Source organism: Mirounga leonina, unplaced genomic scaffold (assembly GCF_011800145.1).
Source record: "Mirounga leonina isolate KUSES-001 unplaced genomic scaffold, KU_Mleo_1.0 Mir_165, whole genome shotgun sequence".
NCBI classification, from domain to species: domain Eukaryota; kingdom Metazoa; phylum Chordata; class Mammalia; order Carnivora; family Phocidae; genus Mirounga; species Mirounga leonina.
In genome coordinates this window covers 29,082,643-29,154,731 of record NW_023270415.1, presented here as the reverse complement: position 1 = coordinate 29,154,731, position 72,089 = coordinate 29,082,643, and the positions used below count along the sequence as shown (strand labels likewise).

General features: G+C 39.8%; 1 protein-coding gene across 1 annotated transcript; it reads right to left on the bottom strand.

Annotated features, from left to right (window-relative positions):
- Positions 1-13,464: 13,464 nt before the first annotated feature.
- Positions 13,465-63,987, bottom strand: STMN2 (stathmin 2). Its single transcript, XM_035011407.1, has 5 exons — positions 63,632-63,987; positions 38,041-38,136; positions 35,469-35,641; positions 23,333-23,524; positions 13,465-14,845 (listed from the first exon to the last, which is right to left on the bottom strand). The coding sequence occupies exons 1-5, from the start codon at positions 63,648-63,650 to the stop codon at positions 14,786-14,788; spliced, it is 540 nt and encodes a 179-aa protein (XP_034867298.1). The 5' UTR covers positions 63,651-63,987; the 3' UTR covers positions 13,465-14,785.
- Between the last annotated feature and the right edge of the window lie 8,102 nt (positions 63,988-72,089).

Sequence of the window (72,089 nt, the reverse complement as noted above, 5' to 3'; positions counted from 1 at the left end):
TATGTAAAGTGCTTAAAGCAGTGCCTGGCATATAAGAAATAGTATATCAATCTCTGCTTATCACCAGGAAACTACTTTATAGGAACTAAAATTGGGAGTTTCTGTATTGTACTTTGTTGAAGAAAAGGGCAATCTCTCCTATTCTTCATGCCCTGAAAAATTACTCAGCTCCGTTTGCCATCCTGGTCCAGATACCATTTGCATCTCACCCCCAGAATAGTCTTCCTCAGCTCACTTCCACCATGAACTTGGATCCGTTCTGTCTGTGAAACATTGCCTTTTTTTTTTCTTACCCTTTGCTTTGTTTAGGTTGGTCTCATCTACTACCCTTGTTCCCACCTCTTTGACTTCATTAGGAAGTCTCCCTCACCTGGTATGTCCTTCGTTCCCAACTCTTTCTCTCCCTTCTACCTCCACTCCACAAATGCTACCTATCCTAGGACTAGATTAATGCAAATGTTTCTAGGACATATTTGATGACTACCTTACCTTTCACTGTTTCACATGTGCCTTTGACTCAACATATTTAGATTTGAACTATTTATCCCTGATTCTTCCCACTCACTTTCTTACAATTTCTCTCCTATTGCTGCCTGCCAGCATGTGAGTTGAGAATACCCAATAGAAATTAAGAACACCAGTAGCAACACATCATCACTGACACGTCTCATCCCTTATTCCAAATATCGATTGGTTACCATGTTGTCTTGGTTCTACATCCTGAATCGTTCTCTATTCCATCCTTCTCATTACCTTTTGTCTTGATTACTGAAATCAACTCCTAATTATTTCCTTGACTCTAATCTTGTTCTACTCTAAACCATCTTCCATGCAGCAATTATAATAATTTTTCTAATACACAAATCAAATTGTCCTAGTCTCCCCTTTTGATATTGTAAAGGCTTTCCACTGTGGAAAGATAAAATCCCTTTCCTTTTTGCCATCTGGTCTCTGCCCCTCTACTATTCTTATCTGTCATCATTGCTCAACTTTTACTCTGAGTTTCAGCCATTAATAAATCATCATCATACCATTTCCTGACTCTGTGCTTTTGTGTGTTTAGTTCCTTCTACCTGGAAGACTTTTCACTCAGGAGTCTACTTGGAAAACACCTTCAAAACTCTCTTTAAATGTCACCTTTTTGTGATTTTTTTTTTGTTCTTATGCTCATCTTAAGCAGTATCTTTCTATCTATCTCTATCAACTATCTATAAATAATTCAATCTTCCTAGATTATAATATATTATAAAACAATAAAGTAAAATTTAAATATAACTTAAAAGTTATATAAACATAAAAATCTATGTATATGTTATAAATTATAAAATAAAATATAAAATAATTATATATATAGATTATATATAATATCTATTATCCATATATATAATCTATAGTTATATACACACACTACATTGAAAGTAAATTATTTGTTTGTTTACAGGTCTGCCTCTCTTTCTAGACTGAGTTCCTTGTGGGTGGGATTGTGGGTTACTCATATACCTCTTGTTTAGCATGATGCTTCATATGTTATAGGTAGTCCATTAATATTTATTGAATAAATTAACAAACAGAATAACTCATACACTTTACAAGTAGAGGGTAAAGTGTGCAAAGGCAAAGGCAAGTACAGTGCCTTTTATATACGCTCTTGCATCTCAGTCATATTTGGAACTTAGTAGGCAATTAACAAATATTTATTGACAATCTCTGTTGAGCTCGGCCACATGGGAGTAGAGTCTGTTTTATATTATTATTAACAAATGTTTTTATGCATTTTTGCCATGCTCACATAATTAGATTTAAGTTCCTTTAGGGTGAGGACAATACTTTATGCATTGCTAACCCCACAGTGACCCTTCCAGTGCTGTTTCATGAATGTCCATTGATTGGATAACCAGGTAGCAAAGCCTGGATTATTTCCTTCCAACTTTTATGGCTTTTTATTTCCTGGAACAGTATCTGGCCTCTCCCATTAATGGTTCCTAGTGAAGATGTTGCCTAGGCCTCTGGGAATAACCTACTTTGGGCCAAGCAAGGGCTCTAAGCTCTTTATACACGTCCTGATGTGCTCTGACAGGAATAACATCTCTAGGTGTCTCAAATAACACACTCTTGAGAGCACCTGGTCATTGACTTTTGCCAGGAAATGGCAGTGTTCCAGGGCCTGTTCATTCTGGCTGGCAGTGAGCTGAGTGAATTCTGGGCAGCCTGTCAAACTTGGGTGGCTATTTTCAATTCTGCCCCAACCAGCCGAGAACTCCTCTGTGTTTCCTTATGTGCCAAGCAAAAATGATAATTGCCTCTCATCTATCTCGATGAGTTATGATGAGGCTAAACAAGATTATTCAACATGAAGGAAGCAGCGGTTGGAAGTGCTCGAACAGCATCAATGCTGAGGAGAAACCGGAAAACTCCTTCTCACCCAATATTAATACCTGCTGTGACCTATAGTTGAGTGATGAAAATTATAAATGATTAGGAAGTGGGGTTTGTTCCGTTAGATAAGGATAATTATAGAATTATGAATATGAAATGCCTCTTTTTTCTTCCATTTTAATACATTTTAATCTAATGAGTATTTGTTATCTTCGAGGAATGTGTATTTCATTAGTAATGTAAAAAAAAAAAATAGTATTTTATGTCCAAGTCCTCTGTTTCTTAACAGACGGAGCAGACCGGAGTGCCTCCTAAACAAAAGGATTGCCTGGGTCAGGAATTGTCCTCACATGTGGTCAGACATTGCCCCCTGGTGGCCCAAAGGGATCCCGTATTTCCTCCAGAAAGGGAAAATGGGAACGCAACACGTCCTAGGCTACGGTGCCTGAGGACCTCTCTCTCTCTCTCTCTCTCTCTCTCACACACACACACCCTTTCTTTCCTTACTGTTCTTTCTTCTCCACCGTATTATTTAAAGCACCATAACTGCCATGTACACTTTAAAATTCTAGTGTAGTCTTATTTGCTCAGTTTGATAGTCGAAGAAACATATATTGACCGCCTACTCTGTGCCAGGCATTTGCTACCACCAAAAAATTTTGGACAACTTTATTTTATCTATCCCTTTATTCTAACAGAGCACGCAGCTCATCATTTTCCTAAGTTGTGTGAACGTGTGGGTGTGGATGTTTATACTTAACTGTTGTTGATCTCTTCTCACTATTGTATATTTAGCACCTAGCCCCGTATTTGGCACTTAATAGTCCCTCAGTAACATTTGTGGAGTGAATGGATAAGTTAAATCATTTCAGTTGTAATGTGATGATTGTTGAAAGAAGCAAACACAGGGTTATAGAAGCAGAGGGGAGAGCCAGCCAATTTGGGGAGGGGGGGAGGGAGGCGTGTTCAAGACAGCCTCCTTAAAGGAGTCATGGGATGCCGGAGCTGCACAGGGAGGTAGACCAGCAAGCAGGGAGAACAGCATGACCAAAACCACTGGCCTGGGAAGGAGCATGGAATGTATGGGCTGCACTGATCAGTTCAGCAGTGTCGGAAGGAGCCATGACTAAGACTATCCAGTGGGCAATTGGCAGCCACTGCAAGAGCACGAGCTAGCTACATGTGTCTTTTAAGCAGATCACCGTCTGGATGGCCCCAGAGCTGAGGATCAGGTTCTCTTACACACTGAGCCTGGTATGCAGGAGGGACTCAGCAAGAGTCAAATGCAAATACGACTCAGTAAGAATGGAAGTCAAATAGAGCATTCCTGAGGGTGGTTGATGCAAGCAGAAGAGAAGTGAAGAGAGTGGACATATATTTGTGTGTAGAAGGGAGAGCAAAGGACTGAGAATGAATGTGGCGTTTTTTTCTCGGCTTGTGTAAACTGCACGATAGATCCTCCATGAATGTTTGCTGAATGAATCAATGAATCTTAGGGCTAGTTGCCAGAGAGAGAATGAGCAGAAGTTGTTGCATTGAAATCCTACAGATTCTGTGGTGGTTTCTTCAGTGTTCATCAGCTGCATTCATCAAGCCCTACTTTTGTTCTGTTTGGTGTTGCATTTCTCAGTCTGTGCCACGTACAGACTGAGACCATGGATGTGCTTAAATTTTTAACCTACATTTTATAACATTCCAGCTCTAAAATGATTGAGGAAAGAAACCCTGAAATCTGGGTATCACTCCTAAAATTTCACCCCTAATTCAAAGTGTATAAGCCTTGTTGCCAGTGTGCTGCCATGAAAATTAGCTTCCCAGTGGTTCATAGAATAGGAATTGGCCTTAGATTTCTAGATACAGCAATATCCATTTTGCAGTAGTTTTCTTTACATGTTTTTCTCTTTGCAGAGGCTGAGATTCATGGGTCTTTCAATAAATATATTACTCTATTACCCTTGGAGTTTCACTGCATGGCAAAACCTTCCTAGAATTTATTGCAGTTTCTGGAGGACATGAGAATTTAAAAGTCTAGCACCAACACTTTGTAAGTGTTCTAGATTTTGTGAAATTTTAAGAAATAATCTATTTTTCCTGAGGTTTCCTGTGTTCTTAAATTTGCTGAATTCTTTTTTTTTTTTTAAAGACTTTATTTATTTGAGAAAAAGACAGCAAGGGAGAGAGCACAAGCAGGGGGAGCTGCAGAGGGAAAGGGAGAAGCAGACTTCCCGCTGGGCAGAGAGCCCAACATGAGGCTCCATCCCAGGACTCTGAGATCATGACCTAAGCTGAAGGCAGGTGCTTAACCGACTGAGCCACCCGGGCGCCCCAAATTTGCTGAATTCTTAAGTGCTAAGACAGCATGCGAGGAGCCCGATCAGAGGCTTGAGAAGAAACCCGATTTGAACTTGAACTCCAGACGATTTCACTTTATGAATGATACTTTTCTGGATAACATTTTTTTTAAAGTTTCAAATTGTTATTACTTTTAAAAAGGGCCATTATTGGTCAAAATTCAGTCAGAAACCAGTGTGGTTATGTCAAATGGGAAGAGATTTAAGGGAATTCAGTGTTTACCAGAACTTTGGAAGTCCTGCGAGAATGCAAGTCAAAAGGCCCTTAGCTGTGTCGTCCAGAAAGTCAGAAACTTGCTGCGGCCACCAGGAGCCAGGAGAAGGCAGGAAAGGCCACTGTCCATGGTCACAGTTGTCCTGAGGTGGGTCCTTGTCAGGGATATGTGACTGCTACAAAAGATCATGTTTACTGAAGCCCACACATCCACTGCTAATTCCAGAGGGGAAAGAATGCCTTCTTCTCTTCCACCTTCCAAATCTGATGTAAGCGCTTATCATTGACAGGATCTATAGAATATCAAGAACTCTGCTGGCAAAGGAAATGTGGTTCACAGGTTGCTAGTCTCTGGGGATGGTGCAGAGGGAACGAGAATGACGCTGAATGACGTTAGATGATATTTAGCATATTCACCGACAATAATGAGACCATCTATACATCCTCCTGGTTTCTTGTATTGGCAGAATATATCCCTGAGTAATTTTTTCAGAAATGGGCTATGACTCTTACGAGTTTTTATATGTCTGAAAATATCTTTATTTTGCCTTCATGTTTGATTGATCATTTGATGAATATAGAATCCTATATTATTTCCTCAAGACTTTAAAAAGATCATTCCATTAGCTTTTAGCATTCAGAGTTGCCAACAGGAGGAGGTCAGAGGCAATATGATTTTTATTCCTTTGTAGGTAAACTATTTTTATCTCCCTTGATAATATAAAGGATAAGACGTTTCAAAATTTCAGCATTTGTATGGGTCTAGCCTTTTGTCACTCACCCTGTTCAGCACTTAGTTGGCTCTGACAAGAACAGTGTAGGGACAGTAGAATGGGGGTAAAAGCCTTCTTGGAGAGGGCCTGTGAGAGAAGAAAGGGTGAGAAATGATGGCAAGTGTAGAAGATGCTTTAGGAGTTTTGCTACAAAGTGAAGCAGAGAAATAAGTCAGTAGCTGATGGAAAATGGAGTAGAAAATTTTTTTTAAGATGGAAGAGATAGTAGCAGGTTTGTACGCTGACATTGTAGAAAGAAAAAAAAAAAGATGAAATAGGAGGGAGAGGAGAGACTTCCTGGAGCAATAGATCTGAGTTGGTTAGAGGAGATGGGCTCTAGTGCACAAATGAAAGGCCCAGCTTTGGAGAGCTCATCTGCAGTCACGTCCAGAAAAGCAGAAAGTAAGTGTGGTAGGTGGATAGATGTGTTGGTAGGAGTTGATGGATATTCTATTCTAGTTACTTCATTTGTTCAGTGAAGTAGGCAGCAGAGTCATCAGCTAAGTGTGAACAGAGGGGAGAAGATGTTGGAAGTTTGAGGAGGTGTGAGAAAACATACGGATAAAACCAGAGAAATAAAGTGTGATTGTCAGGAAAAACTGAGGGCTCCACTGAAGCTCATATCCATGAATTTAAAGAGAAATCAGTCAGAATAGCTGTGTGATTTCTGCAGCTATGTTCATCAGCATGGATACAAGCATGGGCCATATGGAGAGTTAATTTATCTGGGGTTACGGGTTTGGCCAACTAAGTACAACTCATTAAGGGAGGAAGTTGTAAGGATATATAAGAGAGAGATGGCAATGATTGCCCAGGGAAAACAAGCTGGTAAGTGTGTGTGTGGGGGGGAAGTGATGACTGAGGAAGGAAAGGAACATGAAGAGTTACTATCAAGGGACTGGAGTCCCAGTGTGGTTGAAGGGGAGGAGTCAAGGTATTAAAGAAATTCAACTGGAAAGACAGGAGGTGATGGTCAAAGAGATGCAAGGAATGGAGATAATGGTGGGATTTGGATTACTGATAATGAGAAGGTCTAGGAATAACCACAAGGCTGAGCGACTGAAGAAAAGTGGGGGAGCAAGATCCCTTGAGGAGGAGAGGCCAAGCAACCCAAAGCAGAACGTGGAAGCTTCAATTGTGTGAATATTAAAATTGCCAATCATTAGAACAGAAGTAGATTTGAAGAGAGTTACAGTGATCCAGGAACTAAAAATCATAGAAAAATGAGGGAACATCACCTGGAGGTTGCTAGTGAATGCCAACAGTGAAGAGAAAGAGGTTGACTAGTAGGGTGACATGAACTTCAAGACTGGGTGTTTTAGGGAGGAAGTAGAATGATCTAGAAGTGGCAAACAGGAGCAAGGTTGGTACTTAGCATGTCTCCTTGAGACCTGCAGAAGAAGAAGTATACTCAGGGGAGAGAGGGTGGCTCATGACAACAAACATTTACTTTTCTTGCTTTTTTTTTTTCTGTTTCAGGCTGTCAGTCAGCTGGCCTTGGCTCCAGCCTTTTGATTGGACTTAAGTCTGCTCATGTGTCTCCACATTCCTGTTGTTACAGCAGTTCCTCTGTGATGTATTTTCATGACAGACTATGGGAGTGTAAGGTAGCCAGCCTCTGTACATGTACAGAATTTACTCATGTCAGATTTATTATTATTCAATTGGCCAAAGTATGACACATGGTCAAACTCAACATAAGCGGGGTAGGAAAATATACTCCGCCTCCTTTAGTGGGAGGTCCTACAAGTCACATGACAAATGGCAAGGACATATGGAGAGAGTAACAAATTGAGGACAGTGATTCGATCAGCCATAGGCATTTAGTATTATATCATCCCCAGCTTACAGGTGAGAAATTTAAAGAAAATAAGCAACTTGCCCAGGAACCTTAAGCCCCAGTGACCATCAGTGACCATGCCCTTGACCACTACACTATTTTGCACAGGTACTTTGGGAACACGGCGGGGGAGGGGGGCGGGTGTCGTGTTTGGCCAGTCTACTGGGGTGTGAAGGTACAAGGAAGGCCCTTAGGGGAGGTAAGACCTGGGGATGACCTTAGTATAAGAGTTTTTATTTGGTTTAGCACCAAAGAGGCCATTGATATAGTGGTAGAGGTGGTTTAACTGGAAAGGTGAGAACAGAAGGCAGATGGCCGTAGGTTAGGGGTTACATGGGAAGTGAAGGGAGAGAAACAGCTTCTGGAAGCTTGACTGAGATGAATAGGGAAAATAGGATTGGAAGAGTCTAGAAGGTAGCAATTTTTTTTTTTTCTTCAAAGACCTGAGTGCTTAATGCTAACCTGAAAGTTAGTAGAAAGGCACCATTGGATTTGGATTTAGCCTCTAAAATATCCACCACATCCTTGCCCTTTGGTATAAGATGAATTGTTGGGGGGTAAGGAAGAAAGAAGATTTGGATGTGACTCTAAGAAGAGGGAGAGGAGTTAATTTCCATGATTGCATGTGCCGCTGCCTACTAACATGTGGTCTAGCCTAGCATCCGTCATATAGCTTACAGAACTGAACTGATACATTTATTTAACTGGTATTCAGGTGGGAGGTAACATATTTATTACAAGCAGGTGTGCAAAAAATTTCCCCAAGTACCCACTGATTTAAAGGAAATGTTAGTACACCTTGCATCTCCCTTTAATACACAAAAGGGCCTCTTGAAATCTCAGTCACTGGAATTGGTGTGTTAGGAAATTATAACTTTTAGAGGTAGTTGATAGAAGTGTGCATGTGAAGCTCTTGTATGCCAGAGTTTTCTTTTTTTACCTCTTCGTTCTCTTTCCCTTTAAAACAATGCAGGTGACTATAGTTACCATCATAATAAACCAATGAAAACATTCAATTTGCCTTTTCGTATCTGAAACAAATAGTTCAGGTGGTTAGATTCGGCCTCCCTCCCAATATCATGGCTTTAATTGGTTTCCTTGGCATTTAGGGTTCAGATGAATTGAGGATATAGAAGCCACTCAAAAGATGTTGAAACATTCAATTTCGAACTGAAGATGATATGGCTAGCTAAGGACCTGTATGATGGTGAAAAGAGTTTCACTCCACTAATTCTTATTAATGAATAACAAACAACTCCAGAATGCAGAGGCTAAAAACAAAAAGAGGTCCTTTCACTCATGCTACATGTCTCTCACAGATGCAGGCTGTGCTCGTCTTCATCTTTATTCCAGGCCACAGTAGTGGAGGGAAAACAGGGTGGTGAATCACGAATTTGCTCTTAAAACTTCCACTTTCAGTGGCACCTGTTATTTCTGCTCACATCTCAGTGACCAAAGTAGGTCACACAACCTTACCTAACACCACGTGTCAGGAAAGTATAATCCCGAAAGGAAAGATGCCAGGAATAATTAATGGGCAGTACTAATGACAAATAAGGGAGAAGACATCATAGTTGTCATTAATGCTGTCCACTGAATCAGTCTGTGGTCTGTGCTGCAGCTGGCCACATTCTCTGTTTGTCTCTCCAGGGTCTTTCTCTACCTTTCTTCTTCTTGCCCACCCCCAGAGGCTGACTTCTATGTGCTTCGTCAACTGGGCTCCCTTGCCCTCTGGTTTCTGGTTGGGGATTTGGCCAATGTGAAGCCTTGGCTAGAGATTGAAGGGTGAGAGTAGAAGGATGGTAGGACATTTATTCCCCAATCCCTCCTTGCCAGGCTGTGTTTGTTAGAGGCTGAGTTCCTCTCCAGAAGGTCATAACCTCAGGTTGGGCAACCTACAGGTACAGCTGTGTCCTGGGTCTTCAGGCTGTGGGTGGAAATGGCTTCTCTCTGTTGGTACCCCCTTGGTGCTTTGCCATCCTTAGTTGGTTTCTTTTCATCTGTCCATACAATTCTATTGCAATAGAATCATCATTAATTTCTCTTCATCTACCCATTTCTAGTGATGTATCATTGGTTTCTTGCCAGGATCTGGACCAATATGATGATCAGTAAAAACTCAGCAACTCTTGGATCCATATGGTGGGCAGCAAGCTGGCTGAGGGAACTGCTCGGATTCCAAGGAAGGCACATTCTCCAGTGCCCCTGTAGATGTGGCCAAGGAGAATGAAGGAACAGGCAGACCTACTTAGAGCCAAGAGCCAAGAACCAAGAACCATGGATGGGAGACCTCCTCCCTGGCTATCAGAATAGAGACAGGAATAAGGAATGTTCCCTCTTTATCCCAAGGATAGAGGGCCCTCACAGTGTCTCACCAGAATTTCTATTGTCAGTGAATGCTATGTATCTTCTATTATTTCCCTTTAGAACAAGTGTGTTTATTGTGATCATCTTATCCCCATTTCATCGTTGTATATTAAATATGTTGGGGAAAATCATTTGTCTTCCTAATTAATTTATCTCTGCTCAAGAGAACTCATGTCCACATCTGTCAGAGAGAGTAATGTTCATCATCACCCAGAGACCCTGGACCTTGAGCTTGCTGCTATGGTCAAATGGACCTGGGGATTTTATTACAAGGACAGTGTGAGTGTGCTTTACGTGTGGGAAGGAGAGTGACTGAATGTTTGGTGACCAGTAGGGTGGTAGTCACTGGTGCTGTTCATTAAATATTCCTGGCTTTCTTCCTTCTGAGCTTATGTTGGGATTGCACTTTCCTGCCCATTTGGAGTGAAACGTGGACATATCACTTGCTTTGGCCAATGAAATGTGATGTGCGCTGTTTCTGGGGAGAAGCTTAGGAGAGCCAGTGCACGATTTGCCTGCTTTCACTTTCACCCTTCTACGGTGACCAGCAGTGTCTCAGAGAAAGGCAGCTCCGTGGCCTTTAGTGCAGAGTGAGGAATGACACAGAGTCCACAGTGACCCATGCTGGACATGGATCAGGAGTAGGAAAGAAGCCTCTGTGATTTACTAGCCTCCCTGAGATTTTGTAGGTTTTATCACAGCCTGATCTAGCATCTCCTGGCTAATTTGTAGTGAAGGTAATTCTAGGCAGAGTACAGCATGTGCATAGAGACCAGAAGTTTCTTGTCAGAGTGAATAGTTTGGTGTCCAAGGGGAGTAATGTTCTTGAGAAATGAGGGGGATAGTGAGGCACTTTAATGCCATGCAGAAGAGCGCAGATTTCATTCAGCTCCGGCAGAGTGGAGTGAAGGAGACATGTTTTTTTGTAAGAGGCTAATACAACCCAAACTAGGGCACTGATTATGGTAATAGAAAAGAAGCAAGAAATGAGGGACAGTTTTGAGGTCAAATTGATGCTACTTGATGATCAACTGGAGGTGGGTGGTGGGGACAGTGAGGGATCCAAGATGACTCCACAGTAATATGGGGGAGGAGCTTGGGAATCTTAGTTTTGCTTTGGGCTGTGTGTTTGCCTTAGGAATTTTCAGCAAATTGTCTGATTAGAAGTCAAGGATCATTGCTTGTTCAGGGCTGGGAACAGAAAAGGTGATTATTTGGTTGCTAAAGTCAAGGGTGTCATATCTCCTCCTTCTTGTTCTCTCCCTCAGTGGGATGGGGGTGGATGTGGTGGATGGCCATCAGTACATTTTTGCCTATGTTTTCTCCTCAGAAATGTTGTAAAGGCCGGTGCTTGCCTCCAGAGAAAACAACATTTTTCAACCCTCAGTTGTTCCATATATTTTTGAGTATAGAAGAAATAGGAGAGGAGGGTAAATCTTTAAACCAATGAGATTATGTGAATTTTCTTCAGAGTGCATTTCAAAGTCATATATGCAATTTAAACATATTTCTGAGGAAACTAGACTCTGTAAAAAAATTCTAAGTGGAATAAGACTAACAATCTGTGGATAATTCACCGAATGACATCATCCCTGCAAAGAGCTCTTAGTTCAACTCTTAAAGGGTCAGGAGGAGATGTTTTAAGCCGTACTAAAATAATACATTGTGTCAGAGATGCAAGACTATTGGTTCCTCGACCTCATCTGTCTCTTAGATGCTTTCTTTCTATTGTTTTATTAACCTGGAAGGTGTAGTTGTTCATTTTTCTTCTTCTTGGATTCCTTTGGGTTCCACTTATACTTTTTTGAGTACGATTGAGTGAGTTCTTTTTCACGGCCCACCCCAGTGGAACTTGCCCTGACTGACACAATATCACCATTGTGACCATCAGCAAGAGTCCACACATCTGTATCAATGCCATTTTGTAGTGGGGTCTCTCAAGTGAGGTTAGTACCACTTGGGAACATGATAGAAATGCACATTCTCAGGCTGCCACACAGACCTCAGGATCAGAAATTCTGCGGTTGGAGCTCAGCAATCTATTTTTAACAAGCCCTCCAAATGACTCTGAAGCGTGCCAAAATTCGGGAACCAGTAGTCTAGTCTAGGGGAGTTTCAAAGACATAATACATCCTCACTGGTGTGGTAAGATTTGAGGATGGTCTGCTGATGAGCTACTAATAAGGAGAGCAATCACGCTAAGTGGGCCTCGTGAGCTAGAGCAAAATCACTTATCCTTCTCTGTCTCTCTGTGCCTTAGCTTCTTCACTTTTGGGATTAGGCAGTTGGACTGGTCAGCATTTCCAGTTTAGGGACCCACAAAGTAGTGTGAGAGGTTTGTCAACCAATTCTAATATTTCAGAAACCTTCACAGAAATTTTATGTTTCCCCTCAATATGCTGCAAGGAAAGACCAAAATATCCTACTTGCTCGTTCTGAGCCAAACCTAAGCAAGTAAATTGTGAGCTTCTTGTGGTCACTCATTTTCATGTTTCCAGGGCTTAATCACAGGGTCTGGCCCAATGGGAACCCTTCGAATAATGGTATATAAAAAAAATTACAGGGCGCCTGGGTGGCTCAGTCGGTTAAGCGACTGCCTTCGGCTCAGGTCATGATCCTGGAGTCCCGGGATCGAGTCCCGCATCGGGCTCTCCGCTCGGCAGGGAGTCTGCTTCTCCCCCTGACCCTCCTCCCTCTCATGCTCTCTCTATCTCATTCTCTCTCTCAAATAAATAAATAAAATCTTTAAAAAAAAATTACAAACTAAGTTATATAAAAAGCAATGTGAAAATACAGATTATTTTATGCTAATCAGAAGCTGTGATCGACTTCCCAAAGGAAGATAATGGAGCTCATGTTTGTAAGCATGCGTATTGATGGCTGTGACGTTAGATTCCTATAAATCAAGGATATTCAAGATAGGGGGCCAGGTGGCCTCCCCCCTCCCAGACTTGGCTTGTTCGTGCTCCTATGGACGATAGCCCAGTTTACTTATTCATGAGTCTCTGTGGTTTCAATCATTTGTGATTTTCTGCTAAAGCTGGATGTGGTTCCTTTGGTCCTGGAGGACCCATCTGGGTCACTGACAGGACCCTGCTGTGTCCACGTGTGCAGTGTGCTCCTTGGCAGCGCGAAATTCAGCAGCACGGCAGGGAAATCACATCTCACAGACTGGCAAAGGTGGTCTGGGGCCACATGGGAGAACGCGAGGTGTGCCAGGAACCTTCCAAGTGCTTTGAAAGGGGGTCTCTTTCTCAGAATGTTCCGTCTGAACCTATGGTTATCTCCTTCGGTCCTGAGTGTTTTTTTTGAAGGGGAACAGATTGAAGACCTCGCCTGCTGGGCCGGCCTGTCAGAGTGAAAGAGAAAAGAGAGGCTGCCGGCTGCCCTAGGACGGAAGTGAGTCAGCAGGGCACAGGTTTCCTTCAAACTCTAATTATTGTCTCGCTGCTTAGGGGATTGTCTAATCCGATGGCCACCCTTTCAAAATCTGAACTCCAGGGTCAGATACGTGAAGGGGCAAGAGACCAGACCGAACCTTTGTTAGTTCACAGAACTCCAATTCTTTATTAATCACAGCTTGCTCACAACGACATACAGGAAAATAGCACTAATGAAGAGTAAATAGGCAGGCAGCAACCTTCAGGAGTTGGGATTTGGGGGAGAAACGACTTCAAAACTGCGATAGGTACTTATGGTGGGTGTCCGGTGATTCTTAGTTGGCACAAATGCCCTGCCTAGCCCCCTTAGCTGTATCAGCCCTCACGGATGGAGTAAGTTTCTTTTTATTTTAATAGGCAGGATTGCCTCACACTGGGGAAGAAAGACCAGCTTGAGTGAAAGTCCGCAGTGTTTTTGATCTTGTTCGTGTGTGTGTTTTAATGCAACAACCAGCTCACAGTTTCCAAGTGGAAAAATACTCAGTAGCATCATGTACTTGTACTATAGGTAAGAGCTTAAAATGAACATCATCAATCATGGCATCCACAAATAAGCCACCTGACACATTAAGTAATTCATTCCATCAAAAGAACTTAAACTAGAGAATTAAGCCCACTTCATGAAGAGCGATTTCATGGCTGCTTGAACCATTTGGATTTGGATCCGTGTTCAGCAGTTTTAAGAGGTTCAACTTTTTGCTTCTACCCAGACTGATCTCAGATCTGTCTTCTCATCCATCCCTTTCTAAAGCCAAAGCACATTTGTAGCACATAATCCAGTAGAAGCAGAAGTAAATGCTATGAATGGTGTTTGTTTGTTTGTTTTTTTTTTTTTCTCAGCCTGGTTTTGTAGTTTCTAGGCAGTTAGTAGATTATGAGTGAACAAATGTGGAGGTTTGCGTGGAATCATGATACCTGTAACCTAGGTATGGTCTTAGTCAAGTTCAGAGATTACACAGCCGTCTAGGTCATTAGGCAATGGTGGGTTTCTAGCACCGTGGACTGTCTACTGACCTCATTTTTCTGTTGGGATGAAAAGGGCAGGGAATGGAGTTCAACATGAAGGGTTCAAAAAGAACAGACCTAGCAAATTCATTTGAGTGGAAAGACACAACATCAAAAGCCTGTTACAGGACACGTAAGATTATGAAATAACTTGCATAATGCAATACTTGTATTTTTTAACAAAAATGTAAGTATTTACAAAATAAGATCCAAGGTATTTTTTTAAACATCAAGCAAAACATTCTGCAAAGAGACCGCATTGAATTTTTTTTTTTTTAATTTTTGATTCTGTTTTTTGTTTTTTATAATGAGTTCTTTTTAAACCATGTCATACATTTCCCATACTGATATCGCATGATCCATTATAATATAGGCAGGGGGATTTACTAATGGTGGGGCGTGCCATACCCTCCATCGCTTCAGCCGGAAAGTTCAACCTGGAGCTCCTTGTTCCTGCGCACCTCGGCAGCATGCCTCTCCTGGAAAACACCAAAGGGAGAAGCAACGTCACAGAGCCCGGCTCTCTGCTCCACGGAGACCCAGGAAGGCCTGCCTACCCCTTTACAGGGTACGTGTCTCACTGTAAGTCACCCAGTTGTTTGGTGTCTATCTTTAGGAAATTTTCTCATTTCACGGGACATGACCACAGGAGACCCAGGAAGTGTCATATTATGGAGGATCTTATAAGACTTACAGCGTCTAAAAAAACCTTAATGCTGTATTTGATCAAAACTATGATCGAAAGGTCCTATGATTAAGAGAATTTTGAATATGATGACTACTGTCTAAATCCAGGAAGTAGCAATAAAACATCACATTGTTGCTTACCCTGTCATTTGTAATGGTTTCTTTTTTTTCCTCTTCCTGAATCTGTTAAGGGCCTTATAATTGCCAGTGGACACTTCGAGAGGATTAGTTGCAGGAAGAAGCCTTTTTGTATGCTTCCTAAATGCTTACCCTGTTTGTCAGGGCCTTTCAAAGCTTGAGTCCAAATGACCTTTCCAGCCTTACCCTCCACTCTTCTCCTACATACACATACTTGATGTTTTTATATAATGGAGTTGTCTCTTCATGCCATTTTTAATGCTTGAGATTCCTAGTCTTCTGTCTCTATTTGGTCAGGATCAAAAACCTACTCTTTAAAACCTGTGGCAGTTATGTCTTCCTCCACGAAGATTTTCAGGAGACCACAAAATAAAATTAATCTTACTCTTCTTTTGAACACCTGCATAAACCTTTGCTTATAAGTGGCAGCCATTTTATTTTAACTTCTAGGATGGGCATTCCTGTTCTTGTCTCATCTTCTATATTAAGTAGAAGCTTGTATATAAGCTCACTGAAGGCCAGGACTGTATTTTCTCACTTCTGTTACACTTGCTGGGCATAGCAGAGTGTTCCGCACTAAGCCCGTGATTGTTTATTTACATGAGGAACTGAGGCGCTAAGTTTGGTTTGGGAACTGAACTTTCTGTGGAGGGAACTGAGGGGAAGGGTGGATCAGGTATTTTTCAGTACACAGTTCTATACTGAATGACTATAAACCCCTTGTCTTGCACATCATAGGTACTAAATAATTGCTTGTTGAATTGAAATTTTAAAATGCTAAAAATTATTAGTATTATTTCTTTTTCTACTTAGAGTATTATTTATATTGCTATTTTTTCCCCCTGGAGCTCCAGAAATTTCTTCTGGCTCTATGGATTCCCTTAGTTCAGGGGCAAAGACCTTGACCAGCTGTAAAGTAAATCTTATCATTAAACTCGATTAATCTCAATGAGTCCCTGCTTGCTGTGTTCTTTACAATACTGAGCACTTATTAAGCACTTAATAGGTAAGCAGTTCTGCATAAATACAAATTTTTACCTGTTAAGTTCCCTGTTCCTCCTCACAACAATCCCACGGTAGAGGCATTATTCTGGTTCCCATTTAACAGATGAAGAAACTGAGGCACGGAAAGCCTACGCCACTTGCCCAAGATCACAGAACTAACAAGCGGCAGAGCCGGGACTCCACGTCGGGAAGCCCGGCTCTACAGCCCACTCTGTTAACTACCACTCCACAACCTCACTGTTAGCGGAGGGAAAAGATTTAATAGTTGTGCGGCAACATGTATCTTTTCAAATGTGGGTGCTGGGAGAAAAAGGCGTATAACATCTTACACTTCCTTCAAAGATAGAATTGGACTAAGGAGGAAGTTGACTCCAGGGAGTTGAAACACAATTTTATTTAATTGGTTTAAATGAGCTTTTTGTGTATGTTGAAAAGCCGTGACGAGAAGGGGAAAAAGGCTTATATGAGGAAGTCATGTCTGTCCCATTTAGAAATGTCACAGAGGAAGGAGCAGAGATACAGCTGGCCCTTCCTTCTTTTTGTCCCGCCATCATGAGGAAAAACATGCAGCAAAATCTTTCTCACGCAGAAAGAAGGTAATTAGTGAGAGCTGAGCTCTGACAAAAACTGAGAAAAAGCCCAGACCATTAGTATACTAGGGCAAAATAACAGAGACCCACGCCTAAGGATTGATACAAACTCAAATTTCTAACAGGGAGCATTGTAATTAGTATTCCTGGGCCTCCCTGGAACACACTTCTTATGAAACTCAAAATTAGTTGTAAGGAAATGGGTTCTGCTACAGGAAAGAACAAACAGATCTGTGAGCTGGAGAGAAACATTAAAAAGGGGAAAATAAATTATTTCTGAGTTTCTAGGAAAAATATTGTTTATTTTCAGGTAGTTTAGTAAATATATTATTTGCAAACTTTGTATTCAAATCCCCAAATATACACCCATGAAACTGTAATTTGACTTTCTATCAGAATGTGGGAGAATCAAAGGGCAGACATGCGGGAGGTTTTCAACATAGTCTTTTTTATTTTTTATTTTTATTTTTTAAATCAGGAAACCGCAATTGTTAGAAGTTACTAAGGTAGTTGTGATGCTCTGAGAAAGCTCATAAAAAAGTCAAGGCTATTCTTTGACAAGATGCACCTCATTATTGAGCTTCCACTATTCGGCGGGTGCTGTCATTCGCTTGGTAAGACAGACTGAAGCAGATCTACATTTACAAAGTTCTCTGCGATTTCCCTCCTTCCTCCCATCAATATAAGGGAAGTGTAATAAATCATCTTTTAGCATTGTATGCAACTATTCCCTTGATACGCAAATATGTATGAAAGGAAAAGTTAGGAAAAATTCCAATTCCTTAAGAAAATGTGATTAGAGAGATTTCTGTGCTGGAAGTCAAGAAATATGAGGTCTTCCTTTTTTTCTCTTTACCTTTTAATGTCTCCTTTGCCTCACTAGGTATCAAATACAAACCAGGGATTTGAATTAGATGACCCAGAGTATCAGTTCCATCTATGAAATTCTGTTATCTGAGTCTATTTAAATGCAAAATGAGGTCAATCAATATCATCAAGAATTCTTTTTGACAAATGACCATGCACTTGCAAAACAAAAGAGGGGTCAGGAGTGAGCTGTGAGTGCCAGGAAGGCATGTTTTCATATATATCAAGATGACAGTGGTTACCAGAGTGTAAACTTCCAATGGTACTGCCAAGCCTGCTTACTGAGCAGTGTTTGATGATTGACAAAGAATTGCAGCTCTAGCTTAGTATAGATGTTGGGAATCAAAAAGACATGGGTTCAGATCTAGACTCTGTGGTCTACTTAGCTTTGTGATCTTGACCAAATGGCGTAATCTCTCTAAGGACAAAGTTCCTTAGATGTGCAACAGGGACAATAACAGTATCTCCTTTCAGGGTTGTTGTTTGGATTACATGCAATAGTACATGCAAAATGGCTGGCCTACAGGGACCAATTGGTAACAGCTAGTTTTAACTCCTCTTTTCCTTTCATTATTCATTCATCTGATATGTTCAATAGTAAATACATAAATGGCACTTGTGAATAAGAATGAACCCCCCCAAAAAAACAAAGTCAGATGAGAAGAATAAAAATTGACCATAGATGAAAACTAATAATGGCTGAAATCTCGATCTAAAGAGTTATATAGCATCAAAATCATCCTTTAGGAAAAGAATCACAGAATCTTATTCCCTCAAACTATTTTTATTATTTTAAGCTATATCATATTATGTGATGTGATTGTCCCTGAAATAATGGCTATAATGTTTTCACTTCAACTTTTCTATATTGTTAGAGGTGAAATTATCAATTATACTAAAACAACTCTTATTTCCTAAGTACTGTCCTTTGTGGTTGGCTAGGTAAAGTAGCTGTCAAGGCATCTCCTTTTTTTTGTTTCTCTCACTCCTGAACACCATGGAAAATTCCTTTGGTCTCTGTCACAATATTATGATCTGGGCAGTCTTGGCAGTGGCTAGTGAGTGGTGGGGTTGTGCTATAAAAGCAAGAGAATGTGACACCATTTGAAGTAAGTGGAGAATTCAACAAGGTTCAGTGGAAGTCCTTTCAGTTGACCTGCTAGGTTAACCAGCATTCTCCATCCCCTCCATCATCCTGGTATCTCCTAAATGTTGGGTTGCTTGTGAGGCTGGGAGGCTCTTCCCTATTATTTCCACATACTTTTCCTCTCACTGGTTGAGTTACATGCTTGCTTGCAGTCATTGATATTTCCAGCCTGTTCTGCTAGCTGGTTGAAAATTTAATTATATGACTCAATTAAATATTACAGTAATAGAAAATTGTGAGGGTGGAAGGTAAGCTTTGGAAATACTCGAGGAAGGGAATTATGATCAGATATTGGATCAACTATAAAAGCGAGGAGAAATTGTAAAAAAAGAAAAGTGGTATAGATCCTATATATCCATATTATTTTGCAGATGTCTTTAGTCCTCACTCAATTTTAAAGAAACAGAAACTGTAAGACACGGCTAATAGGGTATAGGTGGAAAATGGGGGGAAAAAAGGACATGGGACCCCTATTAACTGATCCACTTCTCACAAAGGTCCTGGCCTACATCAAAAGATTGGTAATTGGCTGTACATTTAAATGTTTGATGTTAAATTTACGTGTTTAATGAATGTATGTATTATTTTTCACTTTAACTGATTTTTCAAAATTAGCCACTACAGATCCTGTTCGGGTCTGATGAGAGAGCTGTTGCTACTCAGGGTTCCTGGTGGGCCAGGCAGCGCATTTTCTGCAGGATACTGTTGAGCGTTAGGGGAGGAAGGACATGTTAGGGGAGGAAGAAAGTGTCTCTTTAATCCTTTCTGTGTGGCAGGAACAGGTGCTTTTCTTTCTGTCTCCATCTCGGTCTCTGTCTCTGTGTCTCTTTCTATTATTCTATCCCAAGAATAAGAACATTTTAAACTTCACCAGAGTGTCACTCATAATCCACAGACTACACTTGAGTCCTGGGGATGACTATTTATGTCACTCAACTTGAAGACTGTTGGGTATGTGTAATTTCGATTTGAGTGACAGAAACAGATCAGCCTAGTGTAGCTCTTTGTGGCATAGCCCCTCCTTCATCCACACTTTTCTCCACATTTGATTCCTTTCTATATAATAAGCTGGAGTGTTGAGGTGAGGTGTTATGAAAACAGAAATTGAAAAAAAAAGTGTAAAATTCTTTTTTGAAGGAAAAAAGAACAGTTTTATGGAACACAGATTAAAGAATATTTAAATATAATTTATGACAACATAACAAAGCATATTTAAGAAGTCTTTAGCTCAGTAGTTCTCAACTCCTGCTAAATATTAGCGCCGACTGGCAAATTTTAAAAGTAATACTGAACTCGGGGTCCCTTCCCAGACAATTACATCGAAATCTCTTAGTTTAAAGAGTACTTCAGTGGATTCTAAAGTGCAATTGAGATGGCTTTTGCTTTAGGCTTTCAGTTTTAGCTAAAGACTCTGAGCCTAACATGGCTGAGTCCAAGAAGTTTGTGGGATGTTATCAGTGAATGACACCCAAGAAACCATGGACACCACGGGAAGACATGCTCTGCTCGGATGCTCTGTTCTCTTACTTGAGGGGTGAAGGGCAGGGTGAGGGGGAGGCAGAGTGCTGGCAAAAGCTCACGTGGAATTGTATCACGTCTCCTGGCTAACTGATAGGGTCAGTGAGGCCTGTCAAAATGGTGGGAATTTAGTGTGTTAGCCTTGATGTGGATTTATTTTTACTCACATTTTCCCAGTGCTTTTGTATTTACTATCTCTATTGGTTCATATGATATGTTGACTTATTCTCTAATTTTTGCCGCTAGGTTATTTATTGCTGGGTTTTATATTGCCTGCATGGGGAAAGAGATGGTTAGTAAATGCTCTTTGATATTACATCCCCTTCCAGGTTTCTAAGCACATAGTCAGTACTCCATAAATACTCATTGAATGGCTAACTCATTAATAGGTCTCATTTTCAGTGTAATCATCTTTTGAGGCATCAGATTCCAGAACAGCTTATGTATGTTAGCAGTTTCATGCATTTTCAGCATTACTATTATTACTGATTCTTTTTTTAATTTTAATCTCAGTGCAGTAATTTCATTCAAACAAAAGGCTAGACATAGGTAATAATAAAAAACTTACTTTGTCTTATTTTAGGAAAAAGAAAACATATTTAAAATACATCAAAAGGAAGTAAATTTGGTATTCCATAAGGAGTCTCTCCACTTTATGGAGAAGATAATAGATCTTGGCTAACCCTGGCCAAAGATCTCATTAGATTTGAAAAGCATCTCTGTGGCTATGAAATGCCAGGGGAAATGTGGTCTTAAAAATGATCTGCACTGTATCATTCAGCATGGGATAGAATATTGTCAGCTGAGATTTAAATCAGAATATATAAACCACTAGTTCTCAAACCTGGCTGAATATTGGAGTCATCTGGAGAGTTTTAAAAAAAATATAGATGCCTGGGTCTCACCCCTGGAGATTCTGCAGCTTCATATCAGGAATGTTAAGCTGTCCACAGGTTGATTATTTCCAGGACAAATTGCACGTCTGTATGCATGTGTGTCTGAAAGAGGGTAGAGACTAAATCTGGGTGAGAATGGGGAAGAGTGAAAAAAGGTGCTGGGCAGGGAGTGAGTGAAGAGAAACACACAGAGAAAAAGAAACTGCCTATTAAAATTGAACACTTCTGGAAATACTAGTTAAAACATGGAAATTTCACGTACCATTTTATAATTGAAATCAAGAGGGACATGCTGCATATTTATATATGTGTAATTTCAAAAACAATAATGGTCTTGGTGGTTGATGATATAAATCTTGCACTGGATACTAAGGTCTAATGGAAAATCCTGGAATATGACCAGCATGTCCCATTCCTAGCAACTCCACTTGATTTTTTTTTCGGGCCTAGGATATGAGAGAGTTGACTCATAATTATTCAGAGCAGAATACATGGTGGTCTTTTGCTGTCCATGGTACCAGCTCCAGTCAGCAAGAATCTCCTTGGTTGTGCATAAACGTGTGAGCGGAGGATAAATGGAAGAAGACCAAATGGTTCAAGGTGAGGGGCATAAGTTTCATCCACTGGAACTTTGCTCTCCTGCATCTCAGCAAAGCCCTTGCTATGGTACCACCACGTGTAACACGCAGAGAGCCGAAGTGCCCCTTCAAATTCTGACCTGATGCACTTAGGCGAAGCACAACGACATTGTTCTGAGAGTGTTGGAAGCACTAGCTTATATAAGTAACTTTAAGGTTCTGACCAAGGCATTCAGTGGCTCTCCGCTCCTGCCCAGGTCACCCAGTGCTTTCTCTCTACACCTCGGAGAGCCTCGGTGTCCTCCTGCTGTGTCAGCCCACACACGCTTCCCCAGCAATGCTTTCAAAAATTCCTCAAGAGCACAGATACCCACCAAAGTCTCCATGGAATTAAATGTTTATATTTTTAGGTTTTATGCCTGATTTCTTTTGGTTCTGGCCTGACATTTGTAATCGGAGAATGGGAGTGAAGACAGAGTCATCAGAATAGATGAGAACATCAGAATAGGGTTGCCTGATTCTTAGATGAGATGGGCCGATTCTAGTAGACGAGATGAGTTTTCCTAAGAAATACTCAGAAAACAGGAGGCTGATCCTGTCTAGATTCTTAATGCTCTGATGACAGGGAGAGTCCAACTTTTCTCTCCAGTGCCAACATGTCATAGCACTCAGTACTGGTGCTGGGGGCAACTGCTCAGGAAAGGACTGAGGCATTGTTTCTCAAAAAATCATATTTCTCAATGCTTCATCCAGTTTCTGGAGATGGAAAAGCTAAACTATTTATAGCTATACATCTTCAAAGGAAAGTTTTCTGGGTGGTGGTGGATAGATAGCAATAGAGCCCACAAAAAGGAAAGAGAGAACACTTTCCAGAGAATCTCCAGCACTGCTCAACCCGATTGAAGAGTTGCTGAGAAGAAAGGCACCAGGATATGAGAACTTTGGGAAATGAACATCCCTTACTAGCTCCCCTTTGCTTTGGTTTCATGCCATGTTATTATACCCTAGTTTTCCATGTAGATTTTCCTACATGGAGATTATGGGCTTCTCGTTTTTTTATAGGTATTCTGTCATTTTCTGACAAATGTATTTTTCCAAATTATTATTTATATATTTAGCATTACATTTTAGTGAAGTAAATATCAAATGTATTATTTTATTATATATTATTGTTACTTATTAATTATTACTTATATGGCATATTTCATATTTCCAATTTAATATTTTTCTAGTAGGCTGGTTCTTCAAGTTTCTACAGAAGTCTTTTCTATACTTGAAAAGCATGGATCAGCCTCCCTGAATTCATTCACCGCTAAAAAAATCTGACCCAGTTCTAGCTTCATTGTTGGGTTCCTATTCCTCTATCACGGTGCAGTGCCCATGAAGTCAATGCTACCATGGGAGAACCTGCCCAAGGGGTTGGCTGTCTTTTCACTTGAAGCAAGTTTTGACTAAGTCTCGGGTGCCAGGGCATTTGAGAGCTCACCCAGCTGTGTTGCATATGAACGCATGCTTATGCCCAGAACTTTGCCGGGATTACCTTTTCCTGCAGACGTTCAATAATAGCAGCTAGATTAGCCTCACGGTTTTCTTTAATTTGTTCCATTTTCAGGATCAGCTTTTCCTCCGCCATTTTGCTGAAGTTGTTGTTCTCCTCCAAAGCCTTCTGAAGGACTTCTCGCTCATGTTCCCTCTTCTCTGCCAGTTGTTTCAGCACCTGGGCCTCCTGAGACTGGGGAAGAAAAACATATCCATCTCAGAGTCACCCATATGCAAACCTGGCGGAACAATGGTCCACTGATTCGAGAGTGTTCTTTTCAGATGAACGCTACTTCTAGCCTTGAGCACTGTTATCATTCAGTACTCACCTGAATGGCTGAGAGTTCTCTATAGAATGTGGTTAGCTGAAATTTCAGCTGTGAATTTTCTGGATGCACTGTCTTAGGAGAAGCATTTAACCCAGATTGAGGAGTTTTTGTTTGTTAGAATAAGAGGGGAGGGTGACGGGGGGATGGGTTAGCCTGGTGATGGGTATTAAAGAGGGCACGTTCTGCATGGAGCACTGGGTGTTATACGCCAACAATGAATCATGGAACACTACATCAAAAACTAATGATGTAATGTATGGTGATTAACATAACATAATAAAATTAAAAAAAAGAATTAAAAAAGAAGAAGAAGAAGTTGCTGCTAAGCATTTATGTAACTGGGGATGCTGCAATTAATCACTGGATAGCAGCATCCATCAAAGCCTAAGGAAAATATGGGAAGATTGGGGAAAGTTCCAGCCTTTTCCTTGCCCCACTTTTTGATCAGCAATAGGCTGAGTCCTGCAGTAAGCTTTTCAACTCCAGCCAATCAAATCGCCAAATTCATTTTCTCATTTTATTCCAACATTCCAATGCCCCCCCACCCCCACCCCACCTCCAATCTGCTTGTTTTTCTTTCATTAGCCAAATTTTCTTTGGAGACTTGTGAACAGTGCAAAGTTAATGTCCACTTGGCCACAGAAAATATTAAGCTCTTGTTCTGGCCTCCTCTTGAACATGTTGAGGTCACCTGGGTAATCTTTGAAACCCTGTGGTTACTTAGTGATTAGAACAGAAATGTCAGAGCCAGATGCACCCCACCCAGCATCCCTTCACATTTTGTGCCCTGTAATTCTCCTGCAGCATCAGGAGGCTGTTCAACTCTATACAGTGTAGGTTAACAATCACTGAGGTGCTTGATAAAAATGCAGAGGCCTGGTATCTACCCCCTCCCCTAATTCTGTGGTTCTTTCCTAAGATCCAGGAATCTATATTTTCGATAAGCTTCCCTGGTGATTCTAATGCAGGTCATCCACAGAATACCTTCTGGAAAATGCACTGGCATGGTCTATGGCGTCAAGCCTGTATTGGTGACCTAGATGCACTATTTAACTTGATTTTTACCTCCATAAAATGCAGCTAAAAGAAGTCATACTCAATACTGAGCTATCCGGGTTTTTTTTTTTTTTTTAAGATTTTATTTATTCATTTGAGAGAGAATGAGAGAGAGAGAGAGCATGAGAGCGGGGAGGGTCAGAGGGAGAAGCAGGCTCCCCATTGAGCAGGGAGCCCCATGAGGGACTTGACCCTGGGACTCCAGGATCATGACCTGAGCCGAAGGCAGTTGCTTAACCAACTGAGCCACCCAGGTGCCCTGAGCTATCCAGGTTTAAGACTAAATTATTGCACACTCATTGTTCCTGGGTAATGCCTAGCACTGGCTGGTGCTCTGAGGTGAGCCTTCAGAGGAGTAATTGTAAATGGCACATCAAAAAAAAATATTTCACAGCTTGTCAAATATTGATACTATTAAAAGCATTAATAGGAAACCATTTTAGCTAACAGTGGTCATGGGGCCTTACAGGAGAGATCTTGGTATGTAAACACTGTGAAGTTTGACAGGGGAAGAAACTTCTCTTCAGGTACAGTTCTACAGGAATGGTAAAATCAGGCAGCCTTAAGACTCTTTGCTGATGTGTTTATTCTGAAGTTCATCAGGAAGAGGTCTAGTGACTCACTGGAGATTAGAACATTTTGGGAACTAGCCCTGTGTCTTCTTTTAACCCCCAAACGGTTTCACTGACATCTTCAGTAGACTCAACACATTCTTGCTTTGTTGTAGTTTACAAAAAACCCGGTATGAGAAATAACGAGAAAGTGTTAACACAGAATAAAATCAAAATCAAATGGAGCCTTTTGGGAAGAAACATGAAAAAATATTTTCTAGCTGGTTCGTCCTCCTGCCTCTAGGTGGGACTATAGGTAAAGCATCCTACATTGATTTTGCTTCTTTACTGCTACCAGGACTACTGAATTGTGACAGAAACACACTAACTACAGATGTGTGTGTGTGTGTGTGTGTGTGTAAAGTTTCTCTCTGATGGACTCCAGGGCAAGGGATCATGTGCTTGCTGTTCTTCACTGTATCAGCTCACAGAGACAGTTACCAGAGAGTTATCATTACCAAGGGGTAACTGAGTAACTTCTAATTTCAGGTGCTCAAATTTACTGTGGCACTTTTAAAATTGTGTTCTAACTTACAGTTTGTATTTGCATTCTTCATTTTCTTTTGTGAAAGACCTCAAGACAGTCAGGAGACGGCAGGGGAATAGAATTGAGAAGGGAAGCCCTGGGGATTCAAAGGACAGTATCGCAGCCCATACCTTTTCAAATGTCTCGCCTTGGTGGGGCACATTTGGTCTGCGTGAACAAACACTCCCACAGGCCCCATCGTCAGTGATGGAGGGCAGCCTGTTGCCTTACTGGTGGAGCGTTCGGCTCCGTTTGAGCTGCCTCAGTTAATGGCCTTGGTCCTTTGGCAGCCACTGGGGCTAAATGAGACTACCCAGCGTCGATGCCAAGTGTATTTCTTTAGCACAATTAATGGGGTGAAACAGAAACAGAAGGCAGTCCAGAGCATTCTCACATGAGGCCACTGCTAAATGACGAAGACGGGCCAAACCGCACCACTTCAGGCCTGCTCCTCCCTGTCGGGTCTTTTCTTATACAGAGGGAAGGTTATATTCACCATCGTCTCGACTAACTCATTTTTAGGATCTAATGATTACCCGTGTTTCAAATATTTAAAGCTCACATCCATTAAAAAAAAAAATATGACATGAAGTTGATTATGGAAAGAATTCCACACTGAAAAAATACTTACGATGGCGCCCTCTTTTGGCTTCTCCTCACAAGTACTCAACTCTTAAACACATTCTTATGCAGAGCTAATAGTCTTGGGGCCTTTACCTCAGTTCCTAAGGTCTCCATAATTCCACTGCTGAGACAGTCATACTCCTTTTTCTTTCTTTTGCAGCCTAGCACCCAGATATCATTGCCTACAACTTCTCTGACTTTATTCTTAGGAAAACATTGATTCTCTCATATATACACCTTAATCTCCCAAGGGCACCTGGGGGCTCAGTGGGTTAGGCCTCCAACTCTTGGTTTTGGCTCAGGTTGTGATCTCAGGGTGGTGAGATGAGCCCCTCATCAGGCTCCACGCTTAGTGGGGAATCAGCTTGAGATTCTGTCTCCTTCTCCCGCTTGTGCTCTCTCTCTCTCAAATAAATAAATAAATAAATCTTAAAAAAAAGTACACCTTAATCTCCCAGTCACAGCCTCAAGGAAGAAAACTGGTTATGATTCTAATATTTCTATCAGTGAGCAAATAAAGCACTTAGTTCAGAAAACTGCCTTAAAATATAAGGTGTGTGTGAGGATGTAGAATAAAAATATGTACTAGACAAATGTGGAAATATTTCCCTTCACTTTGGCAGAAGTAAAGTTCTCACTGCATGGTGGAAGAGGTGTTTTTATTTTATTCCTTGCTTGGGCAGATTAGCAGAAAAGAACCCCGACTGGGAGGCTTGAAAGGTAGGATTTGCTAAAAGTTGTTAAAAATAAATTGTTTAGGGCGCCTGGGTGGCTCAGTTGGTTAAGCGACTGCCTTCGGCTCAGGTCATGATCCTGGAGTCCCGGGCTCGAGTCCCGCATTGGGCTCCCTGCTCAGCAGGGAGCCTGCTTCTCCCTCTGACCCTCCCCCCTCTCATGTACTCTCTCTCATTCTCGCTCTCTCAAATAAATAAAATAAAATAAATCTTAAAAAAAAAATAAAAAAAAAATAAATTGTTTAAGGGAAAAGGATCTGACCATGGAGGACCATCTCTGAATAGCATGTACCTAATATAGAAGATCACTGACACACTGAAATGGAAATTAGGGCATGATAATCATCAGCTGATATAATGCAAATGTCAAGGCAAACTATTTATAGAACCGAGACATCCAACACGACATTCTGGGAGATCAGGGAACCTTCTCCACCTTGCTACTGTAATAATGGAGGCACAGAATTGGTGAAAACCTTTTCTAGGCATAAACCTCCCCACAATGAACTCAGTATCACTGAAATGATTACATGAGACGTACGTGAAGGGAAAAATAATGAGACAGGGAGAGGAGTTATTGTACATTTAGGAACACTTTAACATTTTCCAAAGAGGTTCATTACCATTCCTTGTATCACTGAGTATGAATGTAATTACTATACAAATGAAATGGAAGATAAATTTGAGTTAAGTGGTATATAAAACTCACTTTATTTTATGTACACATAAGAGATTTAAGACTATATTTTAGATAGTGCTAGTGTCCCACTTACTTAGGAAGTGAACACACTTCTAGCCCTTTATTTTATGTCTCCTTTCATCATTTGGATATATTACTTGCCACCAACTAGATCTCCTAGTATGAGTGTCTTTACAATGTTAAGTTAGAGGACGTGTCTCTAATTTTTGGCTTTACTGTTAACAATGAAAAAAACATTAGTAACCCAGTTGGAATCATAAATAATGTCTTGTTAAGATATGATAATTGAATATAATTGTGTAAAACAAAAGGGTGCCCTATTCACTTTGTGTTGAAGAGTGAGAAGCATAAGAAAAATTTTAAAATGATTAAAACCCAAAGACCTTTAGAGTGAGCTCTTCTGCTAAAGCCTGCACTGAGTTTACTGTAGTGAACTCCTAGGAAAAGAACTACGGGGGGAGGGTGGTGGGGGTGATCTTCACTGAGGGGACAACACACAGGAGGGTTCTGTGGACCAGGTGTCAAATTCTCCACGCAGCAGATGCTTCCTGAATGTTGAATTACAAATAATCTAGCACTTTAGCTCATAATCCATTGCTGTACAAACCACCCCCCTCTTTTCCTGGATGCAACTTTAATTGCCATCTATGAGATGCCAACAAACAGAAAAGGTAAGTCTATCAAGTTTGGTGACTCATGGTCTACTTTATTCCATTTTGTTAAAAATAAGCAATGCATCTTTCTTTCAGAGATTCGGGGACTTTGGGGTTGACAGGCACCAATATTGTCAGTATGGGTATCTCACTGAACTGGTTTGAGTAGTGCTCTTTTTAATTCAATCTATTTTAGGGTGAGATTTTATCCATGTCATTAGAATTCTTAAATTTTCATCATTTTTTCCTAATACTAATTTTCTTCAGGTCACTGGTAGCTGGGCAGACCTATTTATATACCCACTACCTATCAAACTGTTTCTCCTTCTTTGTAACTTGATAAATAAATTTTATAATATTTGAAAATATTTATGAAATGTATGGTAACATTTCAGTATCTTTGTTAATAAGAAACTTCTTTTCTTTATAAAATTGTGAATTTTTGAAAACAGAGAGGGACACAAACCATAAGAGACTCTTACCTATAGGAAACAAACTGAAGGGTGCTGGAGGGGAGGGGGATGGGGTAACTGGGTGATGGACATTAAGGAGGGCACTTGATGTAATGAGCACTGGGGGTTACATGCAACTGATGAATCCCTGAACTCTACCTCTGAAACTAATCATACACTATATGTTTAATTGAATTTAAATAAAATAAACTTTAAAAAATTGTGAGTTTGCTGGACTATATAGCCTCTATGGACAGGAACCAGATGTGTTTTTGCATAATAATAGCAAATTGTCCCACAGTGCTTGTCATGTGTCTTCATGTAGGATAGGTCTTCTGGTTCTCACATTAACTCCACGACAGAAGTCCTATTATTCGTCTCATTTTACAGATGGGTAAAATAAGACATAGACAGGTTAGTGACTTGTCCAAGGTCACACAGCTATTATGTGGTAGAACCAGACTTTGATCGCAGGTATTGTCTTAAACATATGTTCTTACCCACTGTGCTTTTTAAAGACTCTCTTAAACACTATGGTTGGCTTATGATGACCATATAATTTGTTGTCCAAACTGGGGCACTTATGAAATTGAAATGATAATACTGATATCAAAAAAAAAAAACAAAAAAAAAACAGGACTAAGCTGGAGTTGTCCTGGGCCAACTGGGATATGGTTAGCTTCACTCTGTTGTTTCTTGTTAAACATTTGTTGAATGAATAAATGGCTGGCTGGCTGAAAGGATGGATGACTAAAGTGTTTCACCCAGGTGGGTCAGTTGCAGTATGGAAACTTTGATTTCAAAATATGAGCTTCAAGCTGACCTCATGAGATAATTTGGTCTTATAGAGGCAAAGGCGGATTCCCAGAGATAATCAAAGAGAGGAGGAAAAGCAGGAAAAAGGCTTGTTTCTTGTGCAACCAATTTCTTCTGTGAACCAATCAATGGGGCATTAATTCTGACTCAAAGGAGCCTGGAGGGGGACTGTCCAACCTAGTAACCAGATGGCCTATGCTGCAATAGTGTCAGCAGATGGTGTGAGGAACTGGGGACACTGCCAAAACGTTGATCTCGAAGGGAGTTTGAGCCCGTGTGGACATGACTCTGGCAGCCCTCTAACTATCAACCCAGAAGGCCTCTGCAACATAGCCCAGGTCACTGGGTCCCAGATGTGGTCCCTAAACTCCCTAAACTCCCAGAAACAGGCCTTTGGATGATACCAATGGAGGGGAAAGGGGCTCAGAAGCTTTTTTTTATGTTTTAGAAGTCCTATCAGAAATCATATTTCACCTTTATGTCTATGCCTGTTTTCATATTCACACTGAGTTAGAATTAAGTCAATCTAGTGAGAAAATGCTTATTTTTTATGATAATCAAAAATATTAATTGACAGTTATAGATTCCTTTGATTATAACCATGGCAAAAGGAATATATTGATACTATTATATTAATTTACTAATATTATTATATTAATATTATACTACTATTAATAGTATGTTTGATAGGCAGAATCTTTAATAACTTGTAACTATGAGAAAGGAATTGGACCCAGGGCAAAATGTTGCTGACCCCTGGGCTAGGTTGGACATCTGTTCATTTTTGAAAGCCTTTGGTGATTTTTTTTTATGTTTTCTGTAATACAGTTTGAGGACCTAACCTGGGATTCAAGGCCCTTCACAATCTCACCTCACTAGTCTCCAACTCCCAAACCAAGTCCACTAGTAACACTGGTCTACCCACTGCCCTGAAAACACACATCATGCATTCTCACCTCTGAGTATCTTTAGTTCAGAACCATTCTCTTAGTCTAGAACGCTTCCATGTCTTCTCTAGTTATCTAACACTATTTTTTTTCTAGTCACCCAGCTTTTTTAAGCAGATATTTTTCTGAAAAGATGCTGTGATTCACATCAAATAGTGAAATGGTTTTATTTTCCTCAGTGATCTCCCATTTCAATTGAAGTCAAAGTCAAAGTCATTAAAATGCTACCTTCTGGGCACCTGGGTGGCTCAGTTGGTTGGGCAACTGCCTTCGGCTCAGGTCATGATCCTGGAGTCCCGGGCTCGAGTCCCGCATTGGGCTCCCTGCTCAGCGAGGAGCCTGCTTCTCCCTCTGACCCTCCCCCCTCTCGTGTACTCTCTCTCATTCTCGCTCTCTCAAATAAATAAATAAATCTTTAAAAAAAATGCTACCTTCTGACCTCAATTCCTACTAGTCCCTCCTTGCTCCTTCTGCTTCATCCACACTGAACTTTGTGTTCTTAAACTGTCCTAGCACACTCCTACCTCAGGGCCTTTGCACTTGCTAATCTCTTTACCCCCAGAGAAGAGTTCTACCCCCAGAGAAGAGTTTAAGGCTTACTACTTTCCTTCATGCTTCCCCCCCCCCAAGTATTCTCATATTTAAGAGACCTTTTTTGATCACACTATATGAATAGTGCCTTCCACTCCAGCACTATCAATTACCTTTGCCCGGCTTTATTCAGTGACATCTGATGTATTATATACTTCACTTGATCTTAGCCAAAAGGCCGAGAAGTGATTGATGTATTATATACTTATTTATTAGCTATTTCTTCCCAATTGGAATGAGGTTGATGAGGCATCTCTATTAGCTAGAACAGTACCTGTCAAATAGTAGGTTCTTAATATATCTGTTGATCAAGTGATTTTTCCCAGACTAAGAATTCTTTGGATTGTATAATTTATTTAGTGCACTTTCAGAAGATATCCTTTGGAAGTATATTGACTATAATTTCATTTTAGGATGTGAAGATGAAATAAAAAGTCAAAACAAGTGATATATTGCCACTTTAACATTTGGCTCTAAAAATTATCATTTACTTATTCATTTAAAAATATTTGTAGTACTAATTATTCCTAGGGACTAATAACAAAAGACACAATCCATGCCTTCATGGCGTTTATAATCTAATAGGGGAGAGTATTAGGGCTAAATATATGCTTACTAATTGTGCTAAGTGCTACCAAAAAAAATAATAATAATAAACTTGAACACCAGGAGAGAGACCAGCGGGTGAACATTGGGCCCAGGGAAGTTCCCTCCCCACAGTGAGGACTGGACAAGTTAACACAGAGCTGAGGGAGCCAAAGAAGAAAGTGTGAAATTTAGAAGATCCTATTACTTCCAGTAGGTCCTAAACTTCACCTGGGTTTGTTCTGATAATGTAAAGATTGAAATCATAGCATGGCAGTTTCTTTTTAACTTTCTGAGTTTCTACATCGATGTAATTCTTAGAAAATATGTAAAAAAATAGTAAAGTTGAACTGAATAATTACCTGGTACCAATTTGAAAAAGTTAGGCCTAAAATTCCTCCGTGGTTCATTAAAATCTTTCTGGTCTAATGATTTGTATGTCCAACTCAGTAGCTACTAGCCACCTAGGTCTGTTTCATGTTATTTCTTAAAATGTGACTGCTAGAAAAATTTAAAATACATGTGTGGCTCACATTATATTTCTGTTGGATAGCTCTAGTCTATATAGCTGCAGAGATTGCTTTTTTCACGTTGGCAAGGCTAGGAGAATTACCAACTGAATAGTGTGAGAGCTAAGTAGTTATTGTAATTATTATACTAACGCTAAACCTCTACAGATAAAAATTGTGGCTATCTCTCATTCTGCTTGTCTAAATTCCGTTTCCCCCTTTTTAGATAACAACACCTCAATTTTCCTTTAGGGCTCTACTCCTCCACATTTCTCTGCAGGATTCTTATCTCAATGCCTCTGCAGGTTATGTGATCCAGGCTAGCCAATCAAAGTACGGCATCCCCTCCTCCACAAGGATGGGCTCAGGGTCGGGCGTGTGACCCAGGACAGGACACGGAGGCTCAATCCCAGGACTTTTGTTAGAACTACTGGGAAAGAAAAGCACTCTTTCTGCTCCAGTGGCTAATTTGTGAGGAAAATAAATTGGGAGCGACTGTTGGAAACTAAACTTTCTTGGTCTTGAAACCAATTAGAGGCAGGAAGAGATCGATGATAGATCTAAAAAGGTTTATCTGACCGTACTGCTTGATCTGGATCCAGGTGTTTTTGAAGCTGTAACCTTTCCTAGATATTTTAATCACATACCCACTTTGTGTTTTAGCTAGTTGAATTGAGTTTTGGTTATATGCACGTCCTCATTAAGGTAATCATTGACACATACGCACTGGCTGGAGGTTCTTCGAGGAGAATTAACAAGTCTTCTAACGAGCACTAATTAAGTTGGCACAAGCCAATAGAATAAAATCAATTAATGATTTTTCTAAGTTGGTAATTTCTGTTAATCAGTTATATCTCTTCTAATTAAAACCCTACCAGGACATAATCTATATGATTTTTGCCTTGAAAATTGTAAGAAGTAATACCAGACATGTGAAGGAATACTGATTTTAAAGGCTTTCAAAGAAGATTTTTCCTGTTGTCATGATGCTGGATGATTATATTTGTAAATGTCTTTTAGCCATGAGACCAATTTCTAGTTCAATTCAATTGTATAAATGTGTAATTGTTGATAATTTATCATCATCAGAGTGTAGGAATCTTACCAGAATTAGTAATTAGCTAACTCAGGGAGTTTTATGAGAATACCCAGTTAATTTTGATAATCTCTGTGTTGTTCTTTCCTTTTAACAATATCCTTCAAATTAAATACGTTACCTGGAAACACCAGCAACATTCTGAACCATGATGTTGAATTTTCATCTTTAAGTTTCAATCTCAGCTCAGTCACTGACTTTCTACTCTAAGCAAGTCACAGCATCTCTATATGACAACCTAGGACCTGTACCTATAAGAGAACTTGAACTGCTTTGAATGCAACACACCCTCACTGTTGTAGTTAGTTACTTATATCTGTGGGTAGCAGTCTTGATGGACTGTAACTGCTAGTTAATTTAGCTTTACTATAAGAAGAAAGCTATAAATAACAACAAAAAAAACCCTGCTAAACATTTTTTTAGGCAACTTCCTGTACATAGACTTGGGTTAGTAGCTCAGTTTCCTCCTTTTAAAATCCACATCTATGATAACAGTAGTTGATCCAATATAATAAACATACATGTAAAGAAATACTTCTCAGATGTTTGGAGAACCTCACTCTTCAATGAAAACTGAAATTGTATTTCGTATGTTTTTCCGACATAGGAAGATTTTTCAACTACAAAGATCAAAACAAAAAGTATTTTCTACCTCAGAAAATTTAATCTGAGGTCTTCTAATCTTTGAGTCTTTCTCGTTATCTGCTAGTACATATATGTGTGTGTTCATATATGTACACACATTATACACACATATACTCGCACATACACATTTGGCTTCGGCACATTTTGACCGTTAGAGAATTCAGTGAAAAAGACTATCTTTGTTTTCTTTGTAACTACCCAGCATAGAGGTGTTGAATGCATTGGCTAACTTTTTATAGGCAATATATTAATAAAATAAAAAATTACTATAAATGCAGAGTTTCATTTCCATTAATACTGTGCATGGAGCATATTCTTAGTGACTACGTGCTTCTAAAAAGATTTTGTGATAAAGTCAGTGGAAAATACAATATAGGAATGAATTACCTAAAAATAATTCCATTTGGGTTGGTCAAGAGCATTTTGGTGGGATGGACTTTAACAATCACATGGTTGGTACAGATATATTCAGACATAACTTTTATCTCTATGTGTAGAGTCCTTGGGATTCCTGAGTGCCCTCCATTTTTAATACCCATGGCTTCTTAGTCATCTAATTGTGAAAAATTAGAGATTTGGCAAAAGAAAAGTGCTCTAATACAAACAGGGACCAATGGAAAAGAGAGACAAAAATGCCATCAAGGCTTAGAACTGGGTAGAGGAGGATACTAATAGGTTGAGATTTTGACCAACTTCAAGGGCAAGAAGTGAGGCCTTGAGGACAGAGGCAAGCTTAGGGCCCTTACCCTGAGATCAGCAGCATCTGGACAGAGATATTTCAGGGGGAGGATCTGGTGGTCTACAGTTTCAAGGAAAACCATGCACTACACTGGAGATGAGACACAGGCCCTGAGAAGGAGGAATCACCAGTCCTGCACCCCTCCCCACCTCCAAACCGTGGAGTTAAGTTACCTAAGGCTGTTTTCCTGGATACGCACCGTGGACTAAGGCAGGGAAATTTTTGTGATAGGGGATCCAAGAGAGGGAGAAGAGCACTAAGGTATTGAAGCTCTTTTAGTGCTCTTTAGTGCAAATCTTTGGTTTTAAGTAGCCTAAAAGCAGCAATTTTTACTTGAACTAGCCTGGCTCCATGTCTACTGAAGACCTACACGTGCTGGGATGTTGCAGGTTCACACGCAGTTGTCCCCTGGAACCTCTGCTAGAATATGTGGGGCATGGAGGGAGGAGAGGGAGGAAGAGAGAAGAGGAAGGAAGGGAAGAGACGGAGAAAAGAGAGAATTAAAAAACCTATGGAGAAGTTACCTTTCTTCTTTCTTCTGCAGCCTCCAGTTTTTTCTGGATCTCCTCCAGAGACAGGTCTTTCTTCTTCGGAGAAGCTAAAGTTCGTGGGGCTTCTGAGATGGGAGATGGTGGCTTCAGGATCAGCTCAAAAGCCTGGCCAGAAGCACGTTTGTTGATTTGCTTCACTTCCATATCTGAGTAATGAATATTTGAGAATGTTAAGCATACAGAGCAGTGAAGCAGGGGTGTATTTAAATAATTTGAATTCTGGCAATTGCAAGTAACCTTGTTATTCTGGCCAATAGGAATAAATGCTGCCTGTGATTATTTGTTCTACATTGTTTTGAACATACAAGACCTCTTTCTTTAGTATCGTTACAGATATATTCCAACAGAATAAATATTTACAGTGTTGGGAGATTCAACAATGTCCATAGGGAGTCGAATAATGGCGAGTCTACTTAGGAAAAAAGAGCCTGAATTGATTTTAAACTGAACTGTATTTTCCTTTTGAATAAACATGAGCTTCACATGAAAATAAAGTAGCACAGATTTAGATTTATCTTTTGAAAATTACCATGGCTGGAGGCATTTTTGGGCTAAATGGGGAAGAAAAGATAACAAAGGTTTATTGGAAATTTGACATGCTCTACCAATTCTTCTAGGAAGCAGTGCACGAGCAATGTTGAATTTATCTATTTAGCTTCTAAGACGCAGCTTATCCATAACTTCTGACTTCCTTTTTCCCTTGTCTTCAATCCCTAAAGCTGTAGAACCTGTCACTGTTTTCCCTGTCTTCCTAATACATTTTGTGTCACCTCGAGTTTAGCCCTTAATCACACTGCGGTCTGCTTACTGATTATTTGTACATTGTATGTATGTTTCTTCTTGTCGGCTCTAAGTTCCTCCAAGGAGAGGCCTGTTCTGTGTTTATCTTTGGAGCCTCTGTGACAACACATAGCAAGGTATTAGAATTCCAGGAGGAACGTGGCTGCATTGCTGGTCACAGCTGTATCTAGCCGAGGAAGCATCTGTCCGGTTTATCCGTTGACTGAATGAACCTACACAAAGTGGGCACTGAGCCTGCATTCTAATGAAAGTTCTGGTTGGCAACTGAAACCCTTTCCCCTGAAAGACATTGCCTTGTGAAAGGGTTAATTAGCGTTTATGACACTTGTGTTGTGTTAGCAGAGCTTGGGAAGGAAAGAGCCTCTGAGCCCTGGGCTGGGCTTGAAAGGCACCGAAGGGGTTAAGTGCCACAGACGCCTTCAGCTGGTCTTTAATGTATGTCTTTACACATATGGAAAAAAAAACATGATAAGCTGATAGTCTATAAGCAAAATATACCTCAGCTCTGACTGCTACACACAGAACTCTTTCAAACATTTTAATTACACTGACTGAATTAAGTGAGGGTGAGATCATTGGCAATGATAGCTAGCATTTTTGAGGGCTTACAAGCGGTCAGGCTTGGTGCTAAGCATTTGACTTGTGTTAGACCATTTAAACCCTATACCAACTGTGCGAGGAAGATACGAGAGTTAAATAAGCCTCAGAAAATCTAAGTTACTTGCCTGAGGTCAGGCAGATAGTGGCAGAGCCAGGAAGAAAAGCAAACTAAGTAGAATGAACTTGGATAAATCCAACGGAAAGTGTTGCACTACAGTGAAGTTCATAGTCACGCCAATTCTTTAGGCGTTTTTTTTTTTTTTTTTTTTTTTTAGTTCTCTTTATCTGGGGCCTCAGTCATAAGTCACTTTTATCATGGGAACTTGTTAGCTTGTTGACATGCATACTCAAAATATGGGAACTTTATGAAGACTATAATAAGGGGGAAACAGTGATGGTTGTTGATTTTTTTCTTTTGAGTTTCCTAAGTATAAAGCATTTTCTTGCAAATTACTGTTTGGTCTAACTAAAGCTTAGCATATTATATTATTTGCAAAGAAAAGCTTTAGACATGTTGTCAATGTTGATATGCTGGATGTGGCTTCTAACAACCATCTAGCTCTGTTTCTTAAGAGATATTAATGTGCTGTTGTTAGCATCAAACTCAAACTGTTTTAGGGGCACCTGACTTGCTCAGTTGTTGGACATGTGGCTCTTTCTTTTAAAAAGATTTATTTATTTATTATTTTAGAGAGAGAGAGAGCACATGGGGGGCAAAGGGCAGAGGGAGAGGGGGAGAGAGAGAGACTCTCAAGCGGACTCCCTGCTGAGTGTGGAGACCGACATGGGGCTGGATCTCACGACCCTGAGATCATGACCTGAGCCAAAATCAAGAGTCTGGCGCTTAACCGACTGAGCCACCCAGGCGCTCCAAATGTGTGACTCTTGATCTCAGGGTTGTGAGTTTGAGCCTGATGTTGGGGTTAGAGTTTACTTAAACAAAACAAAACAAAACAAAACAAGAAACCCTCAAACTGTTTTGAGCATAGGCAATCAATAAGACCAAACAGCTAGACACAGCAAGTCAGTAGTGAGATCTACAAAATATTGATTTAATTCTATCAGGAGCTGTGAGAGAGAAACAAGTGTATCTAAGCTTTTCCAAATGATGTTAGCAGGAGCATTTCTATTGTAGGCAACTCACCATCATAAGTATAGATGTTGATGTTGCGAGGTTCCGGGTAAAAACAAGAGCAGATCAGTGACAGCATGGACAGCTCCTTCATTTTTTCCTTGTAGGCTAAAATAAAAGACTTGTGATTAGTATCTTTCATTTTCTGAGTTTCCTCTTAATGCTTCTTTTCATCTAAGTAACAGTTACAGACTCTTTCAGAATGAATATTGCCAGGGACACGGCTTTGCAAAATATAAGTGAAAGAGAGATTGAAACAGGACTCTCAAGAGCATATTCCTTATTACAGAGGACATAAATGACACATTATAGCAGGTTAGATAAAAAGTGAGAGAAAGGGAGTGAGAGAAAGAAAGGAAAGTCAGAAGAATTGAGATCCAGCAGGACAGGGAGGAGAGACAGAAAGGACATGGAAGAAGCAGAAACAGACAAAATTAGCAGAGAGATAGGTCCATCCGAGTACATGCGTATGTAAGTCTACTGGACATAAGTATGATTCAGGAGGTGCCCTTTGCTGCTTTGGCCTGAGTGGCCATGGATTCAGTCAGGGACAAGCAGAGAACCATCAGGATATTCTCAAGTGGATGCATCCTCCAAGAATCTATGTTTCTGCTTCCTCTTTATCCCCGAGTGCACTTTCTTGTTGCAACTTCTTTCCACACACCATAAAGCTAGATCTGAGATCTTACAAGGCTCTTGTTTCCTCTGCGGAACCCGGTTTGGGTGCCCACCTTGCCAAGGAACTGTAGGAGTTCAGTGAGTGATCTCCCTCATCCTTCACTCCCCCTCCCTATTTCATTTTTCCCTGTCTCTGTCAAGAGGCCTCCCGCCCAGGTAACTTGGGAAGGCATCTCATCAGTGCTGGTTGTCACCAGGACAAGAGAGGACCAGATGGAGATAAGGAAGTGAAATCTTCTCACCATTGTTGATTATCAATAAATTAAGAAAAATGGAAGAGAAATGATAGGTGTACTGTGCACTAACTTGCGTAAAAATATAAACAAATGGCGATGCCCTAACATGTTGAATCTCACAGGTAATGGTTCTCTTTTGGCAGGGGCTTCTGATCATTATGGTAACCCAAGGAAGGGTGAGTACCTTGGGAAGACAGGAATTCCCAGAAGATTAATTTGGGGCATTGTTGACAAATCCATCTTTTGTTGGCTAACAGGAAACAGATTTAACACCCATATGTTTTAGAGCTACAGAATGCTAGATTCAGAGGGTCCTAAAAGATCATTTAGCTAAGCGTCCACCCACCACACCACCAATTATGCAAATGAAACTGGCACCCAGAGGCTAAAGTCACATGTGGCCTCCAGATAAAAATGCAGTAAATCAATCAATATCAAGATTGCCAAGAGGTCTTTTTCTATTTCTACTTTTAGGATGAGGTTCAGTGTGTCAAGGTTGGACATACTTGCATATCAATGAACCACATGCAAAGATCAAATATTGCCATATTGTATATGGTTCAAACTAACACATCCAGAGGGTCACTCTAAGAGAATTTTTCTCCGTTTAGCTTATTTCCTTTAAAATAAGCAACACAATTTGCCTTTTGCATAACAGTCCTGCTAACACCTACTTTGAGAGATTTCATTGGATGCCTTTGGAATTTTAGAAGGCTGAAACCATATTTCTTTGTCTTATTTGTTTATTTAGTTAATAAATTGTGTCACTTATAAAGGTCTAAGCAGGTCTTTACATGGATGCTTAGTGTGAATCACAGTTTCTGTCAGAGAGAAGCATTTGGTGGTTTAATACATTTAATTCCATGAAGAATAAAATTCAAAACAGCTAGGTTTTGTAGGCGGGTGCCTTTTTTTTTTTTTTTATAAGAGAAAGCAATATGGTATCCAAAATATTTTGAAAAATTAAGCACATATTAGGAGCACGTTAGAGACACCAACTTTATTAGGGAGGGCCAACCCAAAAATAAAAATAAAATAAGATTCTCTATCTCATAGAGCAGTAACAGATTAAAATAGCACTGTAGAAGAACATGAATTTCTACTGAAAAGAACACTCCTCAACATCTGTCTTCAGTTTCTTGGAAATGAAATTCAATAATTTTTAGTAAGGCCACTGCTCTATTATACTTGATAGGTTAATGAAGGCAGAAGATGTAAAGGTTGTCAAGGACCAACACTTTAGACCCCTATGTGTAATGTATAACCATGACTGATAAAACGTTTGTTCTTTCCTCTTCTAGGTGGTTTGGGGACAAAACTCAATTGGCCTCTGTGGGTGATTACTTAAGAGAATCCTTACATTGTTTTTATTGAGGCCCATGACTCTCCATGGCATGAATATACCCAGTAGCAGCCATTGCATAGATTCTCACTCATACAGTTGCTCTGAATCCTAGGGAGCTCCTTAAAACCACTTGCAACCAAAGTCCAAGCACATCTTGACTCTTTTCCTACAACAAAGGCACGCTCTCCAGTGACGAAGGGTTTCCTGTTCACTTGGTACAGCTGCCCAAACTTTCCCCACATGGCATTGCCTTTCCTAATCCCCTCCTCTCACCTAAATTCTTGCCAAACTTTCAATCCCAATTCAGATCCTCCCTCCTCAGGGTTTCTGTTTCTTAGCAGTGCTGCCCACATTGATCTCCCATTGCCCTTAGTTGGCTGTACTACACAATCTTGATTATATACTGTTATATGTGATTCTATACTGTCTAAGATCAGTCACTACTGGGTTTTGATGTGTAATCTTTGTTTACAAAACTATAGGCTCTTTGAAGGCAAATGCTACATCTTACTCATCTATGAAAAAAATCACAGCACAGGTCTGGGTGGAAAAGGAGGTTATTGCTTAATAAATCATTGTTGGCTAGCTTGCTCATTGATTTTAAGTCAATCTCTCAATTAACAAGTATTTATGAGCACCACTGATGGGCAGGAGTTTCTGTGAGGCACTATGGAATTACAAAGAAATATAATAGTTATCCTCATTCTCAAGAAGCTTTCAAACCTGGGAAGTGGAGTATATTGATATAAAAATATGGAGTATATGGATAGAAACTCGTGCAAAATAGGGTGTCAAATGGAGGTACAGGTGATTTGTGCTGGAAATTCAGAAGGACCTCAAAGCCTTGATGCTATGGGGAGAGGGGTCAGGAATGGCTTTACAGTAAGGATTGCCAGATTTAGCAAGCAAAATACAAGATGCCTACTTAAGTTTTAATCCAAAAATTGCATGGGACATACTAAAGAATCATTCCTTGCTTTTCTGAAATTCAAACTTAATTGGGTGACTTGTATTTTATACAGCAACCAGAGCAAATGGACCTGGATGGTAAAGACTGAATAGTGTTAAGGAAAACAAGGAAGGGAGAAGGTAGGTTTATTATTGTTGACATGGAAATGGGGTTCTGAAGGAGCTATCTGGAAGGCTTTTATGGGTGGGCAGTGAGTTGAGTTCATGCAAGAAATGATAACTCAACTATAGGGAGCATCATTCACTTCATTTTCATGGACTACACGACAATGAGGTTTTCAGGAGTTGTGCCCTGATAGAAAGACTTCCTGGAGGTCAGTTTTGCTCTAAGATGTTGGGTAAGATGTTTTGAATTTTTGTTCATGTGAAAAGGTTATGACTTAAGATATTGTGTTTACATTAAGACAACCATAGGTATATATATATTTTTTACCAGAATGTCAGAATATCATGAATTTTCCACATGTTACTTAAAAGAAATTTAAGCTTGAGTGTTCTGTTTTGAGTCCACTCTCAGGAATATTTCCATGGGAAAATATGAGAAGCACAGAGGTGAGAATGAGTGAGTTAGCTAGAAGTCCTGTTTGCTTGCATAGTTCTGATTGAAGCCCATTAATAATATCCTCATTCACTATCAGAATTTGGCCATTACAATTATCTTAGCAAGAGGCAGCCTCTGAACATTTTGAAAAGGGGGGTTACCTGATGAAAGGCTCTTCTTAGAAAGATTTATCTAGTCATTTTATTATGCAAGAAGGACCCGTTACAGGAGATACACTTAAGACACAACTGAATGAAGTTCAGCAAGTAATGTGGTATGGCTTAAGAAAATAGTAGGGAATAGCAAAGGGAAAAGAAAGGGAAGATAGATACAAGAGACCTTATGAAAGAAGAATAGATAGTAAACAATAACTGTATTTGGAGTCAAAGGCAGAGGGAAGAGGGCAAGAGATCCTTATAGATGGGTGGTTAAGGAAACTTTCCAGACAAAGTGTCACTAAAGCTGAGTCCAGTAGGATAGGTTGGCCTAGCAGAAAATAGAGTGTGGGTTGAAATATATGGAATTTGGATAAACATTTTTTTTAAAGATTTTATTTATTTATTTGACAGAGAGAGACACAGTGAGGGAGGGAACCCAAGCAGGGGGAGTGGGAGAGGGAGAAGCAGGCTTCCCGCCGAGCAGGGAGCCCGATGTGGGGCTCGATCCCAGGACCCCGGGATCATGACCTGAGCCGAAGGCAGATGCTTAACGACTGAGCCACCCAGGCACCCCAGGATAAACTTTTTTTTAAATCAACAATGAAAAATCCCAAGCTAATGTGAAGGCTGTTAGAAATGTGCTAATAAGATTTCACTATTGATATTTCATACTTTGAATTGACAATCCCGTTCATTGGTTTTGGGAAGTTGGCATATATTATTTTTTTCATTACACCCCAACACCAAGTAGAGTTCTGTGCATGTTTGTGAGGATGTGGGAAGTAACAGGTAATTCCATATAATCTTTCTCATAGTTGGTTGCATTTGCTATTAACTATTAATGTTTGCAAGTTAGTGTATTTCTCTAGTGAACTCATTTAAAATTCAACCCATATGATGTATAATGATTCTATAGCAATACCCATGTAACCTAATGATCTATGAATGCTAATTATTTTTCCAGTCTTCCAAATGGCTACCGTGAACTATGAACCATGGTAGCAGTTGCTATTTGGGTTTGGAGCACAAAGAACGTATCAGGCACTGAGTTCAGATATTTGCATGCATTTCTCATTTAATCCTCTCAACAATGCTGGGAGGAAGATACTATAATTAGACTAGATTTACAGATGAAAGAAAAAGATGCAGGGACATGGAGTAGTTTGCCCAATATCCAACAGACCATAAAGTGTGGAGTTCAGTTTGAATATAGCTCTGTCTGACTCTATGTGCCTTGTTTGTAATGCCATTCACTTCCTCCAACAATCTGTTCAGATGCATTACACACATCGTCACCATCTACATATTGTTTTTAACAAGAAAGTGATGTATGTTACTACTGCCTTTGAAAATAAAGAATCCAAGACTTTTTTCTCTTTCCATTTTTCTTTGGCATTTGTTCTTTAATTAATTACCACATGTGACTTACTGACTACCCAACTGTAGGTTAAGTCCAGAGATTTACAGAAAGAAAGGTTTTGTTTTGTTTTTTTACTTGTATGTTTTACTTGGATAGTAAATATTGGTGCAGAGATGGCTAGAAAACTCAGGGACAGTTTCTCAAAAGGAACTGTGAGTATATATATTCTTATATGACTGAATATATCCTTATACATTCATATCACAGCTAATGGGGTAAGTGGAGAAAGTGGCAATTATCTAGGTATTTTACGGGAAAAAACCCCTTTGCATCAGTTATTTGGATTTTTTTTTAAAGATTTTATTCATTTATTTGAGAGAGAGAATGAGATAGAGAGAGCATGAGAGGGAGGAGGGTCAGAGGGAGAAGCGGACTCCCTGCTGAGCAGGGAGCCCGATGCGGGACTCGATCCCAGGACTCCAGGATCATGACCTGAGAGGAAGGCAGTCGCTTAACCGACTGAGCCACCCAGGCGCCCAGTTATTTGGATATTTTAAGAGTGGTATATTTTGTCTGGCAATTACCTGAATTTTCTCATTTTTTTCTTTTTCCTTTGTGTTTGTGTGTGTGTGAATCTGAGCAGTATTTTCTTCTTTGAAGAACGAAGAGCACCAAGGAGAACAGTACAGTTGATACTAGAGATTTAATAGTCAGATTAGATCTTCGATTAGATTAGACTAAAGCAGCAGAGAGGTTAATTGCACTTAGTAAAATATGAAATAGACAAACACATATATAATTATTTTCCTACTCTTCTAAATATGTAGTCTCCACATAGATCAGAATCAGTGAACTTACAGCTCTTTCTTTGGCACCTTCTTTTTCCATGTCATAAATTAAGCTCCCCATCCTTCTTTTAACTTGATTTTGGCCCGTGTGTGTGTGTGTGTGTGTGTGTGTATGTGTGTATTACGTTTGGTAGTTTGACTGCTTTGGGGTCCTAGAGCCTGAGGTCAGATTATTTTCTAAAAGTCAAATCTATCATCCTATTTAGAAATACTTTTGGGTGCTCTATCACTGTGATTTTCTTCTTGAAAGAGGAAATAGATGAAAAGGATTTTATTTAAAACACTTGTATACTATATTAGCTTGAATTTGGACCTTAAAAATGGTTGATGAATATAGTTGATGAATATGTAATTGAAGATTCAACATTTACATGAAAAATAAATCTCACATTTTTGAAGATCTATTTTAACATCCCAGAAGATCACTGATATGAGGTAATGTTCTAGATATTTCTGCTACGATGATGTAATGTTAATTGGCTTAGTACAAAAATGGATTCAGTCTACATTCATTCTACCCAGCTCTCCCCCACCAAAATTATGGTTTCCTAAGATATAATGACCAGGGAGGGTTTGAAAGACTGATGTTTGAATAGATGAAACAGCATACTTTTCCTGCAGGAATAGATATCAAATCAAATTAAGGGACATTTAAGAAGGTCAAAGCTATACAACCCATCACTGGGTTGCACAGAAACATATGAGGCTCTTAAATTTCAATTTGATTGATTCTTGGCAAAGCAACTGTGACAAGGAAAAGAAATTGGATGACTTGAATCAATCCTTGTGGTAAAAACTGTTATAAGAGCAGTAAATTGTACCAATCTGAGACCTCACCTTACCCTTGCTTCCAGTTAAAGCTCCTGCCGAGTTTAATGAGAATCCCACTATATCATGCAGGGTTTTGTCCTTTTTTTCTTTCCCTCTAGTGAAAGACATTCTTACAGTCCTACGTGAAGATTAAACTACACTGGTTTACAGGAGTAATGAAAGCACTTTATTCTGTTTATATTTCAAGACTTCATTGCCCACCTAATTTTGAGTATTAAAGGATATCTTTTCTTAGGCCCTCAACACTACCAGGTAGTATGAATAAAATGATAACCTAAAATGATAGCTAGATGGTTGGGACTTAAGTGAGACAGCGGCGTCTCAGACACTCAGGAGAGTCTGTTCATCTGGCTGACTAGAGTTCTCACACAGGAATGACTCTTCCGTTCCCTGTAGCCTCCTGAGCTGGAAGCAACTGTCATCTGAGGCTGCCATGATGTTCTCTGAATTATGTCTGCAAAATGGCTTCCTCTGGCATCTAAGTAATTTAAATCACTCGCTGTTAATTTTTTTTTTCTTCCCATTACTTTTTAATTTTTGGGGGGTGAAGACTGGAAAAATACTTTCCATCCATTCTTAATTCAGCCAAAACTCACACTTCCTATCCAGACTAATTAGTGCATTTGTGGGCTCAATTTCTAGAATCAAAATTATTGTGGTTATCAATGATAATGACCCCGGTTTCCTTTCTCACTTTGTTGTAGCACATGTGTGGCTTTTCTCCAGAAAATAAGACCTGGTTTCTACTTCATATGAATTTTAGAATTAAGTTTGTGTCTTGTGTCTTTGCATTGCATAAAATGGTATGAAACTACAAATACAGTAAATTACCTACTATGTTCTCAGTGAAAGCAAGAACTTTCAGAAATGGAAAATGCAAGACTTTTATCACAAGCGCAAAATAAAAAAAAACCTGTCATATAAGATTCGGATGACTTTATCTTAGTTAATGGGCCAGTTGACTTTTTCCCTGAATGGACAGTGATTTAGATACTAAGGATACAGAAAATGAATCCAGAGAAAATCCTATCTGTCAATTACAAGATGGGGCTGGCTGTCTTCATATAATGGAACACACTAATTTATAGAAAACACTGTGAAGAAACAGTAGGATTAAGCAGAGACCCCACAGCAATTTGTGTGACAAGCCCTAGACGTTAATCTTGATTGAATTCCTCTATCAGTCTGAAAACTCACTAAAAGTTGAAAGCCTATTTCTTGAAGAGTTTCTATGTAAACTTCTACTTCCTTGGAATGGTGTGAAGTTTCTATGCATTCAAAAAGCTCCATATTTTTTTTTTTTAAGATTTTATTTATTCATTTGACAGAGAGAGAGAGAGAGACAGCGAGAGAGGGAACACAAGCAGGGAGAGTGGGAGAGGGAGAAGCAGGCTTCCCGCGGAGCAGGGAGCCCGATGTGGGGCTTGATCCCAGGACTCTGGGATCATGACCTGAGCTGAAGGCAGACGCCTAACTGACTGAGCCACCCAGGTGCCCTCAAAAAGCTCCATATTATTGTTTTAGTTCTGAGTGTGTTCTACAAAATACATGCTACTTAGTTACTAGCATCAATCGTAAATAAAAGTATTTTACCTTGGTGTTACTGCCAAATATTTCTTAAAGTTCTACCAGATAGAATCTTTATCTGGTTAGTATACAAACTGCACTCATACTGGTCTCCCTAAATGTTTTCTTAGGAAATAAATAGTACATAAATAATTAATAGAAAATAACTATTTCAGACAACGGCCACAAAAACCTCATAGAAGGGCAAGCATTTTGCTTGCTTCCAAAAACCTAATGAGAATTCCAGGATCTCATTTAATGAAACTTTGTAAAATGCACAGTATGTAACATTTACTTAATAGCACCCTAAAAAGTCAGATTTTTAAATCACATTCAGTAGAGTTTTATTTCAGCCTTCCATTCAAAAACCACACATTACATGCTTCTGTAATTGGTATAGTGAATGAAAACTGAATAATCAGTTAGTTTTTCCCTCTGACTGAAAATAAATCGTGACTTTGCTAGTCACACTTAATGTGCCAGTCACCCTATGTTATGGAGAATAAAGTGAACAAATACATCTTTTAAAAAATAGGAAATATAAATATTGTTAAGGTTTAGAACTACCTGATACTTAAAAAAATTACTGTAGTAATGTTATTCTTGAGTAGCTCTGGGAGGATGAGGAAGTAACAGAGCCTTGGAGGTGAGCATGAAGCACCTTAATGTTACCGTGTCTGCAGTGGGATCTTCAGCGTCCATTCTTGTTCTCGAGGCATGAAAGAAACCCCTCAGGTTAATCCAGCTAGAGGACAGAAATTGCTTTTTTGTTATGGAAATTAAATGCTACTTCCTCCAGATCTGCCAGGTAAAAACTCATTTTCTGAAATAGGATTCATCAGATCATACACTGGAACTTGAATTAGTATAGTTTTCTGCAGGGAATGTAAAGCAACATACAAAGCGAGTATGTAACACTCTTGAAAGCTCTGCATTCTAGTCAGCTGGTGTCATCGCTTACAAATATAAAAGACAACTTAGTCTAAGGCAACTGGACTCACTAGCCACAGCATTTTAGACTTGGAAGGAACACTTGAAATCATCTATTACTCTTATTTTATAGATGAAGAAATCAGATTAATAACCTTTATTGCTTTGAAGGCTCCCTTAGGGGGTGATCGGTGGTGGGGTGCTGCTGGTGGCAGGGACAGAATGGAAAACAGAAGTGGGAAAGGGGCATCCTAAATGAAAGTGATGGTAGGCTTTTAATAAATCAATGTCTTTCTTCAATATCAAAATCTTAAAAAAAAAAAAGTAGGTATGGAGTGAGAGTCAAGAGCCCAGATGTTGGAGCCAGATTGAGTTCAACTTTTCTTTTTTTTTTTTTTTTAAGATTTTATTTATTTATTTGACAGAGAGAGCAAGAGTCCAAGCAACGGAAGCTGTAGGCAGAGGGAGAAGCAGGCTCCCCGCAGAGCAGGGAGCCCGATGCAGAGCTCAATCCCAGGACCCGGGGATCATGACCTGAGCCCGGGGATCATGACCTGAGCCGAAGGCAGAGGCTTAACGACTGAGCCACCTAGACACCCCGAGTTCAACTTTTCTCTCCACTAAATGTCCTAGCTTCGTTTTATGCTACAGACTGGTATTTCTGCATACTTGAAGTTGTTTGCTTCTCTCACTTAGCACTTACCCCTCGCTGTAGCTGTGTGGATAGTTTCAAATGGCACTAGTTAATGGCACAACTATGATTGTGTGGTTCCCTGGAAAAATTAAAGAAAGCCCTACCACCTTTATTCTTCACAACAGCAGGTAATCAACTCTCTCTACTCAAGGAGAAGAAGGAGCCAAGGGAATGTGTCCTCTACATTTATATGCAATGTTGTTTTCTTTTTCCCCCTAATGGAAAGAATATGAATAGGAGCTGAAGACTTATGCTCTCGCTCAGGACTTTTTCAACTTTAAACAATTTATTAAACCTGAACAGGAGTTTATTTATCCACAAAATTGTTGTAAGGATTGAATTAGGTGTGTGCTGGGAAGCTGAAATGCTGTACTGATATAAGAAATTGTTAGTGAAGGTTCTTCTTCTATCAGTTGATCTATATTCTTGAGTGACCTTTTGAAGTTTTACCGGGCTTCGCTATAGTGAAATGTTGTGGAACATTGTTTGTACAATTCTGCCAGCTTCTCTTAGTTCATCCTTACCTCATCGAGTCAACGAACACAGTCAGAGCTCCTACGATGTCCAAGAGAGACACAGTGGTTAACCAGGTGAACTCTGGGATTTGACTGATTTGTCTTAAATCCTGTGTGTGACTTTTCCTCTCTCCCTTTCTCACCTGTGAAAACGGGGATGATAATACCCCTTGCAAGCGTTTGGCATAGTCACAGATCCCCGCAGAGTTAAGTACTCAATACACGTTAGCCTATAGTAGTAGGGTTATTGCCAGCCACAGAGGTGCTACAGGGGAGACAAAGTAAGTGGAACGTGGTTCTATCTAAAACCCCTCAGCATGGTTGGATCGAAGACAGAGAAATGTCTGTAGCAAAACAGGAAGTAAGAACAGCGCATGAGGAAGCTGGAGTGCAGGGAAGTGAGCACTAGATTTGAAACCTAGCTCTGCCCCGAACATTTGTGCCCCAGAGCAAGTCATTTAACTTCCCTTGGCTTCCGCTTTCCTTTCTTGTCAGGTGGGGATAATGAAACCTGTTTGGGGGTTGCCATAAAAATTAAGTGGGGAAAAAGAGCCTAGGGAGGACATGAGACATGTAGATGGCTCATGTGTAGTAGGGAAGCAATAAATGACCAGGAAGATGTTAGCAAAAGGTGCTATTTGATGATATATGGCCAATTCCCACATTTACTGGGAGACAGTAAATCTGCTATAAGAGTTCATAGGAAGGAAAGATCAAGGAAAGCTTGACTTGGGGAAGCTACTACTTAATTTGCTTCAAGGAGAGCAAATCCTTTCTCAGAAGCAATTCTTAGCTGACGACACTACGTATTCCCCAGTCACTTCTAAAATTTAGCAGAAGTGATAAAACGTGTAGTTTTCTGGACAGAAAAACTTCAGGGCTATTTGTTATTTGTCAGGAGTGACGGTTTCCCCTTGCAATTAATTTAGATGCATAAGCTTTCTTTCCACCAGGCAAGCAGGACACAAAGTCCTGTGTTCTCTGCAGGTTACATTTTTCCGCATTTCTTCTCTTGGGTACATTGTAACATAGCTCCTCGCAATTTGTAACCAATACAGACTGCAACTGTGAACACTCTTTTAAGATTTCATTTTAAGAAATATTTCAGTGAGCGAAATCCAATTCTTTCAAAGCTACTTAATTTAATTTCTTCCATGTTAGCCCTGAACTTAGAAAAAAAAATTTTCATCCTAAATACTGAGTTTCATTTTCTTTTCTTTTTTCTACTCCTAGACTTTTTTCTTTTTTTAAGCCAAGTTTTTGGTTGATAGAGAGATGCAGTTCTTTTCTCTTTACTTTGTGTTTGGCTAGGTATTTCAGAACCCTGCTAGATTTTCTTAAATGAGGAAATGTCTACATTTTCTTTAAAGCTGAACTTTCCTACCAGGTGCAATGTATTATGAACTTGTGAGGATTTACATTGTTTTAATGCTTTCATATAAAGTTGCTCCTTTGTCATTATTCTATGTTTATGAGAAAGTAGGAGTCTATCATTACCTGTATTTTATGGCCTTCAAATGAAAAAATATTGAGTATTTTTATATGGAGATTGCTATCATCAACAGTATCTAATTTGAAAAAGGCCTGTACAACCCTTGTAAATGTAAGCACATATTAATATGTCTGCAGTTATGTCATAAATATAATTCCTAGTTTATGTACCATACATTTATATGAAATTTTGGAGGCAAAATATTTAAAATGCTCTTTTCTATTGGTAGTCAATTATCCTCCCTTCAGGTGTTGTAAAGTCAGATGCCAGATGAATGCTAATTTGATTTCTCAGGATATCTTTATTATTCTAATGATTACATTCTGCTAACATCTTCCAGATTTATATTGACTGGTACCTGAAACACTATTGATTGAAAAGGTGTAACTGTCATGAATGACTGAGGAATAATATGAAACGCTACGTATCCATAGTCTTTTCCCACCACAGTCATCTAAGGAATATTACATTCGTACTGTTTGGCCCTATTGTCTTTGTTGTGCACCATCTACTAATGGATGGAGAGGAAGAAGGCTAAATTGATCCAGATAAGCAGGTACCTGGAGTTATCTCTGAAAGAAAAGATCTAACTGGAGGAAGGGTGTTGGAAATGGAAGGACAGCAGGAGAGTGCCAGGTAGGGAAGAGTCTGAGGAAGCAAGGGGGAGGGATTTCACAATAGCCAAGTGCTGTGGAGATCCCATGAAACTGATGGGTTAATAAGATTGTAAGGAGAAGGGTGCCTGGGTGGCTCAGTTGGTTAAACGTCTGCCTTTGGCTCAGGTCATGATCCCGGGGTCCTGGGATCGACTCCTGCATCAGACTCCTTGGTCTGTGGGGAGCCTGCTTCTCCCTCTCCTCCCCACTTGTACTGTCTCAAATAAATAAATAAAATCTAAAAAAAAAAAAGATTGTAAGGAGAAGAGACTGTGTGTGTGTGTGTGCGCTACATGATATAATCCCCCCTTTCCTGCTCTCTTGTTTTTCTTTAAGAGAGAGAGGGAGGCAGAGGGAGAGGGAGAGAGAGAGAATCCCAACAGGTTCCATGCCCAATGCATGAGAACCTGCCAAGGGGCTTGGGCAGATCTCACAACCCTGAGATCATGACCTGAGCAGAAATAAAGTCAGAGACTTAACCCACTGAGCCACCCAGGTGACTTTCTTCCTGCTCTTTAAGAGAACTTAGTGTAGACTTTCACATCTTAATGTTTCTTATTATTTCTACTGAATGTGACATTTTATGTAGATGAGCCTTACTGGGCAGACAAGAACGGTCAATTTTATTGGAGTTTTTTTTTTTTTTTTTTAAGATTTTATTTATTTATTTATTTGAGAGAGAGAGAGAGAAACAGCATGAGAGGGGATAGGGTCAGAGGGAGAAGCAGGCTCCCCGCCGAGCCAGGAGCCCGATGTGGGACTCGATCCCAGGACTCCGGGATCATGACCCGAGCCGAAGGCAGTCGCTTAACCAACTGAGCCACCCAGGCGCCCCAATTTTATTGGAGTTTTATATATATTTGAAGTAGGATGAGATACAAAATATTTGACGGTGAAAAACAAAATGAGAAATAAATGCAAGAAAAGTGTACTTTTAATTTTGGCATTGCCCAGGGTGGATTTGTCTTGGAGATACACTATATTGGTAGCTGCATCATAAATATAATATCAGCTCTCCCTTTATCACAAAGAATTGAATAGTGATCATTTCTTAAATTCCAAGTAATTTCTAGTAGATTTATTACTACATGTGGAAATTCCCAAATCACGAGAATTTAGATGTTTATTTTATTTTTTTAAAGATTTTATTTATTTATTTGACAGCAAGAGAGGGAACACAAGCAGGGGGAGTGGGAGAGGGAAAAGCAGGCTTCCCACGGAGCAGGGAGCCAAGGACTCTGGGATCATGACCTGAGTCGAAGGCAGATGCTTAATGATTGAGCTACCCAGGTGCCCCTAGATATTTATTTTAAATGATTACTTCTATTTAGTGTTTTCATCATCTATTTAGGGGGTCTTGGAAGGAGATTAATTTTTTTATTACAAAGTGCTTAACATTCAACTGTTTAATTAAGCCTCATAACAACCACGTTAGGTGGCATTTAGGTGGCATTATTTTCCCCATTTCATGTTTGAGAAAATTGTGGTATAGAAATGATCATTTGCTCAAGGATTATCTGATAGTGAGTAGTGGGGCAGGCTTCAAAACTATGTCCATCTAATATCAACCTACATCTAATCTGCCAGAGAGCTCTCTTTCATGTAATAGGAATGTTCCTGACCTGAGCTTTTTTTGGGGGGGTGGGGAATTTATAGTACTGTTTTTAATTTTCATAACATTTTTGCATTCTTTTGAGCTCCATGACGAGTTGCTTTTTTTCTATTATACAAAGCGCTCCCCTTTTGTTTTTAACTTTTGGAAGCAGCTTTAAGCCAACATTTGGGCTTGGGTTGCTTTGTCTAAGGTGGGCTTGTACGGTTGCTCGATGGGGCAGACTCAGGGGGTAGAGAACGTCAAGGTGGTGCTGGTAAGGGGCAAACATGGACTCCGCAGAACAATTGGTACTGAATTTTACCTTTTCCTTTTCAACCCTCTCATATTTTGTATTTCTATTTGCAGGGGCACCCCTGCCTTGCTCAGCAATTCTCTTAGCTTGATGGCTACCATCTTGGGCCACTATTCCCCACCCTTCCCTTAAAGAAGGTTGGGTTGGGGAAAAAAATGAGTGGGGACTGACTGCAAGAGATTAAACTTTGGATGAGTAAGTGCTTCTTCTCAGTCGGCATTTATTTAAGAATTTTATTTTTTATTTATTTATTTATTTATTTTTTAAAGATTTTTATTTATTTATTTGACAGAGAGAGATAGTGAGAGCAGGAACACAAGCAGGGGGAGTGGGAGAGGAAGAAGCAAGCTTCCTGCTGAGCAGGGAGCCCGATGTGGGCCTCGATCCCAGGACCCTGGGATCATGACCTGAGCCGAAGGCAGATGCTTAACGACTGAGCCACCCAGGCGCCCTATTTAAGAATTTTAAAGAAGAATCTTGGGTGGGACCTAAGCACAAGTCCTTCAAAATATCAAATACTGTTGCCCAAGCAATTCACTCAACATTTTATTTCAATTTATTATTTAGGAAGTGTTTTTCAAAAAAAAAAAAAACAAAACCAAAAACCCCAAATGACTCAGTTTCTGTGCTCCTTGTTCCCTCATTATTCATTCACTAAATGTGCATCAGTACATGGGTAAAATATCCAGGCATTCTATCTAGTGACACATAATGTAAGGGGTTCCATTTATATAGTATTTGACAGATACTAATCATTTTCACATTTGTTTCCTTGGTTCTGAAAAGGACCCTCTGAAACAGACAAGGCAATATCTCACCACTTTACAGATGTTACAACAGAGGCACAGAGAGAAAAAGGGACCTGACTAAGGCTGGCTAGCTGAGAGAGTCAAGACTAGGGCTCAGAGCTTCAGGATCCTGCTCCTGGGCTCTTCCAGCAATGCAGCCCTGGTGGCATATGGAGAGGGGCGGAGCTGTTAGGGCTTAAGTCCTCTATTCTCTTGAGTCCAGAGTTGCAGAGCTGGTCAAAGGAGGGAAATCACACTAGAGGGCCATGCTGCTCCCCACACTGTGCCAGGGACCCCAACGGTCACCAGCATTAGGTTTGATCCAAGTGTGGTTCTGGACCAGCAGCGTCAGCATCCCCTAGAAGCTTGTTAGAAATGCAAATTAATGAGACCCACCTCAGAGCCACAGAATGTGAATCAGAACCTATGGGGGTGGGAGCTGAGTGCTACGGATGCTCAGTAAAGTTTGAGAAACGTTTTAACTAAGGGATTCCCTGGCTAGATTGGTTGATAGAGGAGACTAGTTAGATATTTCAAGTGTGTATCCTCTGGGTGGATTGTAGTACTTCCTAACTGATATTCTTTGTGTAGCATTATGCACTGTCTTGTAATACTGTAGGGTAGTACAATAAAGTTTTTAAAATGGTGGAGACTTCCAGTTATGGTTATAAGCTACTACGATTGGCATTCAACTTTTTTATATGTACAGAATCTTGTCTTCTACAAAAGACTAAATTCCCCCAAGCAAGAGAATCATGTTTATTTATATTCTCATGATACTTAGCTTCAGAAGAGAATTGGTGCTTGTATCTATTTGGTAAGTCTTGTCATTAACTACTAATGACTTTGGACTAAAGGCAAATATGTTTTGTGTACGACCTCCCTCATGTGTGCATATTTGCTTATAGGACTTACAGGAGTAAATGCTAAATTTTATTAGTTTTATTTTTTATTACATATATACTTTAGACCATTATATTCATATAGAGTTTATATCTAATACATATTATATATATATGTATATATATGTCTTTATTAGACACATATTCTGGCCCTGGCCCTGAAGCTTACCACATATGAACTTGACTGGGTAAATTCTTTGAGCCTAAATTGACTCATTTTAAACAGAGCAACATGTATACTATGCCCATTTCATAGGGACTATGTGAAGATTAAAAAGGCTAGAGGAAGTGAATATTTTCTAAGAACTACAAGGTCCAGTATAGATAGATCATGCTATCTAAATTTCTTTTGAAATTTTCAATCTTCTATGTTTGTCTGCTCTCTTTTTGATATAAAAGGAAAAGGTAAGTCTGAAGTAGAATGAAAAAGTTTTAAAATGACGGGAGTTTTGGATCATGTAATCTGTGCATCAAAAGACTAGAATTGACTCTGGTAATTTTTCATGTGTTTGAATGGTGATAATGAGAAGGATGAGAAGGATGCTAACTGGCGCTTCTCAGATAAAGCTGTAAGACTTAAATTACAACAACAGATATTAGTGTTGGGAATAACAAAGAACTTTGCAGTCATAAGGACAGTATGTTCCAGAGCAAGGTTTCAAGGGAGCCTACGATAACTCTCGTGTCAGCTCAACTGAGGCTCCCTTCCCATGGGAGTCTGGAAGTGGTAACAAGGAACATCTTGATGAGATTTCCTGGTGTCCGTTTTGCAATAGTCAGTTTATTGTAGGTTGAGCTTTGTCACGAGTTAAGCTTCTGTCTACTAGGATACTGGAACTGAAAGATTATCATTAGGTTCACTTTGAGTGGTGTTATTGAATGGAAATCGAACTGGGGCTGTGGTGCACAGGGGTGGGGTGGAGGAGTGGGGGTGGGGTGAGGGGGTGGGTGTTGAAAAAAATCTTCCAAAAGAGGGAATAGAGTGCTAACAAAAAATTAAAGCTTAAAATGCTCTTTCATGCAAGTATTTGTGGAACTAGGTTTAGATAGAGTTCATCCTTTTCTTTTTATCCTGATATAAAGACCTGCAACTTGAAAGGTGGAAAGATTGATACTCTGATGATCTACTGTTACACTAGTTACTTGTTCTGTGGATGGTGTACAAACTCTGACATCAAAAGTACAATTATTCCAAAAGAATAACTGCTAAATAAGCACTCATACAGGCATTGCTTTATGATTTTGCTTAAAAAAAAAAAAAAATCAGGGCGCCTGGGTGGCTCAGTCGGTTAAGCGACTGCCTTCGGCTCAGGTCATGATCCTGGAGTCCTGGGATCGAGTCCCGCATCGGGCTCCCTGCTTGGCAGGGAGTCTGCTTCTCCCTCTGACCCTCCTCCCTCTCATGCTCTTTGTCTCTCATTCTCTCTCTCTCAAATAAATAAATAAAATCTTTGGAAAAAAAAATCAGTCCCAGGCAATGTTATTTTTAATGTACTATACAAAAACTGTTAATTATCTATTTCTGGTCAAATTTTTTGAATTTTGTAATTTTTCCAAGTATTAAATATTTTAAACTGGAGGTCAACAAAATTACAAATGAGAAAAATCTTAAAATTTTTGTTACGGTTTTGTATAATGTATAGCTGCTTCTTTTAAGTACAATTGCTAGAGAAGCTATATTTCCAGATGACTAGCAAAATGACTGCCGAAATGCATTAATTAACCTTTATATTCACATAAAAGTGTTTTATGAGAACAAATGTACACAAAATGTTATCTTTAATCATGGCTAATAAAAATGGGTTGTATAAACACAGGTTTTACTACTGCAAATGTCTCCTTGACAAATGACAGGACCTGATTCCTTTATTAAAAGATAATTAAAAATGTTTCACAAGGGATTCAGAGCCTTCCTCCTGTCTGCTTGCTTTTGCGGTAATAAGGGGAAGAGTCTTGAAGTAATACCGAATGATTATACTAAATGTGGATGCCTGGGTAGTATATCTCTTTTAGTTCTAGATTTATTTCATAAAACAAAATATTAAAGTTAAATATCTAGTGTCTATGGAAGGAGGTAAGGGTCCCTTTTAAAATGTGATAACCATGATGACATTGATTAGATTAAGTCAAGATTTTTTTTTTTTTTCTTTCCAGAACTGGTCATCATGGTGTGTCCACATCAGAAGTCCCTGCTACTCTCTTAGCTGAGCCTTCAGACAGCCATGTGCGCCATACATTACAACCCCCAAGGTCTCATAGCTCTTGTTCCCCCAAAAGCCTAAATCAAGGCAATTATTTTAATAAGCCCCAGGTTAGCAATTAAAAGTAGTCATCAGTTTGAAGGTATCTCCTTTTTTTTTTTTTTAAAGATTTTATATATTTATTTGAGAGAGAGAGACTGAGAGAGAGAGAGCATGAAAGGGGGGAGGGTCAGAGGGAGAAGCAGACTCCCTGCTGAGCAGGGAGCCCAATGCGGGACTCGATCCAGAGACTCCAGGATCATGACCTGAGCTGAAGGCAGTTGCTTAACCAACTGAGCCACCCAGGCGCCCATGAAGGTATCTCCTTTTTAAAGTGAGTCTGTGCTAAGAAAGGATAAGACCATCTCAGCCTTGTTAGACAAAATGGCGGTCTCACAGGTTTGACTGCCATGGTGGGAACACCTCTGACATGGAGCATTTATAAGAGTAGCCGGTACTGGTTAAAGGGACAGATTCTGGAACCAGATGGCCTGGACTCAAGTTCCATATCCAACTGTGTGATCTTAGGTAAAAGTCACTTCACCCCTCTGTGCCTCTGTTTCCTCATCTGTAAAAGTACTTACTTTTTAGGATTATTGGATGATTAATGTAACTAATAATGTGTAAAGTGCTTAGTGCCTAGCATGTTATATATGCTATATAAGAATTAAATCAATCAGTAAAAATCATTTCTTATAGATACTCTAAAATTTATGTCTATGCTGGAAAAATGAATCTTGAAAGAGAACAGTGGCAGAGGAAAACCATTGATTGACAATAACAACAACAAAGGAATGGATAACCTTGAGGCTTAATTCAACCTTACATTGCATAATAATATATCCTACAACTCTACGGCCAGTTTTATTTGGGACTATGATTTTAGTGCCCTATTTGGGATATGCATTTCTAATTTGAGATTATTTTATGTATAGTATAATTTTGTAGGATAGCATTTCCAGAAATGTGGTAATTCACCCCACTGCATGAGAGCACTGACATATGGTATTTTTGGTGCTATTCTTTGAAGACCAGTATTTTTTTTTTTCCTTTAGGTTGACTTTCTTAAAAAGTTAGTATGGAATAATGGAGGTCCTTTATTGGCTTAAGTAAGGAGAAAACACATACATAATCTGTTTTCAATTATGCAGTCATACTCAATAAATTATCAATAATTTTCTCATGTGGAAGAAATTCTCTGTTAGAATAATTTGGTAAGTAACAAGTATGGGCTATGTTGAAAGGCAATTTTAGTGCTCTTCAATTTGTTTTAGTTTCTGCAGTATGTGGAGTATCTGTAGCGAATTATCTATATGGCAAATGGGATTAACTATATGGCACATGAAATTAGGCAAATTTTAGATTATCCCATGACTAAAAGGTTGTGAGTTGAACTCTTTGTTCTGCACATTGTTTTGTAAATAACAGTAAGCTAGCAATATTGATTTATCATCTTTCTCGACTGTACCACAAGCCATATTCATTTTTCTAACATACACACACACACACACACACAGCCAAATTCTCATTTTCCACATTTCTCTTGAAGGTCTTCTGCTGAGTCCTACAATATGAATATATTTTTAAAAATCCAATTAAGAAAAGAGTGATGGCAGAGAACAAATAACTCCCAGAGGAATAAAATCCCTAAGAGTACGAAGGGGGAAGTGAAATATTTTGTAAAGATTGCCATGCATTTGAAAATATTAAGACCTAATACCAAAGCTTATTATGGGAGGAACACGTCTATCACAATTCTCTCTTTCTAAAACTGACATGTTCTGTGGTTAGAATCAGCATCATCTGGGAGTTTGTTAGGAATGCAGAATGTCTGGCCTCAACCAGACCTACTGTATCAGAATTTGCATTTTAATGTAAATCACAGAAAATTCATATGCACATTAAAGTTTGAGGAGCACAGTAATATGAAACTATTAAATATTTTACAGATGGATTATAGTTATGCAAAACATAAGAGAAAAAAATCTCTGCCAATGCAAACATAGAAAAAATCTACTTTTGATGATCCTAAAAATTAGCTTATGCTTGTTTTTGGTACCACCTCCTCAGTATCACTTTGTATCTACGTTTTAACTGCTAGCCTGCAAGCTCCCTGAAGGTGGACACTGACATTCGGGTATGTCCCCAACATCTTCAGCACATTTTAAATAAATGAATAAGTAAACTATGTTTTTGTTTAATTTATTCCTTTATTTAAACATTAAAACATTCTGTTCCTAAATAATTTTGCTATTACTACTGGCCATTTTCTACCATTCATGCACTAAAAACTCCCCAAAGTAACATAAATAATATTATAATAGCTATGTAATAAAACTAGAAAGTAAAATCGTAAGAGAATGACTAACCAGGGTTAACACCCATTTCCACTCATTTTATCAGTCTCCTTGAAAAAGTGCACAAACCCTTTTCATCCAGTAGGGTAAAGTATGGCATTAATTTATTGAATAAGCAATTGAATGTTGCAGATTAAAAACATTTTTTTATTAAATAGTATTTGAAACTGGGTTAAAAAAAAAAAATCAATCACCTATTTCTTTAGAGAACTAGATTGCCCTCTAGTGGGGTGAAAGCTAATGTGGACTCTAAGGTTTTCCAACTGAGAGAACCAGGAAAGAGAACCAGCCTCAGTTCTGGAAACATCTGGGTCATCAGCTAATTTGGTATTTTCTTCTTATGTGGCAAATTTCTTGCATTTTTCATATAAGGTCACAGATCCTGTGACAACAGTATAGTGTGTGTTTCTCCAAGAAACAAATAGGAAATTGGTGTGAGCTGGAATGAGGTTTCAGCAGCTTGGGAGTGGCCACACCCAGAGCAGGTAGCCACGTGCTCAGGGCCAGTGTCATCCATCCTTGTGAGCAAAGAGCTCCTGAGGTGGAATGCGGCATATAGTCAGCCCTGTTCAGTTGGAGTAAAAAACAGTGGTGACTGATAAATCAGGAATTTTCCTTAAGATGGTCTGGATTCATTAATAACAAAAATGCTCAATTAAATATGTGATTGATTCATCTCCCATTTCATTTTTAACTGTACAGATTTAACTTGAAATTCTGGATGAAAGCAACTACTAGATATTCACAGAATTAAGTAACTATTTTGATCCTACATTGTAGGGTGGAAAACTATTTTATTGCGTGAATCAGCTCCATGCACTCTGAAAGGACTGACGGGCACTCAGGAATGTGGCAAAATGTAGCCTCTTGCAGCCTTTTCATCACAGAGAACAAGCTTGGCCCAAATGGCCGAATGCTTATTCCACAATCTATCCATTAATAATTTAAAAAATCCCCAAAGTAAGTAAATGTGTTTTTAGTGCAACAAATAAAATCCTGCTAAAAATGTTAATGACTAAGAGCAGAGGCAATTTTCTCACAATAAAAATAATCCCCTCCCCCTTAGGATAGAATAATTTACTATAAATTTGTAGGTCACTTCACAAAACCATTGCGAATTGTGACTGAAAAAAAATTCCAGACTCTAATGTTAAAAACCATTCAATCTTATTTATTATTTTAAAATATACTTTCAGAGAATTTTAACATGTAGATAAACACCACCAGGTTTACTAATTTATATCATCATGTATAAATGTATTTGGGCTACATTGGGTCACATAGTGCTTATTGCAGGCTCAGCTTACTCAGCTGGTATTAACCATATATATAATTGATAAGCTACTGCTATTTCTCTTTCAGTTTGATCTTGCAATCCTGACCAAATTTTCATTTTTCCACTTCAGGTTATTGATATATCCATTTAGAAGGTGCCCACTTCATTAGAATAGATAATGGGGAATACTATATGCACCTAGTACAATCATGCTGAATAATTGTTTAATGAATCAGGAAAAAGCACCCGCCCTGGTGATTAATTGATTATGCTTTGCAACTGAAATGATTTCAAAATCCATTAATTTAGGATTGTAGAGGTTGTACTTCTCTTCATGATTTGCAAATACAGCTTACTCATGGCAGAAAGGACCCTTGCATTTGTCATATTTTGGGTGGGATTTTTATTAATGGGATGGTGGCTACCATTTCACGATCCAGGTTTCTGTGCAGGATTGAGACTGTATCAAGAATCAGCAATTGCAAGAACAGTTTCAAAAAAAAAAAAAAAAGAAAAGAAACAGTTAAAAATTTGTGCATAACCTATATATATTGATTGATAGATATGACCTTATGGAATACACAGTGAAGATCATAACATCTCAATTATATATGCATAATTTTACCCATTGCAGTCACAAACAATTATCTGCGGAGAATTTTCCAGCAATTTTTGGCACACAAACCCTACCCTTAGGAAGCACCTGCACATAATATCCGACCCACAAGAACATATGTAATCCAGACAGGAATTGAAAATACATTCGCTTTATAATGTAAAATGAACAACAGGACAAAAAATTCTTTTCTTAAGGGGTGGGGGAGAAGGAAGGGAAGAGTAGAAGGAAGAAAAGTGAGTGCAACAAGGGTTAATAATCCTTAACCAAATTCAATCATTCAAACCTTTTGAACAAATAAGGCCATTGAGTCATGAAGTAATAATAATAATTATAATGATTTGAAATAATACTGATAATGATGAGTTTGTAGCCGCCCTTCTGCAGCAGAAACCTCTCGATGGGGGTGCAGAACGCAGAGCGAGACCGCCCCATCCCTCATTCTGAGAACCTTTCTGGACTTGCGGGTGAATCGCGAACTGTGAAAAGCGGGGTAGCTCAGGACACTGCGCAGAAACCCGTCTCCCGGGCTGCACCCGCGGGGGCGAGCGCCCAGCTCGGGGGAGGGGAGCACAGGGCGCGGCGCTGGGCTCTGCAGGGCTGGCAGCGCTCCACGCGCCGCCTCGCCAAGTGCGCCCCCACCCGGCCAGCGGCTGACTGGTCCCGGCCGCCGCTGGGAGGGGTGGGGCCGAGCCGCGCCTTGCTAGATTAGCGAGGGTCCCTTCTGGAGAGACTATCCAAAGGGTCTACTCCCGGGAAATGATAGAGAACCCGGCTTGGGCCGAGGGCTTCAGCGGGGGGAAAGTAGCCTGAACTCCGCGGGCTGTGGGAGAGCAAGAAAAGAAAAACCCTCCCCGCACCACTGGGAAGGGGTCACCTCTGCGGTCTCGCCGCCGGCTGGGGTGGGGCCGCGCCTTTGTATGGCCGGGCGGGGCTCGAGCCAGCTTTTCTGCAGAGACACCCTCTTGGCTGGGAGGGGCTCGGCGCCAGCTCGCAGAGCAACACCGGGTGTCTGCGCCAAGCGAGGGGGTGTCTGGGCTGTTCTGGACTGCAGGGCTGAAAAAAAAGGGGCTCTAGGACTGCAGACCGTTCAAACGCCCCTCCCCAAGTCCGTTTCTTCCCCACGCCTCGGAGCCCGAGGTCTTCCCCGCACCGCGGAAAGGGTGGGGCAGGGCGGAGCTGTGCAGAGCGAGCCCTGTCCATCGCTTTTTCCCTTCTCCGCATCCCGCACCGGGTCCCGGGGGAGGTGGTGTTTCCAGCAGTCACCAGACCTCGGGTCCCTCCCTGCCTGTCCACCCCGGGGGCCACCGAGAGCTGGAACCGTGGGGCACTTAGAGGCGCACAACCAGCTGGGGATCTCTGTGTCTCAACTGTTTCCCTGATATATAGGTTGAGCCTATGAAAATTGCCATTATTTGGCCCTGTTTGACCTAGAAGACGGGTATTTCACGTGGCTCAATTTAAGAAGTTGGCCTCTTTTGTATCTGTACTATTATATCTACACTTATCTAGGTTCCCAAAGCTTTTACCCAAAACGATCAATGGGCTCAAAGAAGGCTTTATCCGCGTCAATGTCTAGTCACCCTATGCAATGTGATTTTGAAAAAGAAAAAGGCTAATCCACTTTTTTCCTTCTCTCCGTAAAACAGAACAATGAGGCCAGGGTGGGGAAGGCAGGGGCTATGGTCAGGTCTCATTCGGAAGCCGAGTCGGAGTCAGGAGCGACAAGCGCGGGGCGTGGCGCTGCTGTTCCCCCCCGGCCCCAGGGCTGGGCTCCTGGGTGTCGCGCTGCGCTCCCCACCCGGCCCTCTTTCGGCTGAAGCTGCTGCACCCCGCAGGGGGGAGGAGTGAGGGCGCCGGCGCGGCTTCACACAGGGTGGGGCCGTCCGCATTGTGCGCCCAGCGCTGCAGGTGCCTCCCCCTGGGACCGCTCGTCCTCACACAAAGAAACCCCACCCCAGCGCCTGCGAAACCGCTGTCCCTCCACCCCTCCCCACCGCGCGCTTCCCCGCCCCTGCAGCTGCCCACCCGCGCCCTCCATGCCCTCCCCGACTTCCTTTCTCCTTCCCCTCCCTTTCCCTAAAACAAAGGAGCGTAGCACCCCATCCCCCGCCCTAACCTCCCCGCACCGCGCCCCAGGACTAGCGGTTTTTCCGACGAGACAATACCATAAAATTTGCCCCGTTCTCCACCCGCCACCACCCCACCCGCCGTCTCCACCCATCTTTCAAACAACCTAGAAGGGACCGATTTGACTTCGCATTTTTCTTTTTCCTTTCCGCCACCTCCCTCTCCTCTTCCCCATTTTCTTTTTTTTTAACTAGAGAAGAAATAAAGGATGTTACAAAGCACTTTCCAAAATGTCCCTTAACCCCATTTAAGGCAAACAGTAGAGGTAGCTCCCTCCCCCAACAATTGAGCCCTAATTTTAAACATGGAAACTGAACAAATTCTCTTCTCTTGGGAGGGCAACTTACCTGCTTCTACCTTTCAAAAGAAAATTTTAGTTTTAGATTTCCAGGGACCCACTCTTTGCCCTTCCCAAACCCCCAGAACTGCCTTCGTCCTTCCCGGTTTCTGTTTTATCATTACGTCTTTTTCTTTATAAAATATTTCCGAATGCCTTCAAAGCTCTAAGACAGAAGGTGAGAGGTGGGCTCCAGGTCGAGCCGAGGGAGAAGGAGGCGCGATGCCTTACCCATTGCTGTTTTAGCCATTGTAGGGATGTGCAGATGCTGAGCGGTGGCGAAGGCGAAGGGTCCAGCTACAGCAGCGGAGAGAGCGAGAGAGAAGACTGAATAAGGCACTGAGTCTGCAGAGTGGGACCGTGCGAGAGAAAGAGCAAGAGGCAGGAGCCCATGAATAATTATCACTCAGAAGCTCAAGCAGATTGGCTCCCAAGGTCCCCTGACATGACTCCCGCAGAGTCAGAATCTCCAAGCATTAAATATTGATCGGCCAATGGTGCTGGAGTACAAAGTACCAGAATGCAGTTTGAAATGGAAATCAGTCCTTCCCTGGCAGCTCCCCCCCGTTTTGGGGGCCTGATAGTACAGTCCAAGTAGAGTGGAGCCTTAGCCCAGAAGCCTCCTAAGAGCTAAGAACTGGACTGTGTCTACCTGGGAGCCAGGATTGACTTTGTTCACACATGTTTTATTGCACAAATAGACATAAAAAGGAAAAAGGATTTAGAGCTTTGAGAAGTCTTCACAACTTGCTGACAATTGGAAACATCTGTTTAAACATTGTGGTTTTACTTGTTCATGTTTTCTCTTTCACCTTTGGCCCTGTTTTGGTAGATTCTGGTCTCCCAGGGTGACCCCATGTCTGGCTATGGTGGTAGCTTGAAACAGAAATGCATTATTGCCCTTTGTCTCTCAGCACAGTTGGACTCAGATGTCTTGGACTCTTGAAGGTCTCTCAACAGAGTGAGGCCTGGTGTTTTCTACTCTTGGCACAGAAGGAAGGGGCTGTCTGGGCTGTTGAGAATAGGGACAAATGGTTATGGTCTACCTGGGGACCTCATGGAGGAGGATGAGAGTCAGCTTCCTGTGTCTGTGTCTTGTCCATCTGGTTACAGGGCAGAACCATTGGTTTGAGCATTGGAGGAACCATAGGTGGATAATGCCATTCTGCCTTGGAGATGTAGGATTACATGGATTGAAACATCAGTGACTTTTGCAAGTCTCAAAGGAGAAACCTTTATACTGAAAGCTTCATGGAGATGAAAGGTGTGATCTGGAGCATGATTTTTCAGAGATCCAGAGACTCCATTTATAATAGCCAAAGAAAGACGTTTTCAGGTTTCAGGCTGAGAGCAATGTGGTGTGTGAGGATCTCCCAGATCAGGTGCGAAAAAGTGACCTTTCATTAGAGAGAAAATATTCACTAATTAATTCTGGTTGACTTAATGAACATCATTCATTAATTCATTCTTTCTCAGAAGACTCACATAAATATTCATTGAGCATTTATCATGTGCCAAGCTTTGAGGACACAATGGTGAAAAAGATTTTAGACCTTGTTCTCATGTAGATTTTAATCTCTGTTAATTTAACACTTCTGTGGTTTCACTGAGCCTTCCTCCATTCTAGATCCATTCAGAAATTGTGGTTTTTGACATTTGAAAAAAAAGGCAAAGGATTGCTAATTCCTTGTGTTTGAAAGCTAAAAGAATAGCACATTGTTGAAATCATGAACATATACAAAATCTTGGCAATTTTTAAATTTTATAGAAATGATTGGGATTATTCTAATGGATGAAATAAATTCTTAGCAGCTTTCTATTAAATGACATTTCAAAATTTCTTTCTAGCCTCATGAATAATATGCAGTTTTGAACACATAAACCATCTGAAAATAACAGGCACTCTCCTTGGTGCTGAAATAAATTTCTTTCTTTTTTTTTTTTTTTAAAGATTTTATTTATTTATTTGACAGAGAGAGACACAGCGAAAGAGGGAACACAAGCAGGGGGAGTGGGAGAGGGAGAAGCAGGCTTGCCGCCGAGCAGAGAGCCCGATGCGGGGCTCGATCCCAGTACGCTGGGATCATGACCTGAGCCGAAGGCAGATGCTTAACGACTGAGCCACCTAGGCGCCCCTGAAATAAATTTCTTCACCTCCTATTAGCTTGTAAGACATTTACACCCCATGGACATCTTGCTGAGTGATAGAAAGTACTGGAACTAGAGCAATTCTAACCTGCTGAATCATAGGAAAAATAAAAGATAAAGTGGGGATCAATAAAATTACTTCTTGAACAGGAAGATTTAGAAATTATTTTTCCTGTCACTGTTCAGGTCTGTGACTATGACACAGCAATAGAGCAGTATGGAAGTTGGCAAGGTCTGGAAATAAATAACAATTTTCTACCTTTCTATGGTCATTTCCCACTTTAAATGTGAGAGCTAATTCCTTCTCAGTGGAGTAGTTACGAGTATGAGAAGAAGGATCTTCAGCATTCTGTGTGACTCATATCTTTAGAGTATTCCTCTTCTCCCCACCACCCCCTTTCCCCTTAGGCTATGTATCATCTTTACATATTCTTTAACTTCCTTGGAGAACAAGATCCCTAAGTCATGGCATTAATGTCTTTAACAATTATCACTAGCAGTTGAGTAAGATCTTTTGCACTTTTAATTAAACAAAACACACATTCTACTGTCTAATCTCTTATCCTATGGTGAACATGCCTTACTAATGGATAGGAATATGAGAAGGAGGTCAGTATCCATGGGGCAAGTGTCAGATGTGTGTCTCTTTTCTATTTCTGACTTTCTGGGCACTAGTCACCTAACTTCAGCTATGCGTGATTTTCAAGTAATGTCAAGCAGGGGAGAGGGTAGGTTGTTAGTATGTTTTACTATAGAATATAGAGATAGCAGGCTGTCATCAAGTGGTGAAGAAAAACTAAATAAATTCAAAGAGCTGACTTATAATCAATTATTGTTCTTTCTTTTCTTTTAACATAACAATTTCAATCATGGACCTTGGCCTGGGAGGATAGGGGCAAACAGGAACAGAGAATTATCTTATATTCAATAGTTTATTCATCATTTGTTCAGCTAATTCATTCACCCAACAAATATTTATTTAGTGAAATTTTGGGCTTTTATAGTATGAAATCAGCCAACCTTCTCCCTAATGTCTAAAAAATACACAGTGAAAGAAAATGTAACCCCCACTTCTTTAAGAAAATGCTATTAATTTTGGAGGACAAATATTATCCTGTGTATCAGAGTGTTTTGGTTGCAAAGTATAAAAAAAACAACCAAACTGGCTCTGATAATAAAAGGTGTTTTTTTTTTCTTTTTATTTATCTAACTACAGAGAAGTAGAGTAGGCCCCAGCAGTCTGGAGATAAGAATCAGCTTTCCTTGAAGCAAGTGGTTTTAATAAGGATGGGTGGATACCCAAATTAAAGAATAGGTACTAGGTCTGTAAAAAGTAAAATAAGGCCAACAGTTACCTATCTTCTAGGATTTGGGGTAGACTGAAGGGTTATAATGTATAAACTGCCTAAAAAACTTGGGATACTTAATAAATTATAGATACTATATTTATGGTTTCCAATACATTTAAAGTTTTTACGGGTAGGGCCTGAGTAGTGTGTATCTTTATATCCTTTTTGTTGCTTGGCTTCATGATTCACATGGTTGTAAGTCAATAAATGCTTGTGAACTAATAACAACAATAATAAAACACTGTTGAACATAATTCAAAAGGAATGAACCTGGTGAAACCATAGTGATACTTTCAACCACCTTTCTTTGCTTAGCTCATGTTGGGAGCAGTGAATAAGCTGTTTACTACTGTTTATTTATATGCTGCTCATTCCCTAAAAGACATAGGTGGATAGAACTCACATGAGTAGACTCTTGTTAACTTTTTAAAATCTTTAAATTTTTTTTTTAAGATTTTATTTATTTATTTGTGAGAGAGACAATGAGAGACAGCGAGCATGAGAGGGAGGAGGGTCAGAGGGAGAAGCAGACTCCCTGCCGAGCAGGGAGCCCGATGCGGGACTCGATCCCGGGACTCCAGGATCATGACCTGAGCCGAAGGCAGTCGCTTAACCAACTGAGCCACCCAGGTGCCCCAACTTTTTAAAATCTTTAACAGCAGTAAGAGGAAGTTGTGGAAGTCAAAGATGTGCTAACAGATTTTAATTACTGTGGGTTACAGTGTATTGTGTATTATCTCTGTGACGAGGCCTGAAGTGTTGATTTCTTTCCAAACTGGGGAGGAACAGTTGCTTTGGAGGATTAGCTAATGTAATCTAATGTAGTCATATGATTTTCTGCTATTAATAATCAAGTGTCTGGGAAAGAATCCTAAAGTAATTATTAAAAGTTAGTAAGATATGAAAAATATTGCTAGAGTTGAATTAATTGTTTTGGTCTGACCTCAGTTGATTACAAAGGAAGTTTGTGGGGGAAAAAAAAGGCCATAGAATTTTTTTTTTTTTAGGTGGTTGGGAATGCAGTTATAGCTGAAGATATCTAGAAATGCATCTAAAATAGTAAGATGAAAAAATAGTTAATTGACTAACATTTTGACTATGTTGCTATATTTAAACCCTTATAGATTAGTGAAAAGTAAAAAGAATCAAATGTCCTCTGATAGCATTGTCTAATATGGTTTATTTAAAAGGAAAATCATTCTGAGGAGGGAGAGTTAGTGTTCCTTATTAATAATGAAATCTATATTGTTCAGGAATTTTCCAACGTGGTAGAGTTGTTTTCTGCAATGGTGAATGAACATGTTATTTCTTCTTAGATCAGTTATTTAAAGATGAAGAATGCTTAGTTAAAGCATTTTTTTTTGTACCTAGGGTTTTCTTTATGTTCAAATGGGACTTCTACATTAGTAATTAGTATAATTTATCTGGAAGAAAAATGACCTATTGAAATTAGTAAGTCCTGTTGATGGTTCTATAATTGAACTTTTCTGAAAATGAATTTGCTCTAATCATAAGAAGGACTTAATATAAATTTAATAAGTTGAATCTTTACATTAAATTGGTATGTTGAAAAACTGTTTGCTATCTTGGCAACAACTACCATGACTCTCTCCTTCTCTCTGTGAATTGATTTACAGCTTGAGTCCAAGGAGGACATTAGTTGGACGCCACTGAAGCTGAGAAGTTGATTCCCCTTGGGATTCCACTCAGCATTTTAGCTTACAACACTTGAGTGGGAACAAAATGGAGACAATACTGAAGTGCTTGGAGGAGAAATCTAGGCGAAGTATGACTCACTCTATTTATCCCATAAGTCCCATTTTATTTTATTTTTTAAACAGAAGTCCCACTATGAGCAGTGCACTATACATACTGTTAACAGTAGTTGCCTAAGAACTTTGTTTTTTTTTTTTTAAATCACAACCAGGAGGAGGAGGAGGAGGAATTAGGGAAGGAAAAAGCAAAAGCGTTTTATTATACTGCCTTCCAGGGATATTTTTCCATTAACCATTTATTAACTCATTCTCTGACTCTCTGAACTTCCCTCACCCCTGCTCTGCTTTATTATCAAATGGAATTGAATTAATAGATGTAGGTAGGATTTTTAAAAAGCTATTTCATCAACAATTCAATTTGGCAGTAACATTAGCCTTGAGCTCAAGCATCATGTATTTAATTATTAGTTAAAACTTACCAGGGGGAAAATATGCCTTGAAGCAAACGGGCATTTATCAAGGAAGGCAATCGTAGTTATTTATGAGTATTCTGACAACTCCTGTGACTGAAAATGATGTGTTTTGTTTCTGGGTATGGCTATTGCTGAACTCTTGGCTGGACTTTGCTGAATGCTCCTCCTTAGTCAGACTGACTGTACCATTTCTCTCTTACACTGTCCTCCTTTTGGTCAAAGTGGGCTAAGTGAGCTGTCATGGCTTCAGTTGTTTCGAGGTTGGTAACATCAGCAAGCGTCCTGCTAGCAGAGTGGTGGTGGGGTAATTTTTAAGCATATGATTCAGTAGAAAAGGCAAGATGAATGGGGATGATCATAATGTTAAAAGAAATATTTGCAATCCCACTTTGTATCTAATTTTTAATTTGCCTAGAACCAACCAGGAGTGTAAGTCTCATAGATCAATTTGGCTAACCTTAAAAACTACGTCCGTTTTTCTACCCTTCATCCCCACCCCCCGCCCTGCCAAATAAACGATTCCACTTTTCCTGAAGTGTTTCTCCAGCATTAGTTATTGTATTGCCTCAGGATTTGGTTGGCCTGTAAATAGTCAGGGACAATTTTATTAGCGGGAACTATTCCAGCCAACAAATTTTCGCGCGTTGAGTGGACTTCTAAAGTGTAAGCTCTTTTATTTGTCATGTAGTTATAGTCAGTTGTAAATTGGGGATAACACATTTTAGTCCGAGGATGACATTTTCATGGTATCTGGTGTCTTAGATCTTTTCTGATAAGTTACCTAGTCAGGTTTCTCACCAAAAATATGAGATGCAGAGGGATTTGTCTTGAATCCTCAGAAAGGCAGTATGATCTTCTCAAAGTGTAAGTCATATTTTGAGGTCATTAGCATGGAAGGCCCATCTAATTATATAGGAAAAATAGTCCCATGGGTGTGTATTGAGAGGGCATAAAGATAATCAGCTGGTACCAATTGCTTCCTAATTGTAATTGGTCTAATTGCAAAGAACATTTTTGGTAGTTTTAAACAAATGATGTGATGGTCTGAATTGATTTATGACAAAGTAGTTGAATTATAATTTGCATGACTAGTGACCTGTCCCTTTCCATTTTTGACATTCTATGGGTGATCACAAGGCCTTTGATACATATGTAACAGCAGTAATTGTGGGAGGCCTAGAGTTCAATTGAAACATATGCATTAGATGTGTTTGAGTTAATACTTTTTAGAGGATCAGGACCAGATAAGAAATTCCACAAATGGCAATGTTAGTAGCTATGGCAATTGTCTGTTGCAGTTGTCGTTTTATTTCTGTAAATTTCCTGCTCCTGAATTAGATCTCCAGTGGAAATTAATATCTAGATTGTAAAATCCTTAGTACATTTGCATTGGGGGGTATAAATCCATGGATTATATGTTCTGGAATTTAAGAACAGCACTAGTGGTTTGAAACACTTGAAATGACCCTGTTTTCAATACAGTTCTAAAACGGACTTTCATTGGTGTCTTTTCCTATATAACCAGTCTGTTGGTTATGTATTTTATAGGGGTGTGTTCACTGGTATCTCTTTAGGAAATAAAGTTTGCACCTGTTGGATATGATTGTATATGATACTAGGTTTTGAAAACACCTGATAAGATCAGAATGTGGTAAGGATAATCTTGGTCAGTAAGAAAATGAGAATTTATGGGGATTTTGTAATGTATATTATATCATAATTAAGGTTAGGGTAGAACTTTAAGATAAGGAGGATTAAATTCTTCCATAAATATTAACTGTTCTCATTTTAAATACCATTAGTTCATAACTTTTAAACACAGTGCTTTGATTCTATACCCTCAGTTTAAAGACAACAAAATTGCAAATGCTCACTCCAAATTCAAAACAACTACCCCCAAACTCAAAAAACAAAATCTTGAACCTTGAACGTTTCTTAATTGTTTCTTGTTTGTATAGTATGGGTGTGGAAATTCTGGAATCATTTTGTATATACATCCTACGAATGAGAAACTGAATCAATGTAATTTTACTGCTGGGAGCCAGACGGCAGGCCTCTGTGGCAGGAGAGAGATACAAATAAGGAATTTGGAAAGGTGGAAAAGAATATTGTGGTATTAGATTAGAATTAAACACATAAAAATTCACAGTATAAAAATATATATGCATTTCTTAATTCATTATTTTAAATACACCATATGTATAATAAAAGTCTGTGCTTCTTAGTTTTATCTACTCAATGCACTTAGAAGCAATTATACATGGGTATAATGAGAACAGATAGCACCCAGAGTTTGGTTTTGAAATACCATTCTCCACTAAAAGGAGCTAGGGCAAGATGATCTTGTCAAAGTATATACCACATTTTTATGTAGTCAGCATGAGAAAGCCATCTAATTACATAGGAAAAGGATTCTTTGAGAGTGTATATTGAGGAGACATAAACTTATTGATATGAGAACAAACACTCTAGATAGAATTAAACAAACCATGTAATTGTTTCTGAATAGCTTAGAGACTTGGCTGATTCCTGGGCTGGGACAGAGAAAATTCAAGATGAGTCTGAAGCACCTTATTGAGTCAAAAAGGAAGGAAGTTTTAAAAACTAATGGAACCATGAGAGACGATGGATTCTGAAAAACAAACAGGGTTCTAGAGGGGAGGGGGGTGGGAGGATGGGTTAGCCTGGTGGTGGGTATTGAGGAGGGCACATTCTGCATGGAGGACTGGGTGTTATGCACAAACAATGAATCATGGAACACTTCATCTAAAACTAATGATGTAATGTATGGGGATTAACATAAGAATAAAAAAATAAAAAAATAAATAAAAACAACAACAACAACAACAAAAACACCAAACAAACAAACAAACAAAAAAACTAATGAATATTATAAAAAGGGCACAGGAGCCGGCTTGAAGGAATCTTAATGGCCAAATCTGGGATAATCTAAGTATTGATACAAATATAGCAGCAATGGCTAAGAATTCATTAGATAAAATAG

Coding starts and splice junctions, on each gene's coding strand:
- STMN2 (XM_035011407.1), bottom strand. Junction 35,642..38,040: donor CAACATCTATACTTATGATG/GTGAGTTGCCTA, acceptor TTCATTACTCAG/ATATGGAAGTGAAGCAAATC. Junction 23,525..35,468: donor CTGCAGAAGAAAGAAGAAAG/GTAACTTCTCCA, acceptor TTTCTTCCCCAG/TCTCAGGAGGCCCAGGTGCT.